Below are 72089 nucleotides of genomic sequence, written 5' to 3' on the forward strand. Positions count from 1 at the left end.
ACAGATCTAGAAAACATGTTTACTTGTTTCACAACTACTGTACCCATAAACTGGAACCACTTCTTCCCAGGCTTATATCACACATGGGAAAGAGCCACTTGCCTAACATTCTTGCCAAACAACGCACAGTATCACCAGAATGCTTCGTTTTTTTGCACAGCAGGAGTCTTGGGGAGATGGGTAGAGAGAAGGGCACTAAAAATAGTTGTGCCCTCCTCTAAGTTGGATACTTATTTTATATGCTGAGTTATAATTTCTTCTGTTTTATTTGTTTTATTGCTCAAATTGTTCCAGGTTTGGCCACTGAGCAACCCTTCTATTGGCTCCTATATACCTCTGACACACTTCTATCAATGTCAGTTTATTTATTTATTTTCCACTCCCTTACTTTCTAGCGTTACAAGATGCTCCAGGCTCATCTTGTACATTTCTTGCCCCAGTCCTAGAATCAGCCATTTCTTCAGGGATACCTGGTCCCTTTTTATTAGAAATAGTATTAGAAACCAAGATCTGAACACTAGTTGCTCAATAACTTTAAGAGTTTAAAAGAGTCCAGAGACTAAAAGTTTTTTAACTGCTGGGCTCTTCTAGTACAAGAACCACTTAAAAATTATGAATAATTAACCTATATGGATGTATGGGAGGAAGTAGTGCATTGAAAAGAGTACAGAGTTGGGCTTGAGTCTAAGCTCTATGCCTTAGGGACAGTGTAAACTTGTATAACTTAACCTACTCTTCTAACTAATTCCTCAAGCTCACTCAAACTTGACGAATGAGCTTTCACTTCTTTGTATTTTCCCAAAGCATAATAAGAAAATCTTATGACAAATATCAAGCAGTGAGTTATATACATGTATATTTTTTAAAATAAAATATTTCTACTTAATGATATTTCATGATCTATAGTAATTATTTACTCAGGCACTATGAGTAATTTTAATCCATTATATCATTTAATTGTTGCAGCAGCTCTATGAAGTTTGTACTATTCTTATTCTCATTTTAGAGGTAAGTAAACTGAGGCTCAGTTAGGTTAAGTTAAAGTAGAAAGATCCTAACAGTGTGGCAGGTGCATATCTGGTTCTAATTAATGTTATTTCTCTTGTCTTCTTTCAAATATGTAATAAAAAATTGTTGAAGAGTAAACTTTTGGCCTGTCTCACAGGCCAGGGAGTTGCTTACCATATCTTACTCTTGCCAGGGTGCCTCACAGAGTCAAGCATGCTGTGGCCTTACTAGTGAGTCCCCTGGCCAGAGGCCATTCTCTTCTTGCCAAAGTTAAAGTGGCCTATATAAAGTGGCCTCTTCCCGAGCTGGTACAACAAGGACATAAGTAACAATAACCACCAAAATAACAATATAATAGTAGTTGAGATTCTATTCTGTGTCAACCACTGTGCCAAATATTTAATATTCATCATCTTCTTACATTGTCACCACCAATATTTCATGTCTTAACTATTTTTTTAGGTGAGAAAACTGAAGCTCAGAGTGATTAATTTTATTTCCCAAAGAGATACAAATTGTAAATGGCAGAGCCAGTGTTTGAAGCCAGGACTGTGTGATTCTCAAACCCATTTACTTAGAATTATACAGGGAAGAACAGCAGTTGCTGGCAACAGAAGGCTGCTCAGGGCATTTTTCAGAACCCAGTAACAGCAAGGAGCTTCCCTGAAGTTCTAGGGCTGCAAAGATTTTGTGCAATGCAGATGAGGAGTAGGGCTTCTGAGAGCTGTAGAAAGATAGCTGACGAAGGCTTTATGCTCCAAGTCTGACCCTGAACAACTGCAGATAGATCTGCTGAGAAGTTTCAGCAGTAGGCACAGAAGTTCAAACAGGGAAGCAGAGATCAATGGGCACAGGAATGGGGACCAGTGTATGACACAGAAGTAGGATAAATGAGAATTGAGGTAGGTCTAGGGCAGACATTCCTGGCAAAATGCATCATCATTTTCATACTGAGGAGAGATTGGATCTTAACTCTTGACTTATACTCTCTTTTATTTATAGTTTGGATATATGCATCATGGCAGACAGTATTTTTTAAAAAGACTTTTTGGTGGTTAATTTTATGTGTCAACTTGACTGGACCTCGGATACCCAGACCTTTGGTCAAACCTTATTCTGGGTGTCTATGGTGGGGGAGAAGTGCTTCTATATTCTTTTCAAGTCATGTAAGAGGGCCTCCAACAGAGTCACACAGAGAACTTGGTTTCTTACTGCAGTGAGAAATCTAGAGGACAAGAGATGGCTGGCTAGCTGCTTTGATGGCTGAGGGAAAAGAGTTTGATGCTAGGATAAGTTTGGACTACCCTCTTGCCTTTTGTTGGGGTAAAGGATGCTAATTTCTTGTGGACTTAGAGGTGGGTTAAGTGGGGACAGACAGACCTGCCCTATAGATCTTTTTAATTCTTTTCAAGAATACTACATGAAAGAATGATGGAGCATCTGTTTAGAGTAAGTCATCAATGCAAGAAGGGGTGAGGGATGAACACTTGCACAGAGGAAAATGAATCACCTGTTCGTGGGAATGTTGCCAGCGATCTCAGAAGAATTCACAAGGTATACATCAGCTTTATGCACCTGTCTGGCTCTGACTGCTGGGATCCATCTTAATGTGGAACAGTCAACTCAGAAATGCTCTGCTCCTTCAACACTAGCCCAGCCTCTTCCTCAATCTCTGCTCCAACCCAAAAGGGGTGAGGAAACTTGCTCAGCTAAATGGGACTGAAGACTAGAAGGTGGGAGAAGAGAAGAAAGACTGCCTCTCCTCTGGCCTTCTACCTACAGAAGACCCTAACTGAGGGAGAAAAGACAATTTAAATATTGATAATTTGAAGTTTTGATTATTAAATGGGATTAGATATTTTACAATTTCTGAATTGAAACTGTACTTCAATAGATATTCAGTCAGTAATTATTAAGAAACTATTATGTGATAGGCACTGTTATAGATTTGGGGGATAAAGCTGTGAATAAGTTAAATTTGTGCTGTATCAGATGGTGATATGTGCCGTGGAGGAAACAAAGCAGGGAAAGGAGTAGGGAGTTCCAGGTGTGGGTGAGTAGGTGATCATGAGAGGCCTCTTGCTAAGATGACACTTCCTGTTAATATTTTCTGTTGAATTTATTTTATAAAAGTGAAGTTGTGTCTTCTGTTATTTTTAAAAATTGTATTAGGGTAAGTAATGCTAGCTGTTATTCAGGCAAACCATGCAATCTTATTCTCTTAACATTATAGAAGTTTACTTTTAGCTTGTGTCACAGGCCATTGTGAGTCATAGTCATTCAGGGACTCAGGCTTCTGGCTTACAGTGGCCTGTCCAGCCCCCTAAGCCCTCAGAGCCAATGCATGTGGAGAAAGCACGGCTAGGCTTTACTGTGTTGGCCTAGAAGAGACAAACTTTGCTCTCACCCACATCCACTGGCAAGAATAAGTCACCAGGCTATGCCTGATGCAAGAGGGTTTTGTTTATGGGGAAGAAAACATGGATTTTGGAGAACATTATGAGTCTTGGGCCCACAGAGAGCTTGTTGGTTTGAGCGGATGCAAATAGATAGTTAAACTCAAATATTGGGACACTTTGGGCTGCAAGGCTGGCAAATTACTTTAAGCAAAAATGCCTGATGGGTCTATTTCTGATTATGTGTGCAACATGTTATATGTAATTATTTCAAGTACTAGAATGCAAGACAAAAAAATTAACAAAAGTTTTATTGTTGGGGTAGAACAGTTACGAATACCTTTTTCTCCTGTACTCTCTTTTTTATTCTTCCTTTCTTATACAATGAAAATAGGGAAAATGTAGTTCAAAATCAAGTAAAAAATTTGCTTGAGTTAATGTTTGTTATATTTTTATAGAATGTCATCAAAGTAGCAGAAAGTTTTTATTCTAAATTAAAAATATAATTTATCTAAAAATACGTGTCCTGAGGCACGGGTCCCCGCAACCCCCAGGGCGGAGAACCGGTGCTGGTCTGCAGCCTGTTAGGAAGCGGGCCGCACAGCAGGAGGTGAGCGGTGAGCCAGCGAAGCTTCATCTGCCGCTCCCCCATCGCTCCCCATCGCTCACACTGCCGCTTGAACCATCCCCCCCCACCCCCATCTGTAGAAAAATTGTCTTCCATGAAACCGGTCCCTGGTGCCAAATAGTTTGGGGACTGCTGTAACGATTCTTATTTATTGAACAATGTATCAAGAAGTGAAAGGGCATTTGTAATATTGCATGTACCTAAGGAGTTAAAGATTGTAAACGTACCCAACATCATATCTTGCTCTGTTTTAATACCAGATTATTGGTAGGTATCATTTACTTCAAGAAAAGCAGGGAAAGTGTTTCAGTTGAAATGTAGACTAAATCCACATAAACAACGTGTAAAGAAGTGTAAAATTATATTTTGAGTGCTATGCATGCAGCTAGTATGTCATTTCCCAACATTTGAGTATCCATTTTTTTCCCAATATTGGTTGATTAGTTGACCTAATAAGTTCCACTAACCAAGATCAGTAGAGCTGAAAGATTATTATCTCTCTTAAAAAACTCTGGGGATTAACTTAATAGACATTTATCTGTTAACTTAGGCTTTTAAAATCTTTTTTTGTTTTTTGCCATAGAAGCTTCAGATTAAATAGTATATACCATCATTACACTTAGCATAGAAGAAATGGCATTAGCTTTAGATTTTAAAAACACTAATAATAAACCATTTCGATAGAGTTGAAGACATTCTATAATTTTCTCTGATCCCACTCACTCTCCTCTCTGCCCAAAAGTAACCTCCACTCTGAGTTTTGTCTTTATTACTTACTTATGTCTTTATAACACTTTTACTTATATATACACCCATAAAAATATGTATTATTGCTTGGATTATTTTAAAACTTTAAGTAAATAGTATTATATTGTACAGATATTTATGCACCTTTTTCTCTCCACATTATTTTCAAGATCTTTTTCTTGATGATATCAATGATCTTATTTCATGAATATTCATTACCATATAATATTCCTTTGTGAACATGCAAAATATAGTTATCCATTTCCTATTGATTGCCACTTAGATTGTTTCCAATTCTTCTTTCTGAATAATGCTAAATAAATAGTCTAGTATGAGCCTCTGTGAAAATGTGGGAGAGTGTTACTAGAGTATGTACTTTGATAGAGAATTATTGGTAAATTGCTTTGTAGAGGTTAATAATGACGATCCTATGAGCAGTGTATGTGAAATCCAATTGGTTTAACATTAGACGCTGTCAGACGTCTTATCAAACTAGTAGGAGAGAAGTGTTGTCTTTTTGGGGTTTTTTTGCGATACGCGGGCCTCTCACTGTTGTGGCTTCTCCCGTTGCGGAGCACAGGCTCCGGACGCGCAGGCTCAGTGGCTGTGGCTCACGGGCCCAGCCGCTCCGCAGCATGTGGGATCTTCCCGGACCAAGGCACGAATCCGCGTCCCCTGCATCGGCAGGTGGACTCCCAACCACTGCGCCACCAGGGAAGCCCTGTTGCCTTTTTTTTTTTGCTCCTTCCTGATTGCTAATGAATTTGAACATCTTTCTACACTGTCATTGGCAATTTAAATTTCTGCCCCTGTGAATTGACTATTCATAAGCTTTACTCATTTGTTTATTTGATTGCCTTTTCTTAGTGATTCATAAAAGATATTTATAAATTTCAGCTTTCTCAATTATATGTGCATCAAATTTATTCCCTCAGCTTGTGGTTTCTCTTTCAATTTTATTTAGTGTCTTTTGTCATATGGAAGTTTCATCCAAGGTCTTAAAAGTATTCTCCTGTAGAGTCTTCTAAAATGTTAAGGTTTTTCTTTTTGAATTTAGATCGTGAATCAGTAGATTGTTGTGTATGATGTGAGTTATAATTTTTTTCCATGTACTCATTTGTCTTAGCACCTTATAATGGATGGAATATATCTCCACTGGTTTATAGTGTGACTGCGGTCATTTATCAGGATTCCTATGCCTGTGGATTGTTTCTGGCTCCTTATGTCACAGGCTGGAGGTTCAGAAGCAGTGCTGAGATGTAGTTTGGTGTGCAGGGTATTTATTAGGGATTGGCATCTATGGAGGGAAGAGGAGGAAGTAGGATTGCGCAGATGAGAAGTCAACTTGTGATGCGTGGTATGAAATAAAATTCATATTTTATGGCAAGAAAAGAAAAATTTAAACATGAAAAATTTTTTCTGCCCTTTGGCCCCCTCTCTCCCCTTTACTGTGCATTGTGTATCTGCATAATGCATCGACCAAACCTCCCATCCACAGAAAAACCTGATTGACCACAAACAGCAACATTCTCCTAGACCAACAAGACAACTCCTTAAAAGATAACATTCCTTCTTAATCTTGTAAGGGGCCATGATGACCCATGGCCCACTATTCGCTAGATTGTGTGAACTGTCAATAATATGTCATTCAATGTACAGCCCTCTGTCTGAAACCTACATAACTGTGCTTTGACCTCTAATGGGCGGAAAAGTTCTCAGAGCTTTCTGAGAGGCTGTTCCCAGGTTATAATTCTCAATTTGGCTTGAATAAAATTTTCCATTTCTTTCTTAGGTCGACTGATTAATGGCTAAGAAATACTCAGCTAACCCTACAGAATGCTCTGAATATAACAACCCCTAAAAATTGTACCCCAGTGGGCAAAAAGCTCCAGCCTTTATACCCTCTCCACAATCAGTCCTTGGATTTGGGTCGCTCTGGGAAAGGTGTGCCATGGGGAAGGCAGCCCTCTGCTGAGGCAAACCCTGAAGGATCTGACACCAGAAGCCAGCCACACACAGCGTTAGTAGCAGCTCATACAAGGTCTTTCCGAAAGAAGGCAGACCTCTATTTCTGCTTTGCAAATAGGTTCATCTGTACCATTTTTCTACATTCCACATATATGTGTTAATATATGATATTTGTTTTTCTCTTTCTGACTTACTTCACTCTGTATGACAGTCTCTATATGTATGGACACCAAGGGGGGAAATGGGGGGAAGGATGAACTGGGAGATTGGGATTGACATATATACACTACTATGCATAAAATAGATAACTAATGAGAACCTGCTGTATAGCACAGGGAACTCTACTCAGTGCTCTGTGGTGACCTAAATGGGAAGGAAATCCAAAAAAGAGGGATACATGTATACAAATAGCTGAGTCACTTCGCTGTACTGCAGAAACTAACACAACATTGTAAAGCAACTATACCCCAATTAAAAAAAAAAAGAAAGAAAGAAAAGAAGGCAGACCTCATGGAGCATCTTCCAGTCCACCACATTATTCTGTTCTATTTGCATATTATTCTTTCTTTATGTTAAGAATTAATATTTTGTAGTATATTTTAAATCTCTATACCTGGCTAGTCTTCAGAACACATTACCTATGTTTAGCCCTTTCTTTTCTATTTTGAGGTTTGTATACCAAGTTCCAAGAAAAACTCTAGATTTTTATTGAAATTGCATTGAACAAATAATTCAGAAGGAAATGATGTCTTTATGATATTATCTTGCTATAAAATATATAACACAGGTTATATAATTAAACTTAATTTATAGTTTATTTTATGACCTTTATAAAGTTTTACACTTTTCCCATGAATTTTCACATTTTATGTTAAATCAGCTCCTACTTATCTTAAGGTTTTTGTAGCTATTTTAAATGAGATTTTTCTCTTTTGCTGTTTCTAAAGTTTTATTACTGATATATTGGAACTCTTGGTTTTTTATGTTCATTCTGGAAAAAGTGTTGAACTTTGTTAGTTCTAATGATTTGTCTATAGATTCTTTCATATTTTCTATGTAAACAATCATCATCTTCAAGGTAATAAACTTTTTTTGCCTAATATCATCTTTCAGTTCTTATGCTTTTAATTTCTTTATATTGTCTCCTTGCAATAGCTAAAATTTGAAGTATAATTTTGAATGGAAGCTTTCTCATTTTAAAAGGAATGATTTTAAAATTTCATCATTAAATTTTACTTTAGATTTAGGCTTTTCATAGGTAATTTTCATATGTTCAAGATAGTCTCTAGTCTCAGCTTGCTAAGTTTTTTCAATGAATGAGTGTTGACTAGCATTGTAGGCTTATAGACATCTTCTGAGATGGATTTTTTCTTTTACCATCTTAATGCTGTGTTCTGCATCATTAGATTTTCTGATGTTGCATACTCCTTTGTTCCTGGGTTAAAACCAAGTTGCTTATGATTCATCTTTCTTTATTTGCATTTTATATTAGAATTTTACGTAGCATGTTTACATGTGTTCAAAAGTGAGATTGGCCTATAAATTTCTTATCTTGTGCTATCTCTGTCTGATTTTAGTTTCCAGTTATTCTAGTACTATAAAATGAGGCACTTCACCCATTTAGAACATTCTTTGAAATAATTTGTTGCAATAAAAAATTATTTTTTTTCTTTGTCAGCTTGGCAAAATAAATCCTATATAGAAGCAGTGGGAGCCTGGAGATTCTGTGGGTAAGTGAGGTCATTGAGGGTAAGATTTTTTTGTTTTAATTTATTTTCTTTCTTTTTTTTTTTTTTTTTTTTTGGCTGCGTTGGGTCTTAGCTGCTACAGGTGGGATCTTTCTTTGCAGCACGTGGGCTTCTCTCTAGTTGTGGCATGTAGGTGTTTTCTCTCTCTAGTGCAGCGTGTGGGCTCTGTTGTTTGCAGCATGTGGCTCTCTAGTTGAGGTGCACGAGCTCAGTAGTTGTGGCATGTGGGCTTAGTTGCCCTGCAGCATGTGGGATCTTAGTTCCCCCACCAGGGATCGAACCTGCGTCCCCTGCATTGGAAGGCGGATTCTTTACCACTGGACCACTAGGAAAGTCCTTGAGGGTAAGATTTTTAATTATCAATTCAATTGATTTACTGGTCATTAATTCATTCACGTTTCCAATTTTTCTTGAGCAGCTATTTAAACTTTTAAAATTTAAAAAATCTTTAATGAAGCTGTGGTCATGTCCTCCTTTCATTCATATGTTTTATTCGAGTCAACTTTTTCCTTGGTCAATATCTATAAATATTTATGTTAGGTAGTTTGCTTTTTTGATATAATACCACCTTTGTTGAATCAATTATTATCTTATTTATTTTCACTTTTATCCTAATTATATCTTTTGTTTTGTTCTTTATGTTATTTCTATTGTTGTTTTGCTAGCTGCTTGACTTAAATGCTGAAATCATTTAAAAAACCTTTCTTAATTAAAAAAGTGTATTCAAAGCTATACTAGTTCTGTTAAGACTGCTTTCAGTTATAACTAACAGGTTTATAGGTTGGTCTTTTAATTTCAATTTTAAATACTTTTTCATGACCAATATGATTTGATCTTTATCAAACAAGCTGTTTAGACTTGCATATTTAAGTTACCAATCATATGTGCTTTTAAAAAGAACTGTCATAAATTACTGATATTTTGTGCTAGGTTCAATGGTTATTGAGAGGAAACATCAGTAGAATCATGCACTTAATGATGCAGAATTATGAATTAGTTAAAGGCTAATGTGTTAATCAAAATTATTCTTTTTATTATTATCTTTATTATGTGGTAATATGACAGCCAGTCATAAACAACATTGTGCTTGGTAATGATGATAGTTTTCCAGGGGAAATATTCTGTTAAGAATATGAGAACTAGGGCATAAACTCTTAGTGTTTCCAAAAGATTAGAAACCTATTTGGTCTCAATTTTTTAAACATGTGACTTGGATAGTCAGTCCTGTTTAATTGTCTCATAGCTCAGTGCTTTTAATGATCTAAATACTGCCATGCAAAGGAAGGAATATACGTATTTTTCAATTGTAGATAAGATGGAAAGGAAAAATACATTTCTGCAGATTATTATGACAAGTTCAGTAAGTTAATATCATTTACCAAAGAAATAAGTTATTGTCTGTCTATTGCACATCTGCAAAAATTTATACCTGAACATCTATGGATTAGATATACTTTCTATACTTTCTAAACTTAAATTCCAGACTTATTCAGATTTTGCCAGTTTTTCTACCAACATACTTTTTCTCTTCCAGGATCCAGTCCATGCTGCATTTAGATGTCATGTCTCCTTAGTGCACTCCAATTGGTGACAATTTCTCAGTTTCGCCTTGTTTTATTTATGTATATATGCATGTATGTATGTATTACAATTTTAATAATTTTGAGAAATATTGCTAGGGTTGGTATTTTGTAGAATGTCCCTCAATTTGAGTTCATCTAATGTTTCTCATGTTAGACTGGGGTTTGTGGCAGACTATTTTGATTTTTTTTTTTATCAAAAGAAATCCATGGACAGAAAAAAAAATCATGGCTTCAGAGTCCTTTTTTTTTTTTTTTTTTACCAGAAGGTAATTTAAATGAAATTATAATTTTATGGTGTAAATTGTTGGATCTGAATAGTGATGAAGAATTGAAGATGACATTTTGAAAATTCAGTGTCATTTGCTTCATTTTGGATAAAAGCTTAAAAAAATCCTGAGATCTCTTTTGAATTTGATTTCTTTACTACTAATGTTATTAAAACAAAACAGATGAAACATTTTATAAGTATATTATCCCCTTTGAGGAGTATTTTTGCCAATCTATTTTAAACTAGATAAGTTAATAGGCAAAAAGAAAGCCTATTTGTCACATTAAAAACTTCAAATATTTATTGATATACATTGATATCATTCAAAGTGTTTAAGAAGGAGAAATCATTATTTCACTAATAACTATTTGCAGAATTTCAAAAAGTTGCTAATGTAATAGTGATTCTGTATCTTTCTAAAAATTTTTATTGAAGTATAGTTGATTTACAATGTTGTATTAGTTTCAGGTGTACAGCAAAGTGAATCAGTTGTACTTAATATACATCCACTCTTTTTTTTGTGTGTGTGTGTGGTACGTGGGCCTCTCACTGTTGTGGCCTCTCCTGTTGCGGAGCACAGGATCCGGACACGCAGGCTCAGCGGCCATGGCTCATGGGCCCAGCCGCTCCGCGGCATGTGGGATCTTTCCGGACCGGGGCACAAACCCGTGTCCCCTGCATCGGCAGGCGGACTCTCAACCACTGCTTCACCAGGGAAGCCCCATCCACTCTTTTTTAGATTCTTTTCCCATATAGGCCATTACAGAGTACTGAGTTCCCTGTGCTATACAGTAGGTCCTTATTAGTTATCTATTTTATGTATAGTAATGTGTATATGTCAATTTCAGTCTCCCAATTTATCCCTCCCCTCCCTTATCCCCTGGTAACCATAAGTTTGTTTTCTACATCTGTGACTCTATTTCTGTTTTGTAAATAAGTTCGTTTGTATCCTTTTTTTAGATTCCACATATAAGCGATATCATATGATATTAGTCTTTGTCTGACTTGCTTCACTCATTATGACAATCTCTAGGCCCATCCATGTTGCTGCAAATGGCATTATTTTGTTCTTTTTTATAGCTGGGTAATATTCCATTGTGTATATGTACCACATCTTCTTTACCCATTCATCTGTTGATGGACATTTAGGTTGCTTCCATGTCCTGGCTATTGTAAATAGTGCTGATTCTGTATTTTAATTGTCTATATGCAAACTTTCAAAGTAGATGTATAATTTTTGAAATTATTTTATTTTTTCCTATATTGTGTTCATTCTGATTATATTTATTAAAATGTAGTTTTATGTCTATTGAATATCATAAAAATTTGCTTGTATTTTCATGTCTGGATTTTTTCCATTTAACTTACTATAATAATTCATTTTTATTTTACTTTAGAAAAGTATCAGATTGGAAAAAATATGATTCTTTACCAAAATTAGTTTGATTTGCATTGGTCTAGACTGTATCTTATCTGCTGCATTTAACAATTTTTAACAACTTTTTTTTTCCTTCCAAGATTTTTCATGTCTACTGATCCTTGTTACATTGCTTTTGCTTAAAAAATTCAGTTCTAGGGGCTTCCCTGGTGGCGCAGTGGTTGAGAATCTGCCTGCTAATGCAGGGAACACGGGTTCAAGCCCTGGTCTGGGACGATCCCACATGCCGCTGAGCAACTAGGCCCGTGAGCCACAACTACTGAACCTGTGCATCTGGAGCCTGTGCTCCGCAACAAGAGAGGCCGCGATAGTGAGAGGCCCGCACACCGCGATGAGGAGTGGCCCCCGCTTGCCACAACTAGAGAGAGCCCTCACACAGAAACAAAGACCCAACGCAGCAAAAATAAATAAATAAATTACTAAACTCCTACCCCCAACATCTTCAAAAAAAAAAAAAATTCACTTCTACTTTAAAGGAAGTTTTATTTTTATTTTCTCTTTTTTAATTTTATTTTTTATCAATATATATTTTTATTGAAGTATAATTGAGTTACACTGTTGTGTTAATTTCTATTGTACAGCAAAATGATTCAGTTATACATATATACACAATTCTTTTTTTAATATTCTTTTCCATTATGGTTTATCATAGGATATTGAATATAGTTTTCTGTGCTATACATAGGACCTTGTTGTTTATCCTATTTTCTCTTTAAATATCTAATTTACATTAATTTTAAGGTATTTTTCCAGACTGTTTCATAAAAGTAATTTCACTTGAAGTAAATTCATTAGCTGCTTGTTGATTTTTTAAAATTTCTTAGCATTAGATATTTTGGAATTTTGGTTTTCAAGTCTTATTTTGAGTAGAAAATTTTCTATGTGTTTGCTTTTTATTTTATATTTTTTGTCACTCTCTCTGCAAACACTTTTCTGGCTTTGAGTTTTGTATAACAGTTGCATCCCTCCAGACTCCCTGGCTGCTGGTCCAGAATCAGGTCTTATAAGTGCATCTGGGATCCTCCGCCATCATGGTTAATGGGATTATGAAGATCCTGTTATCAGACAAATGGGCAACTTGGTTCAGCTCCTAAATTTATGCTTTTTGTGTTTCCTTGGGTCAGCATCCTTCTAAAACCACATCAAATCATTTCTAGTGACACCTGTGGTCCTGGCTTCAAGCAGATTTAGGCTCGGGTTTTCTAGCTCTTCAATCTCCCACCCACAAAGAACACCTTTGAGATTTTCTATCCCAGGGGAACGGAATGCCTGGCCCCAACTGCCTGCTCCTGGATGAGGGGCCAAGTTGGCCTCTCTGCCTTCTGTTCTGCTCATGATTTTAGGTTTTGTTCTATTTTGGACATTGGTGATGTTGAGTCTGGAATTCCTATTTCATATCCATCATCACTATAACAGCAACAAATAAATTTAACCAAAGTCTGAATCTATAGATCCATTTTGACAAGAAGTCTTCAATGTTTCTCAACTCAAATGTTTTATTAGGAAAGCAAAATGTCAACTTTCATAAGCTGCATTTAATATATTTTCATTATTTCTTTAGTCATACAGACACCATCACTAGTGCTACCTGATTCAGAATTTCCATTGTTCAGCCTGTGATGATTAACTTAAACACAAAAAATTCTTGCTCCAGACATTGAAATTCAAATGAACTAAAGCCTGATCCCAAATTCTATTTCATTGCATCCTCTCACACTTTCAATAACTGAAATAATGTAATATGAAAAAAACATGGCATCATAGAAATTTGGTGTGTTAATTCCTCTTAGTCACATCAGAAAAGTAGCAAAATACATCACTCTTTTTTACAATGAAGTTTGCTTTCAATTATTAGTAATCTTTCCTTGCTGGCCTGTATCATCATTTTTTCAACATTTTTATGCCAATTTTTATGCCATGATATGAAGTTTGTGCTGCATGTCAAAACTTAAAGATGCTTAAAGTAGGGTTGGACAGGTAGAATTTTTCTGTGAATGAGTTATAGTGCTACTAAAGTGATATTTTCCTCTTTAAATATTAACCAGTCTAAAGGTGATATATTCATTATCTGTGTTTTATGATATAGATGATAGCTTTGCATGGCAAAACCTCCCAAATATATCTCTTGTCTACCTTTCTACTACTTCAGTGATTCTCCTTTTCACATAGTAGAGACCTCATAACCTTTTCTCTTGCCGACCTCCTGTTATCCTGTTTTCTCCTGTCTCCATTCTGCCGACTCTGTCACTGTTTTCATCCTGATTTCTCTCCACAAGCCTCTATTTCAGCCTTGTCTCACTCCTGCAGGGGGCTCTTTCAGGTCCTTACCCTTTTCTTTGCTCATCCCTCATCTCTCTGAGTTTGTTCTTGTCATTATGTAATTTAACCCTCACTCTGATTCTACAGGGTGATTCACCTCCTTGCACTTCCATTGTCCTTTTTTCAATCATGCCGTTTCCCCCTTCCATTAGCTTTTTAGTTATATTTCCTTTTATATTCTTCTATGAATTGCACTAGGGTTTACTGCATGCATGCTTGACTTATTAGACTCAAATATTTTTAAAAATGCTTTTATCATTTTCTGTACAAAGCAAAGAATGAACACTAACTCCTTTTATTCCTTCCACCTTTTGTGTTATTGTTTTCATGTATTTTATTTCTACGTATTTTAAAATCTCCACAATAAAACATTATCATTGTTTTACACTATAAATATTCATTTAGATTTACACATGCATTTAACCTCTTTATTGATCTTTTTCTTTGTAGATTTTTTTACCCTTCCTTTGGGGATTATTTTCTTTACCTGGAGCATTCTCTTTATTGTTTATTTCTTATGCTGTTGATTGTCTGGTGATGATTTAGTTTTTTTTTTTTTTTGTATGACAATGTCACTATTTTATCTTTACTTTTGAAGGGTATTTTTGCTAACTCTAGAATTCTAGACCATGAATTAACTTTCTTTCCTCACGTTAGAGATCTTGTTCATTGTGTTCTGGCTTCCACTGTTTCTGTTGAGAAAATGGCCATCAGCATTATTGTTGCTCCTTTAAAGGTAATGGGTCTTTTTACTATGGCTGCTTTTAAGATGTTCACTTTGGCTATAGTTGATCAGTTTTTATGTGATGAGCCAGCAATAGAGATTCTTGAATCTGTGACATGTCTTTTTTGGAAAATTCTTAGTCAATATCTCTCCCAAAATTGCTTCTTCCCCATCATCTCTATCCTCAACTTCTGGAATCCCAATTACATGTATGTTAAAATTTTCACTTTGTCCTCTATCAGGGTCAGGAAAGTACAGTTCCAGGGCACAGTTCTGCTCACCACCTCTGTTTGTAAATGAAGGCTGTTGGAAGACGGCCACACCCATTTGTTTATTATCTATGCTGCTTTTGTGTTACAACTGAAGAGTTGAGTAGTTGTGACAGAGGCCATATGACCCACAAAACCTAAAAAGAAAAAGCTTGACAAGCCCTGTCTTATAATACTATTTAATTTATTTGTGTGTTTTCCACCTTTTTTTTTTCCTTTTGTACCCTTCCGTCTGGATATATTGGCCTATCTTTCAGTACACTAATCCTCTAATCTTCTTTTCTGCTCTGTCTAATCTGCTACTGAATCCATCTATTGAGTTCTTAAATTCAGTTATTATATTTTTCAGCTCGGGAATTTCCATGTAATTCTTTTTTATATATTTTTGATTTCTGGTGAAATTTTCCATTTTGTAATTTATTTGTTGAACATGTTAATCACACTTATTTTAAAGTTCATATTTTGTAAACCAATATCTGGTATTATGATATGTATGGAACTATTTCTGTTTTCTGTTTTTTCTCTTGGCTTTTATTTATTTTGCTTTGAGTCATGGCAACTTTTCTTCAAAGGCCAGACATAGTAGTTGAAAAAGTGTAGAGATATTCTGGGACTCTGGTTAAAATGAACTTCATCGACAGAGAAGTTTCTTTCTGGTTGGCAGCTACAGTAGAAAAGATTACTTCAATCCAGAATAGCATTAAGCTGGTTGGAAGCTGGTTTTTAGACTTCTGTTAGGGTTGGTCATTTTCACATAATTCTTACTCTTACAGTGTAGTTCTTCCAAATGTCCTGGTTGGGTGCCTGGGGTATTTACCAGTGCCCTTCCTCCTTTGTGTATCCTGAAATGTATGTTTTGTCTTCCCAGCTTCATGAAATTTCCACTAGTACTGCTCAGCTTCATAGTCTCTTAACAGCTCCTTTCTGATCACCTTCTCATTCTGTCTAGCTTGTTACAAATTACCACAGAAGACAAGGGTGCATATCGTTCTCTAATGAGCTTCCCTTTTCTCCGTGACCCCTGTCCCCTTAAGTCCTATCCGACTTAGTAGCTTTATGGTGTCTTCCAATAGATTTTTTTTTCATGTGTATGTAAGTATTGTGAACAGCTTTTCTAGACATTCTTGGAAGGGTGGGTAAGCGTGGTCTGCAACAAAGAACTCAACCATTACCCTCAATAAGCAAATTCCTAATATTTTTAATGTTATTTTCCTCTGTTGCTTATTTCAGTGGACTTAGAACCTTAGATTTCTGTCTTTGGCTGCCTGTTCCGGAAGAAAATCACACTAGGGTAGGCTTTTTCCCTCTATGACTCTATTTTGTATTGTTTGCCTGTGGGGGACATCTGCTCTGGAAGGAAGCCACACCACACAGTTTCTTGATTTGTTTTAGCCTTAAAGGAATCCCTGTTGTACTGAAATGGTTGGTTTTGGCTACCTACCTCACTGCCTGCCTTTACCTTGCCAAATTAGGGATTTGATATACAGTTCTTCTGAGATGCCTTTATTTATTTCTCCAGCATCCTGTTTTCCATATTTGGGGGGAGTTGTGAGTCAATTAGGGTTGCCTCCTTCTACATTGAACCATACACCCTGTATCATGAAGAAGTTCCTCAAAGTTCGTGGCATGCACATACCATTTTTCCTTACTTCCACTGATCATTCAGCTTTATCTCAGATACCTGCATAGCTTTCTTCTTGACAAACTATAGATCTTTGCCCAAATGTTGCTTTCTAAGCAAAGCTCTATCTGATAACTTCATTTAAAACAGCAAGTGTTCTTCCCACAGACAACAAATCCCCTACTCTATTTATTAGAACACTTAGCATCATCTGGCTTACTATACATTTATTTGCTCATTTATTATCTGTCTACCTCTCCTCTACCTAATTGCTACATCACTATAACCCGGAAGATTGTCAGGTACATAGTAGATGCTCATTAAGTATTTGCTGAATGAATGAAGGGTAAAACAGAAAAATTAAATGCATTTATTTCAAACCACTAGAGGGAAAAATAATCAGTGAGAAAAATCAGTTAATTTCAGGGATCACTGTCCTTCATTGTATGATGGTCAGTGTCTTGAAAGCTATTGTTTCATATATTTTTCCATTTTATGATTGTTCCAAATGAGAGATTAAATTGATTTCCTGTTACTTCATATTGGCCAGAAGGAGAATTTCATGCTCTTTTATTTATTTATTTATTTATTATTTGTGTCTCTTCATAAGAATATGAGCTCCATGAAGGTGGAGGATTTTTCTGCTTCGTTTCATGTTGATCCCCTAGGACCTGGAACAGCACCCACATATAGCAAAGACACCATAAATATTTATTGGATGAATTAATTAAACAAATCTTTATTTCTTCCATGTCTCTGAAAATTAATTACAGTTTAATATTCAACATACTTCCAACTATATCACAAATACGACATTTTTTATGACTTTTCTATAGTCTTATTCTTCCATCAAGATCTGTCACAATGACTTGTTTTCATACATATTCTCTGTAACCTTTTTTATATAATGTCCAGTTATCTGGCCACTGGTAAGATTTTTCTTAGGTACAGCCCTGAGCATACGATAGATTTATGTTCTGAATCTAATTTACATATGGATATATTAATCTTATGTGACAGCAATGGCTTTAATCCTATAACCCTCTTTCTCCTGGGCTAGGTGGTTAGAAAGGGAATTAAGAAGACTATATTCCCATCATATTGCTGGGGCTTAAATTGAACAAGACTTGCCAATATCTTAGAGTCATCACTGTAAAAATCTTTGCATGAAGGGATTCATGTTGAAAGTATAAATCTGAAATGGATAAAAAAGCAATCTGTTATTTTGTCATTAAAAAATAGTGTTAAATCCCTTATTGCTACTAGCTACTTATTTTGTATAGCTGAACCTGAAATATGATATAAGAAATAATCACCTCATTTATGAAGTCTGTAAGAGTCGGTTGTAATCTCTTCATTTGGAAACTCATTAGCATGATTTCAACATGTCAGCGCAAGTCCATTTAGACGTTATTGTGTCACTTACCTGCAGCTATGCTAGATGAGTAAGTGGCACTCCAATTGTCAAGGGTTGAGTGTTACTGCTAGAAACAATATAAGCATAAAACTAAGAATCAGAAAACCTTCAACACATACTAAATTTGCAGACATTTTCCACCTGAATGTGGATTTTGAAAAAACAACAACAAGAATTTAAGTAATTCATTAAATCAACACTTACCTACATACATGAATTATGTTTGCTGAAGGCCTCTTCTTGTTCCTGTGGAACACAAAATAGAAAATGGATCAGATGACTTGGAAGGGGAACACCCTGCTTTGGAGCATTAGACATACGCTTTGGGGTTTGGGAGACACGAAGCTTGTCAAGTTACGTCATAATTCAGGCCTGGAGCTGCCTCTTTAAATCCGTGGCTAGTCTTTATTTTTAGACAACATATTTGCTCCTTAGCCCTTCTTCAGAAAAAAATCTTAGTTTTCATTCTTTTTTGGATGCTGAGCTCTGATTTCATGATGCTAATTATGGAATGGGTGACCTTAATCTTCTCCTGCCTGTTGCCTAGACCAGAATGCCAGCTGGATTACAGGAGAGTTGTGGCTGCCCACTGGTGAGGATGGTGGAAAACTGGAAGCTAGGACCCTCACTGATGGAGAAGATGTAGACTGCAAAAATGGTGTCATCCTGAAATGTACACGTGCAAAGGACAGTTTACAAACACTCTGGAGCCTGCTGGTGGCGAGCCCACCCTCCTGATGCATTGTTGGCTATTTTGGCCTGCTTTACTGATTCATTTCTTTAGGATGCTTAACTAGATGATGAAGGGCTCAGGCATTTGATGATAGTATATTAAGCAATTTATACTTCTTAAATTACTTCTGGATAACAAAAATGGTAAACTTTATTTAGAGATAATAAGACCTTAAGAAGTTGTCTGGGGTGTGTCCATCTTATATGAGAATGAGAGGAAAAATAAGTTGTTCAAGGCTATAGAGTTTATAAAGAACATAGAGTTTATTTATGCACATTATCTCATTTAATCTTCTTAGCATCTCTCTGAGGTAGTCAGGGAAGTTGGCCTAATTCCCATTTTATTGAAGAGAATATTTTGTTTCAGGTATTTCAATGCCCAGCATGAGGAGAAAAGCGAAGGGCAAAATCAGTTCTCAATTCAGAAATTTTAACTCTTCCTGTAATATTCTGTGGCCTCTGGGTTGTACCCAGAATGCGGGATGTTAGTAAACACTGGCCTATCTAAGCTTTTTACTGTTGTTACTAAACCATTACTTTCCTTTCCTTGAATGAAACTTGGTACATTAACTCACAAGATGTTTGTACTGTTACTCTATCTCCCTTGTTACTATAATCAGCAAACTTTTATCAACAAAACAAACCAAAAAATAATTCATGGAGAATTACTTTTTTTTCTACCCTAACTCCTGCCATCATCCTCTGTAAATTTCGTGTCCATACAGATGACACTATCATCATCTCTTATGTCCTTGACCTTTAACTCTTTGTCTTTTCGTTCTGAACACTTATTGGATATTAGTTAACAGTGGGAAATACTCCATCTCTGAAATCTTAAGTGCTGACATCTTAGGGGGAGAGCAATGCCAGACAAGAATGGAAATATTGGCAGGTGCAAGATAATCAAAGTCAGCATAGGTCATGTTACCAATTTTGGACTTTATCCTTCATGCAATAGAAAACGATTGAACTATTTTAAGTAGCAAAGTGATAAAGTCAGATTTGCATTAGAAAATCACACTGCTGTCTGGAAAACAAATTGGAGAAATACAAGAGAGAATTCAGAAAGGCAATTGGGTAGTTATTAAAAGAGATGCTAGTAGTTTGGATTCGGGTGATGGCAATGAGAGATCTTTAGGTGGTAGAATCAACAGGACATGGTCATTGGTTGAATACAGGACTTAAGGGAGAGAAAACAGTTAATAAAAAACGTGAGTGTTAGGGCTTAAAATACTAACATTGATTGCGGAACCATTTGCTGAGATGGGGGCACTGAGAAAGGTAGTGTTGGGATGGAGTGAGGGCAGGTGGGAAAGATGGTGAATTTAGGATTTGGTATATTGAGTTGTGGTAACTTGGAAAAACCTGAGTCCTGCGGGGAGTAAGACACACAGGAATGTTGTTCAGAAGAGATGATGCAGAGGAGGAGGAGAACCGGCGGGGGGGCGGGTACAGCATCATGGACGCTGAGGGTGGAAGATGATCTAAGTAAGTGGATATGGTATAATAAGCCCAACTGTAAAGTGTGGATCCATTGGATTTAGCAACATTGAAGCCAGAGGTGTTTTAGTGTGAGTTATTTCAGTAGAGTGGTGGAGGTAGAGTCCAGAATTAAGTGGGTTGAGGAACGAGGATAATATTTGAAAATGCAGGCAGTGATTGCACGTGTTCCTTTTAAGAAGTCAATAATGTAAGTACAGAATCTGATGCCACTTAAAACTTCTCCTCTCACTTCCTGGATAAAATCAATCACCAAAAACTGGCAATTTTACCTCTTTATCAGAGGTATCCCTGCCATCTCCACCAGATTCCCTTCGTCCAGCCTCTCTTAATTTTTACATGGGTCTCTTTACCTTGAGCCCCCCTTTAAGACATAGTTCAACAGCCACCATAATGACCTTTCTAAACTTCAGACACTTCTAAAAACCCTGACTGATGGCTGTCCATCTATCTCTCCAGGCTGACCACCTGCCACCCCTAGTGCACTCCATGTTCTAGCCACAGCACACAATCGGAGCTTTCTTACTTAGAGTGTCTTCCTTGCTTGGCACATGCTGTTTATTTCTGAGGATGCCTTAATCCTTCCCTTGTCCTACTTTGCTGGGCAGATTCTTCCTCATTCATCAAAATTCAGCTCAGATTTCACCTCCTCCAGGAAGCCTTCTTGGCTTACCCCCACTGTCTATATTAGATGCTGCCACTGCACATGGTGTGTTCATCAATTTTAACATGAACTATTTGCGTATTTGTATTTCATTGGTTTACCCCCAGGACCTTATACAGAACCTGAGACTCATTGATATCAGCACATTGATTGATTGATCACCACATTGATATGTGCTGAAAGAAATAAACATATGCTCTGGAGACAAAGGGAAAGTGATGCAGATAACTTATCACTCTCCCTGCCCTGCCCATCTTATCAATTTATGTATTTACTTACCTAGTTTTAAATTCAGGTGAATTGAAAGGCGGGATAATTGGTCTTTATGTCTCAGATAAATAATTTAATATTTCTAGGAATACTGACGCATGCATTCCAAAGTAATTTTTATGAGGAATGAAAATACAGGTTTCATTTTAGGCAGAGTTTGTAAATCAATTAAGGTGAGATCCAAAAACAAGTGTGAGGATTTTTATTCTCTGCTGTCTTTTTTATAAATGTTGAAGATTTTTCTAGACATATGTATTTTAAAATCCTATTAAAGTAATGAGGCTTGGCAATTAATTCTGTGCAGGATTAATTCCATGCAGGAATATACATATATAGCTTTAATTTTATATACATACATAGTTTAATGGTTCCCTTGTAATTAAATAGGTTAGGTAGGCAATATGAGGACTTGTGAATACGTCTCTGGTTGTTACCATGGAAACATAATTTTTAGAGTTGCTCTGTAGAGTGGTGTGATGCTGATTAAAGAGTTTAAGCACTTCATTTTAAAATTAGTCGAAAGAGTCAGCCAGGAAGAAGCTTCATCTTGCTGGGCGGGGCAGGGCCGCCCATGCCAGGCTGCCACAGCCCACGACTCTTCTTTTCAAGCTGTTTGATATAAGGAGGCCAGGCGGTTATTTCTGACATGGTGGCTCTGGTGATCCTTGCCAAAAGGTTAATAGTTATGAACTTAGCAGTGAAGAAATGCAATTATGTAGTGCTCTGCAGCTGTGAGCGCTCTGCCCAAAAGCCTCGAGAAGGATAATATCCTGGCATTTTATATTCCGACACAAACTTCATAACCATTAAAAACAAACGCTTGGGAAACTAATGGCTGTTGGATCTTTATTAACTTGCAGTGAAAGATAATATTGCTTTCATTAAAGTGTATTGCTGAAAAATGATGGTGAGAAAAATGTAATCTGAATGACAGCGAGGCTGTGAGAAAGCCTAGGGCTGCTTATTTGATTCCCATGGCAACTGCGATAAAACACAGACACACACCGTCGGTGTTTTTTGGTTAGAAAATTCCAAAGTATAAATATATTTGCTAACTAATTTCAAATTCATACTTTAAAGGAAGGTGTCATTTTTAAACTTCCCTCTAAAACTGAAATTTTAGACTCTTATTAGAAAGACAGATGCAAAATGACTGCAGGACAATTGGAATTCAAAATAGTATGAAAAACTTTTCTATAGTTGATTCCCACCCCCAATACCTCTGTAAACCTTCCCTTTGCTCTCTTCAGATTCTAAAGAATAGAGAAGTGTGTAATTTATGAAAATTGCAGTATTTGTTGCTATGAATCAAAGTAGTGATACTTGACAAACCATTTAAAGAGAAGTTAATTCTTCATAGTTTTCATTCTTCATAGTTCTTCATAGTTTTTTTCATGGTTTTAAAGGGCCTTAAAACCATGTTTCACAGAACCTCTGGGGGTACAACTGTATAACGCCCGTTTCGTTGAACATGGGTGGAAAGGCCAAATCAAGCAGGAATATTTTCTATTTAATGTTTCACAGCTAAACCAAGCTGTGTGTCAAAAAACAAACAAACAAGCAAAGTGATATAGATGTGAGTATTTATAAGTGAATATAGACAAAGAATATGTTCATGCTGAGGCGTTTGCCACCAGTAAAGTAGGGTAGGTTGAATTGCATTCAGCTGAAAACATACTGAGCTATTTTCATGCATTTAATCATAGACACTACTATTTCTGTGGAGCATGCCAGGGATGCCAAGTGGTAGCTGCCTTGCACACAGACACACTTCATACTCACACACACTCCTTGACTTCTCAACCCCATGAATGATGAAAACTATGATTCTTATGTTGAAATGAAAGATATTTTGATTCTAAGGTCTTATAATTACATGCACTCTATGGTTGATTGATCAATTTTAATGGTGATAAAAATGCAAAAAAACCTGTAGTTTCCTTTTTTTTGCTTAACTCTGCTCAAGAACTTGATGTTTTCCAATTAGAGATCAATAAAAACATTGATTTTAATCTTCTTTGGATAAATGAAAAGGAGCTACTCCTTATTATCGTCCCACCTTTGGTCTGCATTTTTTGTCACTAAAAATATTTTTTATTAGCATTATATTTTATTATTTATATAATACCCTATTATATTCAAATATATACATGTAGGTATATTCATTAGAGATATATACAATGAAGGCATCTATATATGCATATTGATAAAAGACTAAAACAAATTATATTAGTAAGTCTTATTAAAAGAAAAACACATATATGGTCATTAGAATTAAAATGCTAGTCTTTTAAATAAAGTATTTTATTCAAATAAGGTAAATTGAGGTGGAAAATTGGAAACCAAGACTTTATATATATGCCCATTACTGTCCTTTGACTTGACCCATATATTGAAAAATGTTAAGCTACCTGAGGGTTTTATGGACATGTCAATCACCACAATAAGTAACTGATTAGATAGTTCTAATACTGACATATAAATGTATTAGTTTTTGGAAAGGGGCTAGGACGATCAAGATTCCAAGCGGAGAAATATTTCATACGATATATATCAGTATTTACAAATGTAATCTCTATTATTCTGTATCTGCAGGCTAGCTTTCCTCTCTATTAAGAACTGATGCCACACTGAATTTGAAAGACTGATTTCTACGGATCAGCTAGCTACCCCTTTTGTGAACTTCTGTTGTGACTTGCCCTATTAAAATACAGCTGCTAAAAAAAAAAAATACAGCTGCTTTTTCCAATTGTGGTATTATATCTGTGGATAACTACTGTTGAGAATATCTTGGTACATAATGAAAAACTGGCTATGCTGTGCTACGTGCAATTGACTTTTTCTTAGGCCTGATCAGTGAGAAAAACAGTGAAATAGTAACCCACTCTAAGGATTTTGCAAATCCTTTTCCAGTGTGCAGCACCTGCTTGTTTCAAATGCATCTGTTAATTTGTTTCATTTTCTCCCTTTGTCCCTCCTCCAGGTCCCCCTCACCCCCATTTCATCAACCTTAACAGCACATCATTTCAAATATCAAGGTGGGATCATGCTTCCGGCATGTGTCTCTGGCCACACCTTAGGTAGTATCTCCACTTAGAGCTGAGGAGATTCCCATTACCTTCATGGGAAGGTGATGTTTAAAAATATGTACTATATGCCTGTCAACTAGCCCTTCCCACCAAAAAGCAGAACCAGGCTGCATTCCCAGGTTATTGTGTGTGGCTTTTACCAAAAAACTTACTTGAGCTCCAATTTCATGATTTAAGATCTAGTAGTGATAATAGTATTCACTGAACTGGGTTGTTGAGACGGTTGGATGAAATATATATGTGCCTGGCTAAACAATTACTTGTTTCTATCTTTATATTTCTCTTGGTTTATTTCTAGAATCAAACAATATAGCCCATATTTTATCAATATGCATATATAGATGCCTTCATTGTATATATCTCTAATGAATATACCTACATGTATATATTTGAATATAATAGGGTGTTATATAAATATATGGAAACTTATAGAAGGAAGAATGTTTTGAACCTGTTGGTAACAAGACAAGAGAGCTTTAGATCAGACTTGGGACAAGGAGGAATAAACTTTGGCCAGAGGCAGCCTGTTTCAGAGAGGTCAGCCACGTATCTGAGGGTGATACCAGCCTCTGGGAACAGTTATACCTAGTCGGCCTGTCTTGACAGTATTAAAGGAAACCAAAAACAACAAAAAAGAAATTTTGTCTGAACTTGAACTGGACTTTTAAACGTGATCAGCTAACTCAGGTGCTGTTTGTGTTGTGGCAGTAGGGCTCAAAATGAAAAATTCCCGAGGGCCCTACCTAGGGGAAGAATTGAGGCCACTTGTCCAAAAGTGGCTTTAGTGAAGATGATCCCTCAGAAACTCCTTTTTATACTTTGTCACAAAGTTTAAAATTTTGTTTTATAAATGTGGCCATTTTTGTATTATTTCCGTGGTCATCCACAGATATTTAAATGCAGGAGACAAGTATATTCACACATTAAAAATGTGAGAACTGAGGGAAAGGAAGACATTCTCTCTCTAGAAACGTGCTAAGCTGGGGCCTACATTAGGGTGTTTGCATGAGCTGCTCCTCAGCTGGAAAGCTGCTCCCCAGAGCTTCTTTCTCGGCTGACTCCTTGCCACTCATGCCTCAAATTAAATGTCACCTCTTCAGTGAAACCTCTTTGATTGCCTAAACTGAATTCCCTTGCTGTCTCTCTAACATAGCACCTTTATGTATTTCCACCTTAGCACTTATCATTTTTTATATACTCTTGCATATTCATTTATTTTCTGTCTACTTCCCTCCACTCGAATATAAGTACCAAGAGAGCAGCGATCTTGACTGTCACGTTCACTGTTGTGTTACCAGTATCTTGACTATCTGGCGTGCCATATGTAATCAATAACTACATTTTCAAAGGATGAATAACAGCAAAGCAAGTGATTAAATAGGATGCACCCTATTCAGTTGAATCACATCAGATGTAAGAGAAAATAGCTGGGATGTAAAATGAGCTAAAGTAGCTGTTTAAATAAGTCTTAACAAACTGGTTCAAGAGTATAATTTACTTCACATTGACCAGTCAGAGGTAATAACAAGCTGCTCTCTAATGGAACGGGGTTCAATCAGTAAGGCTCTGTATGATCAGGCCACCCAAGATGGCTGTTCTCTTGCTCTCTGTACATCCCCTGCTCAGCCAGCACCTACTTCACCTACCCCCTGCTACTCACATGACCACCCTTCCTACATACTTGCCCCCAACCCAGCTGGTGGTTGTTCTGACCTTTAGATTAGAACATCTCCACCTGACAGCTTTTCAAAGGGGCAGTGAGGGGCCTGCCCCCTGCTAGTTTCCCTGGTAACCCATGAGCCAACCTGAAGTCAGTTCTCCCTATAAATGGTAACCTCCCCCCTCCCTCCCGGAGTGGAGACTGCCGTCACATCCTGCCCATCTGCCATTAGCTGCACAGGATGGAGTGTCACTCCAGGACCTTGCTTCAGACGTCTAAGCTCGCCCTTTCCGGGAGACCACTGATGTGTCTGTTGCTGACTCTGGGCTCTTTCTTGAGTCTCCAAGCTGGGCCGGTACAGGCCTTGTAGGCCTGCGGGGTGCAGCCCAACAACTGGTGGAGCAGCCAGGGGACCGAGGAAACTCCGGTGAGTGCCGAGATGTTGGGAAATAAAAATGGGGAATGGAAAGCAGAGGGGGCGTCCACTAACGGGGGGGGGCGCCTGAAGGTTCCAGGGGTGATGCTGCAAGTTGTGGAGGCATCCAGGGTGGCCCTCCACTAGCATGTGGGCTCCGTGGTGGCTGCCCTTGATGAGTGGGGGGTGCCAAGAGGGTACGGAGCACTCACAGACACCCCTAAGGCTGTTGCAGAGATGTTGGCCGCCGTTACAGGGGGAAAAAACTGGCTGCAGCTGTGGGTTGGCTGCTGCTTTTTTTTTAAATTTATTTGTTTTTGGCTGCGTTGGGTCTTCGTTGCTGCGCACGGGCTTCTCTCTAGTTGTGGCGAGCGGGGGCTACTTTTCGTTGCGGTGTGCAGGCTTCTCATTGCGGTGGCTTCTCTTGTTGTGGAGCACGGGCTTTAGGCACGCGGGCTTCAGTAGTTGTGGCCCATGGGCTTAGTTGCTCGGTGGCATGTGGGATCTTCTCGGACCAGGGCTCGAACCCGTGTACCCTGTACTGGCAGGCGGATTCTTAACCACTGTGCCACCAGGGAAGCCCAGCTGCTGCTTTTTGTATTAAGAAAGACCGCAGGGGCTGAGCTAACAGCTGAGGCAAATGTTAACTTGAATGCTGATTCTTGTTCCTCTGTAAATGAGGCATGTGAATGTGAATGAATGATGTGTGTTATTGCCTATTACTGTTATTTGTTTAAACTGAATTGGCTCTTTAGAAACTGAAAAAAAAATCCCTGAAAATGTCTAAGATGGGACTTTTTTGCTATTCTAAAACTGGTTTTTGCATATGCCGTTTTAGGAAGTTAGCTTTCTAGAAGGAATTGGTATTTCTCTTCCTGTGCCTTTGAGATAGAAATGACCTACCTGGGCTCTCAGGAACTTTAATGCCTGAGAATGTAGGGGAATAAAAAGAGGCCTTTTTAAACTCTAGTAGGAAAACTGAGAGATCTGTGTCTCTATAGATATATGTAAGTCCATGTGTACCTTATAGATATGATGTGTCTCTGCCTCCAAATGGCACTGTCAAGGCTGGTTTGTGGATGAGCTCTGTTTAATTGGTGTAAAAAGAAATTAAGCACTTACATAAATTCTCAGAAATACAAAAGACATTGGCCAGAGATTAAGGTTTTTAAGGGTTAAGACTATAACTAGTCATAATTCTAGTAATTGTAACCAAGTTTCTTGATTACATTGTTATCAGGTGTTTAATCCTTTTTAAGTCTTTTGTCATTTATAGACAGCTACTGTTGTACTCTGATGCTTTTGTAAAAAGTGCTTCATCATTAAGAAGATTCATAGGAAGGACTTTTTCAAGTACGGGTCTCTGATAAATTTCAGATCATACTGCTGAACTGGGTAAGAAATTAAAGAATCCTAATGGAAAACCTGGCTTCATAAAAAGTTAACAGAAGGATTGGTTACAGAGTGAACTGTGAACATGGTTATAAATTTTATGGTTTTTGTCTGGAATATTACTTGTTTTGATCTGTGTTTTCCAGATATAGGGAAGCCCATCCCCTCACGTTGGTTATGACTTAAAGCAATTTGGCAAACTATACCTGCGGGTAGAGCTGAAACATATTTATTTTCTCTCTGCCTGGTCCATCCAGAAATTGGAGACTCTTGGGTTCCAAGTAGCCTTATCAGGTGAATGGGAAAGACTGTCTCCTGGCATGTGCAGGAATCTCGGTATTTTGGGACCTCTAGAAGAGAGAAATCCACTGAGGTGGAGTCTGATGGCAGGCCTTTAGCATGGCTTTCCTGGCTTTGAGAGGCCTTTGGGGAATTCAGTCTGAGACTCCTTCTGAGGAGTTCCACCACAGCCAGTTTGGAGGAGCCTATGTGGTCAACTGACCAGACTTCTCTTGCAAACAAATTAGTTTTGATTTGGCTGTGTTTGGTGGAGGGTAATTTTAGAAAGAAAAATATGATATTTCAGTGGATACTAAACTTTAGTTCTGCTAATTGAGGTCTGTATTTATGAAAGTTACTGTGTTAGCCATACTTTTGTCCTGATGTTCAGGATGGAAGGAGAATTCTCTAGTGAAGTTTTCACAGAGTACAACTACTCATGATGTGTAACACCACTTGCTTTAAGTCTATTGCTAAAAACACATGGACAATGCTTGTGTAGCAATTCTGTACAACTGATAAAATGTATAACCTCTAAATGTACCCCATCAACATACCTCTGAGCTTGTTCATGATATCTGATCACTTTCCCCCAACTTGTATAACTAGGCAAATACAAAGGATGCCTAACATAAAGGGACATGAACTGCACCCAGGGCAGGAAGGCAGCATTCACCCTGGCTTCAAGGCATGTACATTTTGGTCTATTAAAAGATTTGCCATCAAAAGGGGAAATGATGGAAAAATCTTCACATGTGGAGGTATGGGGAAGTCGTCCTGGCTTACCCACAGTTTAACTTAAATTTTACTGATCAGAGCAGCCTGTTTTGTGGCCTGTTGTATATGCACTGTACATCTGCTTTGGCCATTGAGGAGGGGAATTTTTTGAAAGTCAAAATGGAGTAGCTGTGGTTCAGACATCCAAGGTGGCTATTGTGAACATGATTTTAGACAAGTTCCTCGAGTTTTCTGAACTGTACTTCAGACCAAGACAAAATCCACAGGTAGGTGTGGTATTATCTCAGAATGTGGTTACTGCTTATATTTTGCTTGTCATGATCTCCAATGTGTTGTGCCTATTAGATGTCTTACATTTCATCCTGAGCAGAGGAAATCTATTTCTGGACCAAATGGCAACAATGGCCTCACTGTGAAATGAGTCTAATTTCTGGGTCTATAGCGAGATACCATTGTTGTCGTCCTCTGGACTTCCATGAAAAACTGACTTGGCTAACGTGACTATGTTACATCCCCCCACATTGTCAGTGGGGGGAAAAGACTCTCACCATCTTCCTGTCCCACACTCCAATACATCAGAAAGACCCCCATTGGTAAATGTTACTGTACAGCTGACTGCCCATGAGCCTCCCTGGGTTGTGCTGTGTGGAATGGAATAGGTTGGCTTCTGGACACACAGGTCCAAATAGTGGTATTAACTACTTTCCAAACTTTCTTTGTTTGCAAAGACCTAATGGGTCCACCCCTAATGGCACTCAGCATAACATGGTGTGGCAGACCTGAACTGTGACTGCTGACTCCCGGCTAGGCCACTGGAATGTTTTAGAGCTGGGCCTTCCCCTTCCCATGTGGGGGGCTCTGGGTTTGTGAAAATCAGGGGTGGCCTTACCTTCCTTATAAATGGACAGGGCACTGCTGCCATTGACTCCCTCTCCATTGACCTGGTAAGTGCTTGGCTCCAAAATTTTCCCACATCCTGGTGAATGACTGTTCTTAGCATACTAAGTATCTTACTCTTGATGCTTTTTGGCTGCCGTGGTCTGTATTGTATCTGTGGTATCTGGTTGTAGTGGCCCCCCTACACATCTGACCCCAGGGATACCACGGAAGAGGGCTGGACCAAGGTTGTAAGGGTTGTGCAGGGTATGTAGGGGTGGAGTGTATGAACAGGCCACCCAAGGTGGCTGTTCTCTTGCTCTGTACATCCCCTTCTTGACCAGCACCTGTTTCACCTACACCCTACTCACATGACTGACCTTCCTACATCCTTGCCCCCTTCCCCAGCTGGTGATTGTTCTAGTCTTTAGATCAGAACAGCTTCACCTGATAGCTTTTCAAAGGGGCAATGAGGGGCCTGCCCCCTGCTGGTTTCCCTGGTAACCCATGAGCCAACCTGACGTCAGTTATGCCTATAAATGGTAACCTCTCCCTCCCCCGCAGAGGGAAGACTGCAGCCACGTCCTGCCTGCTGTCTACTGCCCACAGTGGGGTGTTGTTCTGGCACCTCGCTTCAGATGTGTAAGCTCCCCAATCCATTAAACCATTGATGTCTCTGTCACTGACTCTGGGCTCTTTGGTCTTGAAGCTGGGCAAATACAGGCCTTGCAGGCTCCTTGGGTCTAGTTAATTTTCGACTTTGTTAAGTGTCTTGTAGACATTTAGTATATCTAAGATGCTCTCTACATGATGCATTGTAGGTTTTTCTCTCAACACTCATGGAACAGTAAATATCCGCTAGACACCGCTGAGACACAGGATACAGTGGTGAATTAGGGAGCATTTACTGCGCTCCAAGAACACAGTCTAGTGTCTAGAGTCAAGAGGAGGATACATGCCACGAAACCAGCAGGTGCATCAGGTGCTGAGTGCTAAGATATTGCCAAGTAGAGAGTGCTGTGGGGTTGCATTGGAAGGGTTTAAAAGGTCACGAAGTCTTCTGTGAGAATGGAAAATCTAAGCAAATAAACTTGCAGGAACGCTACCAGTTAGCTAATCAAACAGGATGATTGATGAAAGGGGCCAGTGATCCCAATATGTACAAAAGGAGGTGAAAGATTCCAAGGCCGCTCAGAGGCACTTGAGAAATGTGTAAATTTGTGCAAAAGACCATGAGAGAATGAAATGAGCAAAGCCAGTCATCACAGTGATCATGCTGGTGCTCTATTATACAGGCTTTTGTGCACCACTGCATTTTCCAAGGGTTAGTGAATTAACCTTTCTTACTCCAATGGAAAATAAATTCTCAGTGTGTCACATAACTGGTAGAGAAAGACCAAGTAAGTTCACTGCGGAATTCTGTAGTACCTCAAAAACCTAGGTGATTTAGGAAAAGTGCCTAATTTTGAGACTCTTCCTATTTTATTCATTGGGTGTTGTCGTCTTTCTGACAAGCACTGTGGTTGATGCTGAATGTAGGATGGAGAACAAAACAGATAGAACCACATTGCTGTGGATCCGGAAGACGATGCCATTGGAAGCATCTTTGGCAAGGGTTCTGGCATTGTTCTGAGGGACACTGTCACTGATAGCAATGACGAAGCTTCTCCCTAGGGCTTTATGGACAGTAAACAATCAACAAGGAATCAGGCAAAACAGACATTGTACATGCCATGCGGTGGCTGTGGCATAAAGCCTGGGACCGCATGTGATGCCCCCTAAGTGCTTCTCAGAAATACTTGATGCTTTTGTCATAGGGTGACTTTGTAATGGAAATGGCTGAGGTTCTTTGTAGGTAGAAACTAGAACAGATGCATTATTGACTACTGATAAGGTGACTTCATTCACATCCATAGGTTGGTAAGCCCAGGCGGTCTGTGGATTATTCTTGTGACCGGGTTGTGATGATTAAAATCGCACATGGATGAGGATAGCGTTAGTGTCAGGCTTTCCATCATAGGCATGTTTGCTGGGCCCTGATGCATGTTACCAGCACAGTAATTTTCCTTGGTGGAGTTGAGTGTTCATACTCTGGGTTGCAGTAGGTAGACACCTCCCCTCTAGGGTAGGAAAGAAAGTAAAGTACAGACTCAGCTGATCCATTCAGGTTTGTGGTTTTTCAAGATATTAAAAGTTCATGTGCACAATTTTAAAACATTAGAATGAAATAAGACTGAACAAGAGAGTTTGTAAAAACAAGCAAATGTTCATGGTAGTATCTTCCTTTCTTGTGAAAGCCAGGAGGGAAAGAATGTTTCTAATCTAGAATTTGAATCTTGAAAGCAAGTTGAAGAGTGCTGGAGCAGCCCCAGTGGGTGTTTTCCAAGTTTTACAAACTTTTAAGAAAAATTAGATGGCAATATAGAAAAGTTCTGAAGAAGCCTGTTAGCTTTATTTTACTTGATTGTTTAAATTAAAATCAGTTTACTTAGGGCTCTATTATTTAAAGCTTGTCAGTTTGAGCTTACTTGTTATATACCTTTCTTTTGCTGAAAAGTTCACTGAAAATAAGTTAATTCATTTTAACAAATGCTTTATGCTTTCAGGAATTGAAAAAAACCCACTTTCATTAAATGCAAATACTATTATTATCGCACCTATAATTTCTGTCATGGGAAAATGGTGTTTCTTCAAACCCCTACTGAGATCTGTGCAGGTGTTTGTATTTGCTATAAATCTGTGCCCACACAAAGTTCATTCTGTTGTAGAAAAATACATCATCTCATTCAGGTGGCAGTGAGCTTTGCCTCTGGAATACTTCTTCTCACTTCTCCTTCCAAAATCAAAGCTACACTTACGTATCCACTGCCATATGCTATCTTTGTCAGCTGTTGAACTGCTTATTATATATATTGGGTCCTCTTCCTTCTGTTATCTCATAGACCTGATATGAACTGGAGCATGGAAATGTTCTCCAGCTTATGTAAAACCACTGAGCAGGTTGCTTTAGACAAGGGGTGGGGGAAGGCTTATCCCAAAGTCAAGATGAGCCCACACACAGGCCTCTGGCAGACCTTGCTGTCATACTGTATTTGCATTGAAATAAACTAAGATTTTCCTTCCACAGGCTTATAATCACTTTGTTTTTTAATTAGAGTCTTCTCTGGTGGAAAAAAGTTGTTTCTATTCTATACATATGTATGTAGATACACTATTTAGCTAGTTAACTAGCTGTCTGTCTATCGTTTCTCCTAGTTCTCTGTCTATCGTTTCTCCCCCACAAATTGAGCATTCGAAGGATATGAACACTTGCTGTTGCAACATGGTGGAGGGGGAGGGGCCATATGTGAATGTCTATGATCATTTGCTCCAAATACTTGGGTTTCAGGGTGTGAGAACTAAATTCTGGTTTCTGCTTGGCCAGTTACTTGCTTGTAACTTTGGGAAAGTCCTTTGATTCTTTGAGAATTCCAAGTTCCCATTTATAAATTGATAGAGTTGGAAAGATACTAAATGAGATTCAAATCATTTATTGAGCTGTTTTCATATATCTGAAAACTTGGAGCTATAAAGACTGAGAATCCAGGTAATAAGTAGATAAAATCATCTGGGGGTTTGATTACGAAGAAACAAAAGGAAACCTTAACCAAGCAACATCACCTATTTTCAGCCTCCCCAGGGGCAACCCCAGTGGGGCCATTCTCTGTCTACTCTCAAAGCAACATACGATACTCTTCTGTTATTAGAAAGTTCAAGAGAAACTCTACATAGCTGGATCTAGAAACATGGTGAGGTAAAAATGTTAAAATTTAAATTTAGATTTTAAATATGTTCAAATTTAAACATATTACTTTTAAATTTTATTGTGGAATAAACAGGTGATTTTTTTATTGAGGTATAATTGGCAAACTATATCACTAGTTTCAGGTGTATATCATAGTGACTTAATATTATGCCAATTTAAAAATTGTTACCACAATAAGTCTAGTTACCACTTGTTACCATGCTACGTTATTACAGTATCATTGAATATATTACCTATGTTGTACATTATATCCCCATGATTTGTTTATTTAATAACTAGAAGTTTTTACCTCTTAAACTCCTTCACATACTTTGCCTGCCCCTTAACCTTGCTCGCCTCTGGCAAGCACCAATTTGTTTTCTGTATCTGAGTCTTTTACTGTTTTGTTTGTTCATTTGTTTTGCTTTTAGATTCTACATATATGTGAACTCATACAGTAATTGTCTTTCTCTTCTGACTTATTTCACTTAGGATAATACCTTCTAGGTCCAACCATGTTTTCTCAAATGGCAAGATTTCATTTTTTTAATGGCTGAGTAATATTCCATTGTAAATATATATATATATATATATATATATATACACCACATCCTCTTTATCCATTCATCTATCAATGGACACAGGTTGTTTCCAAATCTTGGCTACTGTAAATAATGGTGCTCTGAACATTGGGGTGTGCATATGTTTTCAAGTTAGTGTTTTCATTTTCTTTTGATGAAGACCCAGAAATGGAATTGCTGGATTTTATGGTAGTCCTATTTTTAATTTTTTGAGGAACCTCCATACTGTTTTCCATAATGGCTGCACCAATTTACTTTCCCACAAACAGCACATGAGGGTTCCCTTTTCTCCACATCCTCGTCAGCACTTGTTATTTCTTGTCTTTTTGATAATAGCCATTCTGACCAGTGTGAGGTGATACCTCATTGTAGTTTTGATTTGCATTTCCCCCGATGATTAGTGATGTTGAGCATTTTTTCATGTGACTGTTGGCCATCTGTATGTTTTCTTTGGAAAAGTCTATTCAAGTCTTCTGCCCAGTTTTTAATAGGTTTGCTTTTTCGTCCTTAAGCTATATAATTTATTTATATAATTTTTATATTAACCCTTTATCAGATCTGTGATTTGCAAACGTCTTCTCCCATTCAGTTGGTTGCCTTTTCCTTTTCTTGATGGCTTCCTTTGCTGTGCAAAAGCTCTTCAGTTTGATGTAGTCCCACTTGTTTATTTTTGCTTTTGCTTTTGTCCCCTTGCCTGAGGATACAGGTCCAAAAAATATTGCTAAGATTGATGTCAAAGAGCTTACTGCCTATGTTTCCTTCTGGGCGTTTTATGGTTTCAGGTCTTACATTCAAGTCTTCAATCCATTTTGAATTTATTTTTGTATATAATGTAAGATAGTTTTATTCTTTTGCATGTAGCTGTCCAGTTTTCCTAGTACCATTTATTGAAAAGACTATCTTTTCATCACTGTATATTCTTGCCTCCTTTGTTGTAAGTTAATTGATTATATATGCATGGGTGTATTTCTAGGCTGTCTCTTCTGTTCCAGTGATCTATGTGTCTGTTTTCATGCCAGTGTAGCACTGGCATGAAACAAATCATACTGCTTTGATTACTATAGCTTTGTAATATAGTTTGAAATCAGGGCACACGATACTTCCAGGTGTTCTTCTCAAGATTTTGGCTATTTGGGATCTGTTTTGGTTGCATACAAATTTTAGGATTCTTTGTTGTAGTTCTGTGAAAAATGCCATTGGTATTTTGATAGGGATTGCTTGGAATCTCTAGATTGCTTTGGGTAGTATCATCTTTTTACCAGTATTCTTCCAATCCATGAGGATGGTATATCTCTCTATTTATTTGTGTCATCTTCAATTTCTTTCACCAACATCTTATAGATTTCAGGGTACAGTTCTTTTGCCTCCTTGGTTAAATTTATTCCTAGGTATTTTATTCTTTATGATGCAATTGTAAATGGGGTTGCTTTCTTAATATCTCTTTCTGATAGTTTGATGTTCATATATGGAAATGCAACAGATTTCTGTATATTGGTTTTGTGTCCTGTAACTTTACTCAATTCATTTATTATTATTATTACTAACAATTATCATTCTAAAAGTTTTTTGTGATGTCTTCAGGGTTTTCTATATATAGTATCATATTATCTGCAATAGTGACAGTTTTACTTTCCAATTTTTTTTTTTCTTTGTGGTACACGGGCCTCTCGCTGCTGTGGCCTCTCCTGTTGTGGAGCACAGGATCTGGATGTGCAGGCTCAGCGGCCATGGCTCACAGGCCCAGCCGCTCCGTGGCATGTGGGATCTTCCCGGACTGGGGCACGAACCTGCGTCCCCTGCATCGGCAGCATCGGCAGGTGGACTCTCAACCACTGCGCCACCAGGGAAGCCTAATTTTTTTTTTTAATTTGCAGATTTTACCATTATGGGTGGCCAGAGATTGATTTTGATTTTGTTTGTTTGTTTTTATTTATTTTTTTTGATGTGGACCATTTTTAAAGTCTTTATTGAATTTGTTGCAATATTGTTTCTGTTTTATGTTTTGATTTTCTTGGCCACGAGGCATGTGGGATCTTAGCTCCCTGACCAGGGATCAAACCCACACACCCTGCATTGGAAGGTGAAGTCTCAACCACTGGACCACCTGGGAAGTCCCTTCTTCCTTTCCAATTTGGATGACTTATTTCTTTTTCTTGCCTCATTGCTGTGGCTAGAACTTTCAATACCATGTTGTATTAAAAATGGTGAGAGTGAGCATCCTTTGTTTGTTCCTGATCTTAAGGGCAAAAGCTTTCAACCTTTCATTGAATATGATATAGCTGTAGGTTTGTCATAGATGGCTTTTATTATGTTGAGGAATGCTCCCTCTATACACACTTTAGAAGTTTCTTATCATAAACAAATGTTGAATTTTGTCAATTTTTCATTGAAATGATCATCTGATTTTTATCTTTTGTTAATGTCATGTATCATGTTGATTTGCACATGTTGAACCATCCCTGCATCCTTAGAATAAATTGTACTTGCTCATGTTACTTGTGAGTATTCTAAGTATTCTTTAAAAAGAAATTGTCATCTCTGTTTTCAAGATACTAAGTTTGATGTATGTACATTAGATCTACCTTAGAAGTCATCATCCTATTTATGTCTTCTATTTTTTACTAATTTTGTGTCTACTCGATCCATCATTGACTGTGAGAAGTACATTAAAGTTTCCTATTAATATATTTGTTTCTTCTCACGTGTTCCTTTTTTTCCCTTCATATATACTAAAGCAGTGCTGTTTGATACAGATATATTCATACAGTTAGATAGTCATGTGGTTTGAAACGTGAGTCTTATTGTCTCCATCTTGTTTAATGCTTTCCCCAATGAATTCAATCTCATCTAATATTAAAATCACAACCCCTGATTTTTATTTACATTTGTCTAGTATATCTTTTCAATTCCTTATTTTTCAATCTTTCTAAGTGACTTCCTTCATTTGCTCTATAATAACATAAGAAATTTCTAAGTAACATGGCTTTGGCTAACTACTTATATATAACATATAGTTGAGATTTTTTTCTTTTACTATCTGTCTTTAATCTGTTTTTATTTTTACATAAACAAGTGGCTTGGTTTTAATTCTGTTATCATGGTTTATGTTATGTGATTTTCCTAGCTTGTGTGTGTGGGATGGGGGAGAAATTTTTAAAAATAACTTTGGAGTTTATATTTTTGTCTAATAATTATAATGTTTTAATTTTTAGTTATGAACCCATTAATTTCCTACTGAAATGCTGCTGAACAATGATAAAGTTGATATATTTTTAACTTCTTTCTCCTCCCTTTTTCCCAGAATATTTTCATTAATTCGTATATTTAATATTTCCTATTTTAAATATACTTCTATTGCTTTTTAAATAATTTAAATAATCTCTATTGATTTTTTTTAATATAAAAGATTAGGGAATTGGCATACTTATTACCTCCTACCTTCTTGTTCCTTTCCTTCCTGACTTTTGTTTCTGTTCTATCCTCGTAATCACCATATTTGTTTTGCCTTAATCCTAAAGTTAAATAGTTTCAGTATTCAATAGCACTCTTATAATTGTTTATCAAGCAGTTTTTGGTTGACTGAAGTGTGTTTTCCAGTACTTTCTTCAAGAGGTCTCATGGAATCTATAATCCATGAGTTCTTGCTTATTTATGTTTTCTTTTGTCTTTATTCTTAGACAGTTTTTCTGGGCATAGAATTCTTGGGTTTTCTTTTCTTTTCTTGGTGGCTTTGCAAGGCCTTACTCCACTTTCTTCAAAGTTTACTCTTTGTGGAGAAATCGGACACCAGCCATTCTGACAGTGTTTTCCCCATACCATAATCTTTTGCCTATTCAACCAAAAGATTCTTTTATTATCTGTGATGTCCAGTAAATATATTAAGATAAGTCTTGATAGTGATCATTCTACACTCCTGGGATATAGTGCACACTTTCAATCTTTAGATTCAACTTCTTTTTTATTTTTGGAACATTTCTTAAATTATATATTTAAATAATTTTCTTTTATTCCATTATTTTCCTTTCTTTATTTTAGGACTCCAAGTATTGAATTTTTTTTTTTTTTTTTTTGCATTTCTTTGACCTGTACTTCATATTTAACATTTTCACTGTATTCCATTTAAAAACTTGGCTTCATTTCTTTTTGCTCACTTTACTCAAATCCTGGCCTGTGTATCTTTTTCTGTGTTACCAGCAATACCTCTTTTTAAGTGTAGATTCCAGTAGGGGCTTCTCTTCTGTGATGGATTTGTTTTTCTTCTCAGGTTTTTAATGAGTTCAACCAGGTTATGTATTATAGTTTCACATAGTCTCATCATATTTTCTTGATCTCTGGTAGCTCTGTTTTCAATTATTTTACTATAGAAGTGACTGTTTCAATAAGTTTTTTAAAATTTAATTTTATAGTTACATGTTTAGGCACAGTTTTCTTTCATTCTATACTAACATTAGTAACTTCTAAAAGTTAATATTTATTGTTTGCCATTTGTATTTTCCTGTTTTCTTTTTCTTTTTAGTATTCTGTTTTGGTTCTTTTTGATTAACCAGCTTTGAAATAAGGTTCATCCTTCTGAACTAGCTATTTGCAAGAAGGACCAGGGCCATCTCATGGGCAAACAAATTTTATTTACAACAGTAGTTCTTAGTGCACTATTTCAGTTTATTCCTTACTAGTCAAGTAAGAGTAGCAGCTCTATGGCTACAAATATTGCTGTATTTTCCTCCTCCATCATTTTTGCAATATGAACTATTTGTGTTTTCCTGTTAGGCTATAACTCATCTTCTTATAACCAAACCAGATGTGTGGAGGCTCTCAGCAGTAGCTTGCACACTTGTTTTCCATGTGGCCAAAGAAATATTACTGGTTTTGCACATGACAGTTTTAAAACATGGCCGCATGTTCTTTGACACACCTCTCATCAAGTCTTTAGAGTTTGGGATTCCCCTTAAATTTGGGTGTTTATGACTGCTTCAACTAATAGAATACAGTGAAAATGATGCTATGTAACTTTTGAGGGTAGGTCATAAAAGGTCATGTGGCTTCTGCCTTGTTTACTAGGACACTTGCTGTAAGAACTCTGGACTAAGATGTAAGAAGTCCAACTACTCTGCATTCACCATAGTGGTAGGGGCCACAAGAGGCAGAAGTGTAGACAGGTCCAGTTGACCTCAACATTTCAGTCCTCCCCGTAGTTGCACTGTCATGTCTGGTGCCTCTATTTCAGACCCTCCAGACCAGCCCATCCACCAGGTGGCTACAATCAAATGACCTCTGTCAAGACCAAATGGAACATTAGAATGACTCAGCTGAAGACTGTTCAAATTGTTGCCGCAAATTCATGAAATAGAATAAAATGGTTATGGCTTTAAGCTGCTAAGTTTAGCTGGAGCGAATATCTTTGTGCTATTTACTTGGAGAAGTGCACTGGGTCTGCTTTTTATGAGATTTGTAGCTCCAGGTCTCCTTGAACTGTGTCGTCTTATACTACTTTCGACATTCAGAGCTTCTGGAAGCCACTTTCCTATTTATATTGAGGTTTTAGCAATCCCATGGTTTTTAACAAAAGTGGAATTTCTCTTTTTCATTCTTATTTTTGCTTTTGGGTAATTGTCAAAGAAGGGAAAATCTACATTTATGTTATGTGGTTGAAACTGAAAAGTCTCAACCAGCGTATTATATAGATAACAGAACTGCGACTAAGAGTTCTAACTAATGTGAGGCTTCTAATAGAATGTTTCTATAGCAGAGCTAATAATGAGAAATCTCAAGTCCAGAATGTAAAGTGACTTTTCTAAAGACATAAAATTAGTTAGTGTTAAATTTGGTAAAATTCCCAAATTCCTGATCCTTCTTTCTTTGCTTTGTTCATTATGCTATAAACACTATAAAGTGTCAGTAGTAACAAGAACTCCAGGTACAGTATTTGGAATTCATAAAAATACTTTGCTTTCTCAAGTAACATAGGAGAATTGAAATTTAAAGGATAAAATACAGTGTGGTAATTTACTACATAATATTCTATAAATTAACTTTCTTTTAGAAAAAATAGATACCTAAGTTTAACAATTCCTGGAATTCCTGGACTGCCATATATTTAAAAGAGGTCAGATGTGTGAATAATCAGGGACTTTACCAGACATTCAGGTGGTAATCAATGAACAAAGCACTCACTTTTATTCATGCAGTAATGTAATCTCTTTTGTGTTAATTAATTTTAGATGTTAATTTTAACCAAATGTCTTCATTTTATATGAGGGATTTTTCTATTTATAGTCTATGAAAGAAAATGAAAGACAAATATTTTTTAATTTCAGAGGAGTCTATATTTTATTAAAATATGCATTTATATTCTAATTTGCATTTCTCAAATGAACATAAAATCAAGTATTGATTTAAATATAAAGTTGTGTTAGTGTATAATAGTCCTAGAAAGCCTAAGAGGGCCCAGTAATTTGTTGGCTAATGATAACTGATTTATAGACCACAACTGACTTGATTTGCAGAGTCATTTATTTATGATGTTGTAAATGTTGTCCTAGTTGCTAGGGTTACAAAACTGAGTATACCAAAAACCTTGCCTTAAAGTTACAGGTTACTGGAATATAATAAATTTTCAAGCTTAATTATATTTTAAAAAATGGACTTTATAAGACTATGGTGCCAAATCACAGTTGGCAGAGGGAAGTAATGAGCCAGGAAACTGAAAGTGAATCCATGGTTCCTGCTTGGGGAATGGTGACTTGGCAACAGTAAGGAAAAAATTCAAGAATTCAGAAGAACTAGGTTTTATGGGGAATTCCCCACTGGACAGTTTTGAATTAGTGTTTGATACTTAATAGGCAATCTGTGATGTGAATTTCCAGTTTGATAGAGAAGAGATTTGAGATGGAGATTTAGTTATTGAAACGATTAGAGTTACAGAGATGTCTCAGATCCTCTAAATAAAATTATAAGAGGACAGAGGATAGAACCGAGGGGGAAGTGCAAAAGCTGAAGGAGAGTTAAATAGAATATTGAAGAGCTCTTGAGATTTAAATATCAGATTGTTCTTGATGACCTTAGAGCAATTTCTGCTGAGTGGTGAAGTCAAAAGTCAAAGTGTAGTGAATTAAAATAAGGAATGAATGGAAGTTAAAGAAAGCAAATGATGATAGTGATTAACTTTTTCAAGATTTTGTCAGTGAAGATCTAGGGACCTGGCTATCCAAAAGCCAGTACTAATCTCCGTTTCCTATATCTACCTCCTACTTAAAAAGGCTAGAAAAACAAAAGTGACATGTTTTCCACTAAGCTTTGCAAAAGATGCTCTTCAATGGTGTATATAATTTCCATTTTGAAGATCAGGAAATTGAGTCTCAGAAAGTTAAGTGACAAAGTGGAAAATGATGGTGTATTGGAGGGAAACAAAGAACACTATTTGGTCTGCTTCCAAAACCTGTTCACTTCTGCTATGCCACGGTGCCTCAGATGTGACAGAAAGGATAACAGTGAGATGAGGAGGCTAGGAGATGCTGTAAGATTTTTTGGTTTGTTTGGTGGGTTTTGTCTTTGATTTGTTTTGTTTTGATAGGCTGAAGACAAGCAATTGGGAGTTTGTGGGATACTGAAGGGGAAAAAGTGGATAATGGAGTGCAGTTAACCCAAAATACAATAGGAAAGGAAATCCATAGCTCCCAGGAGAGAATAACTTTGCACAGTATAGTTATTTTCTCATTTAAGGCAGAAAGGAAGAGGTAAGAACAGGTACTACAGTGATTAAATCTAAAAGTAATACAGAAAGAAGCAGAGAAAAACAAGTCTTGATGACTTCCTTTTCTTTGAATTAAGATCAGGGCTATCCATTGATAGTGTGAGTAAGGAGTGAGACATGAAATAGGGATTTGAAGAGAAAAGTGAATACTTGGAGGAGCAGCAGTCCTGGGGTATGGGAGGGTGATCTGACTAGGGATCTGTGAAGAACCACTGGACACAGCCAAGGGTTTGGGTGAAACTGGGGATGGTTAACTACATTCTACATCAGATTTCATATAGCTTGAAATCCTGAATTTGCCTTTGAATCATTATATCAATATATATTTAGATATAACCAATTTGTCACTGAGTGCTGTCTGTTTTACAAATTATTTCTCAAACACTCTTTTGTCATCCTTTTTCAAAGACCTCAAAATAGGAAGCCATGTTTGTAGGAATCATTCCAATTATTCCAATATACTTATTGAAAAATGCTTAAGTGTATTTCCAGATTATACCAGTCAATTTATAATTCATACATAAAAGAACAGAAGGACACTCAAATAAGCTAAGGCTCAAAGCAGTATACTCAATTTTAGTTTAGTATCCATATTTAAGAAGAAAAATTTGAAGTTAGAATTTGAGCAGATCTGTTTGAGGTCCTCTTTTTTCAGTGCTTCTTGCTCTATAGACTATAGTTTAGGGCAAGTTACTTAACTTCTCCAGTTACCTAGTCTGTAAAATTAACACACTCATCTCTTTGTTGTGAAGATGAAATGAGTAAATGCATGTAAAGTACCTAGCAAAGTGCCTAGAATGTTGTAAGATACATATATATGTATATATCATATATATAAATCTATATATTTCTCTATATATGTATTTATATATATAATTATTTTAAACATGATTAGGATATATACTACAGTCAACTGAGATATGAAACAAAATTACCAATTAAAAGAAAGGAAAATTATGGTGTAAGAGGGCTTGCAGTAAGTATTGAAATCATAAACGTAGAATGAAGGGTAAAAAAAAGCTTAAAGGCAATTACAAGGTAGAAAGCAAATCTTTCTCTGAAATCACTGATGCAGGCATTACAGTCCTTCACTGTAACCTTTCATCCTTTCTGCTAGAAGGCACAACTATTCCTGCTATACCAACCCTTTTGTGTTCCTGAAACGATTTCATTTTCTCCCTGTGTATTATCCATTAGCTATCCACTGTCATGTTTTCTCTCTTATTTGCTATGATTTTCATTATACATTTTTTAAAAATTCACCACTTTCTTGGGATTATCTAGAAGTCTTTTACTCCACTGTCTTTCTATCTTGGCCCCTTGGCAAAAGTACCAACCTGGGTTAATGAATATAATTACTAGTTTCCATTGATATGTCTGGGAATTGTAGCTGCATGCTACTGGGGAAAATGTATAAACAAACCAATTGATTTTTCTATTAATCTGACTTTATTTAGTCTTAATGCCTACAAGACAATCTTGTGATACTACTCCAGTCAGCTTCTCCCATTCAGCACAAAGGCAAATTTGAATGTTTTCTCCTCAAGCCTTTGGTTTCATTCTTTTCTTATTCACTCTCAAAAATTTTATTTCCCTCTCATTTTACTTAGAAAATAGATAGGAGCATCCTCATTATTACACCATAAATATAAGTCTTTCTACTTCCACAATCATCCTTATTTTCCTTGGCTAAATTATGATAGAGGTGTTTCTGGAAAATTTACTAGATGATTAGGGTTCTAATCATCTACTTCAGGGTCTTTCCCTTTTCTAGTCTCTTGTGCTGAATTCCTTTCATTTCATTTCAGCTTAAATAGGCTCAAGTCTCTCCCCTCTTAAAAGAAAGAAACAAATAAAATCTCCACTTAAGTACGTTTCCTTGATAGTCACATTCAAGAATTGAAGAAAATTCATTGATTCCATTTCTGGAGTTCACCTTCTTCCCACTCCCCAAACAGTCTGGCTTCTGAATCCACCATTTCACAGAGACAACTTTAAGCACTGTAACCCCTAAATCCATGTCACCACATCCCCAGGAGTACATTTGAGTATTTTTCATACTAAATTTCTCAGCAAGGTTTAACACAGATAAACAAATACTACTTACTTCAGTTATCTCTCCCCTTGGAATTCATGTCAGCAAATTCTGCTGATTTTCCTCTTGCTGACTAATTTTCGGCTTATATACATTCCTTCAATATTGCAGTTTCTCTGGACTTGGTCCTAAGCCTTCTGTACCTCTCCATAGGTGATATCATCCTTTCTCATGGGTTCAATTATTGACTCTACCAACCACGCACATTTCACGTTCTCTAGTCCAGGCCTTTCCAGTGGCACACTTACATCTCCATTTGAATATTCACTTTTCCAAAGTGGAGCTCAGCTTTTTCTCTCTTCCTATTCCAGTACCCATCTTATTTGTGTCACCACTTGTGGCAGGCAAAACTTGAAGATGTTTTGGTGTACTGCCCTGTATGATCCCTGGGACTGTGAACATGATGGGTTGTACTCCCGTGATTGAGTTATGTTATATGGTACAGTTGACTTCAAGTAAGGGAGATTATCCAGATGGACATAACCTAACGACATGAGCCCTTTAAAAGCAGAGAAGGAAGTCAAAGTTTGGAAGCATGGGAGGGATTCAGCACATCATCACTCACTTGAAGGTAGAGAAGGCCACATGACAAGGAATGTGGTTGTCCTGTAGGAGCTGAGAGCGGCACCCAGATTGACAACCAGCAAGGAACAAAGACCTCAGTCCTACAACCTCCAAGAACTAATTCACCAGTAGGAATGAGCTTGGGAGAGGAGTTTTCCTTATAGCCTTCAAACAAGAATTCAACTTAGCCATCACCTTGATTTCAGCTTTGTGATACCCTGAGAAGAGATTGCAGCCGCGCCATGCCTGACTTCTGACCTACAGAATTGTGAACCAATAAGTGGCTATTGTTTTAAGCCACTAAATTTTTGATGATTTGTTGTGTAGCAGTAGGAAAGTAATAAAGTAACTATCTGAGTCTTGAGGGTTGGAGAATCCCAGAAATCATCATTATTTTATTTCCTCTAACATATCCTCAAGTTCAGTCAATGAATCTTGCAGATTCTCTGTCATATATTTGAATCCACTCACTTTTATTTATCCTCTGCTACCATCCTAGTCTAAGTCATTACTGTCTCTTGAATGGATGCCTGAAACACCCTCCTAATTTGTTGCTCCCAGTTCGTGTCTGCCACAATTTAATCCATTCTCCACAAACCACTAGTCACGTTAACGCTCTGCTCAGTGCCTTCATCTCTAGTAAGACACTGCTAGTTAACATTCTAAATATTTCACTGATCTGAGAGGTGCTGCATACTACGTCCCCTGTTGTTCCATCCATCTAGTATCACCTTTTACCACCATGTTCTCTCACTCCCAGCACTACTGCCTCCAGTGCTTTATTCCAACTCCTAATTTATAGTGCTACTCTCACTGCTAAGTTCAGAATACTTTTTTCTAGGTACCTTCTTCTCCCTTCTCTACCTTACTTGTCTAGCTAATTCATGGTCATTCCCAAGCCTTAGGCTATGTACCACTTTATCAGGACAGTTTCCTAATGCCCCAGAATTAATGAACCTCCTGAATTTATTGTGTAGTGTTTGTGCTATTAAGCACACTAACTACCGTTGTATCCTCAGTACACAGGCACTCAGTGAAAGGCATACTTAATGAGTATCTCTGTGTTACTTTAAAATAAGAAAAATACTTAAAATAAGTTCATAACTGTAACCTATTTCTCAAGGAACCATATACTTCTAGTATCTATTATTTTAGGATGAGAATTGAACCACATAGATTTTCTCATCACAGCTCCTTGAGTCACATGAATACACTCCAACCATGTTATATTCATCTGCATATTTCATAACAGTTTAATATTTTTTAAATGATGATTTATTACTTTTGTTTGAGGTAAACATCCTTTATATTTTCTTCAGAGCCAATATTCTTTGTATTTATTACTTCACAGGCTCTGCAATATTATAAAAATCGGCTGGAAGTCTTCTTTAGTTCCAGTTGTGTACTTCATAATCCACATGGGAAACATTCAAAATATGAACTCAGTTGTTCACCAAAAACAATAGTAAGCAGTGCCAAACTGAAATAGAAACAAACAATACATCCTAAGTCAGTAACACATGTGGAAAGAGAAAAGTGAAATAAACGTATCAAAGTTAATAACAAACTATATTTTTGGAGGTAGGACTGATAATAATCATACCATTGCACAGAGTGCAACTGAGAAACAAATGTTTTTAAGCGAACATGCCTTATAGCTAAATCCGCTAATAATATGTATATTAAAACATACCCTTGCTCCCCAACCGTATTTTGCTTTTCCAGATTCTGCGTAGATCCTGTTTTTATAGCTGTCATGATGACTCAGAGAATAAACATGCAAATGCTCTAATGCCTATTATGATAGTTTGCTGACTTTTTGAGTTACTTGAAATGCACCTTGGTATGAAGTTAACGCACTGTGCATGGAGATAAAAATTTCTATAATTGGTGTCAAATTTATATTTTTAGCACATCTTTGACCGTGTTTTAATATTATCTAGATCTCATAGTTTTTGTAAAAATTTAGGACTGTAACTTTTCCATTTTACTTAAACAACTAATTTTTTTGCATTCATTTTTTTTTATGCACACTGTCTCACAGATAATTGAGGGCTCTTTGGATCTGTATACTATATAAAAATTTTAGCATGCATATGGGAAACTTAATTAAGATATTAATTCAATTTAGGAAACAAAGAACTTTCTAATGTATTTCTAAGTCATTGTCCTTTGGTCGTTCCAGAGAAAATATTTAAAGATTGGTATGAATTAGGAAGTAGTGCAATTAGCCTGCCCCCTGGAAACATCTGCTCCACTTGTTCCAATAAGTTAGGGACACCACATCTGTACTCCTTTAAACATTTGAATTGTGTTAGAATTTCTGTGTGGGGTAAGGGTCGCTGGACTTATCATTGAAAGTTTTATTAAAGACCATTGCTTTATTTGGATGAGCTCCTACTCAGAGTGATTTCATTTGAAAATGTTGAATAAAGTTAAATAGAGGAGACATTGCTATTGGAAGAAACATACAAGTCGATGTAATCTTTGACAAATATTCTTAGTAAAATTATATATTTTAATAAAGGTAAGTCTGATGGTCAGAGTATTTGCTTTTACATAGGCAGTTGGAAATATTAAACTTTCCACATTTCTTGAAAGAAGTTTTGAAAGTCGAGGGACAGATTGTTAAATCTAACCAAAAGATTATAATGAGATTAATCATCTGCCTAGGGCTGTGAGGTTCATTGAGTGTGTCTCACCAGGGGATGACTGGAATGTAAGCCCACATTTACAGATGGTCTTGTGGTTACATGAATCTCATTTAGGCAGCTAGATCAGGAAGGCAGTGATAAATCAGATTCAAAATCTGCAAATATGCTTGTCCTGGTTCTGCATGGATTATCAAAGCCCTGGAAAGAGCAGAACAAGCCTTTTTCATTATCATTGTGTGCAGTTTTGCTGTGCGGATCAGTCATGCTGACTTATTCTATTACTTATTTTTGCTATCTCATAACCAATTTGAGTGGGCTAACAAAGTTTTGAGAAAATCCTGTGATCTATTACTATCCTATATTTTGCTAGCAATAATTTTATGTTTTCTATATTTGAACTCAAAAGTAAAGTTGTACTTTAACCCAAATTTTAATTTTCACAATTAAAGTTAGGAGTGTTTTCTGCAGTAATGCATTGTTTAAATATCTACTTACAATTAAATTTCTACTTTAAAATATGTAGTGGTTTAGTTTGTTGAAGTTTCAGACTAGGCTCTTACATCTTCATAGTTTTATTTTCTAAGTTTTATGTACTTGATTCTGACTGTGTTACAAAACAAAGAAATGTAAAGGAATGAAATGGATAACTATCCTCAGCAATTAATGGAGGGCCAGCACTGACCTTGAGTATTTCCCATTGGATGTATTGATAGATTTCAGATCCTTAAGAATAAAGGGGAAAATGTCTAAATAGTCCTCAGATTAGCATCTATAATAGCTTTGATACTTTCTATTAATTCCTTATTTAATCAAATTTGGGGTTATATGGCTATGAACTATATATTTCATTACAAGTTTATTGGTCACTAGTACAAGTTATTACAAAACAGAGATCAACTCTATTCCTTTTGCTTCTATTCTATGCCCATGAGAGAAGCAGCTGCAGAACCCAGTTAGTCAAAGAAAGAAAAAGCCAATGTACATGTTGATGAATTATAAGAGCACCTTTACATTTAATTCCTTTAGACAAATAATGCATTCTCTTGGAAGACTTTAAATTTTGTCATATTGAAATAAGTAGTTGTATAGATCTTGGAGTATACCATTTGTTACAAGATGATCCTGGCTTAGCAACAGCATTTACTTCCACATGACATAAGCAGTTTCATAGTGCAGAACACTTAATAGATTTTTTATGTTAGGTTTGTGGAGGTAGAATTTACATAGAGTAAAATTCACTCCTTTTAGAGTCACAATCGTGTACTCATTTTGACAAATGCAGAGTCATGTACCATCATCAAAATCAAGATACAGATCATTCCCATAACTCCAAAGAGTTCCCCCGTGCTCTGTTGTAGAGTCACCTTCCCCTATGCCTGTTGGCAACCACCGGGCTTTTGTCTCTTCCCATAGTTTGCCCATTTGAGAATATCATATATAATGGAACCATATAATATGGAGCATTTTGAGTCTGGCTGCTTTCACTTAGCGTAATAATACATTAAAGATTCATCCATGTTATTGCATGTATCTGTGGCTTATTCATTTTTCTTGCTGAATAGTATTACATTGTAAAGATGTATCACAAAATGTTTCCTTACTAGTTGATGGATATACAGATTGTTTCCAGTTTTTGGCAATTCTGAATAAAATAATTTTATAAATATTCATATACAAGGTTTTTTGTGAATATGTTTTTACTTCCGTTGGCTAAATACCTAGGAGAGGGATCATTGGGTTGTATGGAGTGAGTGTTTAACTTTATAAAAATCTCTCAAACTGTTTTAAAAAGTAGCTGTGCCATCTTGCATTTCCACCAGCAGTGTAAGAGTGATCGTTTCTTTCCTTCTTCACCAAGATTTAACATCATCATTTAAAAAATGTTAGTCATTCTAATAGCTGTGTGTATCTAGTTGTGATTTTATTTTTCATTCCTTGAATGACTAGTGATGTCAGGCATCTATCTGTACAGTTGTCATGTGTCTATCTTGTTTGGTGAGGTGTCTAATCAAAAGTTTTATAGGGAAAGAGTTGCTTATCTTAATATTATTGAGGTCTAAGAGTTTTTCATTTAATCTGGATTCCAGTCCTCTATCAGACATGTTTTCTGCAAATACTTTCTCTTAGTCTGTGGCTTGTCTTATTTTCTAGAAAATGTCTGAAAGAATGGAAATTTAAAATTTTGATAAACAATTTTAAAATTTCTTTTGTGAATCATGCGTTGGTGGTGTATCTAAGAAATCTTTGCTTAATCCAAAGATTTCTTAGATACAACGAAGATTTTCTCCTATGTTTTCCCCGAGGTGAGTTTTAGTTTTAGGGTCTATATTTAGGTATATGACCCATTAAGAGTTAATTATGCAGCCTAAAATATTTGTCATATTTCTTTCTTTTTTTTTAAAAAAAGGACCATTTGTTGAAATGTGTCAATATGTGTCAGTATCTGTCAAAATGTGTCAATAACCTTGACACTTTTGTCAAAAATTAATTGTTCATATATGTGGGTCTGTTTCTGTACTATGTTCTCTTCAGTTGATCTATGTGTCTGTCCTTTCACCAATTCCATTTTGATTACTGTGGTTTCATAGCAAATCTTGAAATCAGGAACAGTGAATCCTCTAACCTTATGTTTTTTGTTTTTTGTTTTTCCAAAAATTGCTTTGGCTATTCAAATTCCTTTGTTCTCTAAACTAATCCCTTTGCTATCTAAACTTTGGAATTAGCTTGTCATTTTCTATAAAATCATGCAGAATTTTTATTGTAATTACATTAAATGTAAAGAGTAATTTTGTAAAAGTTGACAATATTGAATCTTCTACCCATGAACATGGTACAGCTCTGTTTATTTAGCTGTGTTTGACTTCTCTCATAAATGTATAGTATATACTTTTTAGAATTATATTTTTCAAGGATTTGATGTTTTTGGTGCTACCATGACTGTTTGTTAAAGTTATCAAATATTCATTGCTAGTACGTTAAAGTACAGTTGATCTTTCTATATTGACGTTAAAACCTGCAACCATGCTGAACTCACTTTATTTCTAATAACTTTTTTGAGGAAATCATATCACATGATAATAAAGATACTTTATTTCTCCTTTTCTATCTGTATACCTTTTATTTCTTTTTCTTCCCTTCTTGCATTGGCCGGGACCTCTATTATGATGCTGAATAAAAGAGGTAAGAAAAAAATCCTGGCCTTGTCATTCTTTCACCTTTAAGCATAAGGTTAGCTGTAGGTTTTGCATAGATGCAATTTAAGTAGGTTGAGGAAGTACCATTTAATGTCTAGTTTGCTTATCCTTTTTCCTTTTTATAATGAAGGAATATAGAATTTTGTCAAATACTTTGTCTTCATCTGTTGAGATGATTATATGGTCTTCTTTGAAAGTCTGTTGATATGGTGAGGCATATTGCTTGAATTTTGAACTAAATTTGTATTCTCAGGATAAATCTTATTTTTTATGAGGTATTATACTCTTTATTTCTGGATTCAGTTTGCTAATTTATTGAAAATTTTGCATCTGTGTTCAAGAGACACGTTTTTTGCTATTTTTTGTTTTCAATTTCATTATTTTCTGCTCTCATTTTTAATATTTATTATTTTCTTGTCTTTAATTTGCTCTTCTCTTTGTAGTTTCTGCCACACACCTTGATTCTGGGCTCAATATATCTTTGCTTTGGCCAATGTGGTATTAGAAAATATGCAAGCAAAACCTGGAAAAAAGGCCGTGTTTTTGCTTTTTTCTTTCTTCTGTAATCACCATGAAATCATGCTTGGGGCAGCTTTCTGGAAGATGAGACACGTGGAACAGAGCTCAGGTCTCCTAGTTAAAGCCATATTACCCAGTCTATATCTGACTAAACACTCATAGCAAGCCCATTTTGGTAGAACTACCCAGCTGACTGGTAAACTTATGAATAATGACAAACAGATGTTATTTTAGGCCACTGTTTTTAGGTGGTTTCCTCTTGCTTATCTAGCTTTTCCTTTGCTTGCATCTACAAAATCCCCATGAGAACATATCTGGAGTTCCATGCTGAGAATATCCCCAGGCTAGCCTGCTGGAGGACAAGATGTGCTGAGCAGATTCAAGTAAAAAGCACAGCTCAGTTGCCACAGTCAAGGTCATTCTATCCCAGCTGACCTACAATTGATCTCAGATGCAGGAGCAAGCCCAGCCTAGATTAGAAGAACTTCCTAGCTGACCCCAGCCTCAAGTTCTGATTGGAGAGCTATGAGCTAAGTAAATTGCTATTGTTTTAAGCCAATGAGATTTTTGGATGTTTTGTTACATAGCATTATTGTGGTAACAGATTACTGATACAGAAGCTAATAATCATTTGTCCTATGTTTAAGGTATGAGGAGAGCTATTGCAAAGAAAATGGTAAAGGGTTGCCCTACTTTTTACGTGCTTTCTATAGAGCAGTAAAGAAAAAAGGAAACAGCAGGGATGGTTGACTTGATCTAATCATATCTTTCTCATCACTGTTCCTCCAAAACAGAGAGAAGCTACATTGCAGATTTTTTTTTTTTTTTTTTTTTTTTTTTTGCGGTACACAGGCCTCTCACTGTTGTGGCCTCTCCCGTTGCGGAGCACAGGCTCCGCAGCCATGGCTCACGGGCCCAGCCGCTCTGCGGCCTGTGGGATCTTCCTGGACCAGGGCATGAACCCGTGTCCCCTGCATCGGCAGGTGGACTCTCAACCACTGTGCCACCAGGGAAGCCCTACATTGCAGATTTTAATGATGTAAGGGTTAGAAAGTGTGTAGTCTTCACATTTTATTAAATCTTGTAGCATCTCTAATTCATCATTTCTGGTATTTGTAGTTTCAGTGTTTTTAGTATTTTATTAATGATAACTGTAACTCTTTTTCGATATGATTTTTATTCTCCTGGAAGAACGCATACTTCCCTTGGAAATACATTTGCAGTTTGATAATGAGAACCACTGGAAAAACAGGCCAGGCATGCAGTAATTTACCTGTAGGCAATTATTCTGGGACATAGTTTAACAGAAATTGAGAAATTCTGACAATGCAAAATGAATTCCATCTCTCTAAATTTGCATAGGCAACATAAGGTTGAGCTTTCCTTCTGATTAGATCCTTTGCACAAAAGCTCTTTCTCCAGAAAGTCTTAGCAAATGTCATAATACAAAAACGTGGTTTAGAGTGTAGGAACTCAGTTGCAGAGTATAACTATTGCATCTCATTTTTATATAATGATATTATTAATAGTGGTAAGAACTTTTAACTTACTTGTATGAGAGAAAATCCTTTGGGAAAATGTAGGTTTACTCAAGATTTTGTTTAAAAAAGCTCAAATTGCATATTTGTGTCTTTTTCTGTTTATTGCATGAGCCAGAAATAAAGACTGGAAAAAAGGTCAGTTTCTTGAAAGGTTGTAGTAGTGGGCATTCAGTGTCAAACAGCTATATTTTGACAGATTCAATTAATTCTATAAATTTGTATTAGACCCAACCTTTCTAAACCTTGTTCCTTATGCAAAATCATTTCTATTTTACATATGCAAATGTTTTGGTAAAACCCTAGTTTCCTTTTCCTCTGAAGGGCAATACTATTTTATGTGGATCATTATGCTCTGAAAAATCTTTGTAGGCTTACTGGATGAGCATAGCAAAAGCATCGGGGTGATATGTTCAGTGCTTGCTGACATAAAGGCACAGGATCATATTGGAAAGAAACTGGACTTCAAAGGAAAGTGCAATTAAGATTAAGTTGCAAGATCTGGATGTGAATAACAGCTCAGATGTTTACTAGCTGTGTAATCTTGGGAGATTGGCTTAATTTCTCCCATTCCTCAATGTTCTGATATGAATATGGATATACTGGAGATACCCATTTCAAAGGATTAGTTTCAAGGTTTAATGAGGCAGGATTTAAGCTCTTCTTCCAGATCCGGGGTGGGTGGCTGGGATAGTGGTAGGATGCTAGAAGTTTAGGAACCTGGGAGGGCAAGAGAGCTGCATTGACTGTGGGACAGGGAATAACCAGAGGAGTCAAGAGTGGCCACAGTTAGGAACAGGACACAGAAAGCTTTTGTGAAATATTCAATAACAATAATATTCAAGAAACAGTGCCATTGTACCAAAACCTCTTAAGTGCCTCAAATATATTTTCCCATTTAATCCTCACAAAAATCTCATGAGGTGGATAGAACTGTTCAAATTAGAACACTGAACAAGAAAGAGGAAGTTTATCTTACAGCTATCAAGTGGTGGATATGGAATTTAACCCAAGTACACTGACCCTAAAATCAGTGCTTTCAACCACAATGCTATCCTGACTTTATACGAATCCAGAGAGATTCAGACAGAGAAGAAAAACTGAGCCCTGTCAAAAGTGAACAAGTAGGATTAGGATTTTGTGTAGGTAGGATGAAGTGCCCATCCATTTATTCATTCAATTATTGATTCAACACATATTTACTGTTTTATAGGCTAAGAATAAAGCTGGGAGAGAAAAACAAAAAATAGAAAAGGTCCATGGCCTTATGGAACTACATTCAAGTGGAGTAGACAGACACTAACCAGGGAGGTAGTTTCGTTTCAGAGAGTAATAAGTATTAAAAATAAAATACAGGAGAGTAAGGGGATAGAGAGGGGCTACTTCAAAGAGTGGTCAAGGAAGGTTTCTCTGAGGAGATGCACATTTGTTCTGAACTCTGAATTGTGAGACAGACCCATTTATTTAGAGGGTGGAGAGAAGACCTTTAACAGAGAGAACACCAAACGTGAATCCCTGTTGTGAGAACAAGGCAATGAGTTTGAAGCGTTGCGGCTGAGGAAGCATAGGGCTGCGAATTGGCCAGCCCAGGGTATAGCATGCTTGTGGGAGCCCTACAGAGTCCTGCGGGTACCTGAAGAACCAAAGAACCAGGCCGTTTTCAATAATGGTCATGAGTGGGAGTTTCTAATGTGGGTGGGAAGGAGCTGTTAAAGGTGCTCAAGTATGTGTAAGGGTGTCAGAGTCATACTTCTTATACGTGTTTAACTTAAAGTATGTTATCAAAAATCACCTGTTTACTTCTCATGCCTTATTTATATAATTTTTTGACAAATCTTATTTGACAAACCTCCCTGAAACCTTTATTACCTAAAGTAAAATGAAGTGGACATTAACTGTAGATTCTGTTACCAATTAGGTGCCTGATGCTGGGCAAGTAATAGAACCTCTTTCAGTCTTAGTCTCTTCATCTGGAAGATGGAAGGGGCAGGGTTTGGATTAACTGATATCTAAAGTTCCTTCACTACCAAACTTTGGTTTTCCAAGTTTCTAAGATCTAGATAGACAACCAAATTTTTAAAAATTAATTATCTCTCTGCGTTGGGTCTTCATTGCTGCCTGTGGGCTTTCTCTAGTTGCGGCGAGCGGGGGCTACTCTTCGTTGTGGTGCACGGGCTGCTCATTGCAGTGGCTTCTCTTGTTGCGGAGCACGAGCTCTAGGTGCGTGGACTTCAGTAGTTGTGGCTCCTGGGCTCTAGAGCGCAGGTTCAGTAGTTGTGGTGCACGGGCTTAGTTGCTTCTCGGCATGTGGGATCTTCCTGGGCCAGAGATCGAACCCCTGTCCCCTACATTGGCAGGTGGATTCTTAACCACTGTGCCACCAGGGAAGTCCCATAAACAACCAAATTTACCTCTCAAAAATTCATGTATTTCTTTCTTTACCAAAAAAAAAAAAAAAAAGAAAATTCAATGCTTACGGCTCTCAAGACAGCAGAGGGAGTAGATATTGCCACAAAGTACAAATGGACACACACAAATAGTGTTCATATTCTATTAATTGTGAACTTCTCCCACATCTTATGTTTTGACTTACCAAATACTCCCTTTTATTCCGGAAAGTAAGGTGCGCACAAGTTCATCTGGGAGCCTGATACATCAGTCACTCTTGCTTCTTCTTGAACAGGATGTGATGCAGGTTTACTGGCCATCCCCTCTGCATTTTTCCACTTACCTGTCACTGAATTGTTGGCCTGTTATTAACAAGCCCTTGATGATGAGGAGCCCTACCTTTGCTCAGAGACATTAAATTGAACAATTTCTGCCACAGGGAATTAAACCTCTGAAAACCTGCCACCTTCACCAAATAGAGGATTAAACAGAGCTTTAAAAGTGAGTTCCCATTGATGAGTTAGAGGATTTATTTAGGGCATACTTAAAAGTCACCTTTGACAGAAGTGTCAGAATATTCGGTTAAACAGCAGGTACACCCATCAGTTACCAATTTGAAGCTTAGTTTTTTAAAGAGGGCTTTGGTTTGTTAGGGGTTGAAGAAAAACACAGTGGCATCTTCATTGTCACACCCTTCTCCCAGGAGGGTCTCCTTTGGAGTGAAATGCATTTCTGAAAAGCTAACTTGTTGGCATTGATTTAGCTCGGTAGGAGACCTGTTGGTATTCTGTGTAGTTGCTTAGCACTTTGGTGTTTTGTGAAGACTGGTCCTTCAGCGACTTTTCTAGTGAAAGTGGGCTCCAGTGTTTATATAGCTGGAGTGTATCATCCATTTACTTTCAACTTGAGCACTAGGCATTGGAAGACAACAGTGTTCCTGAATTTTATTTTGGTTGCGTTATCTGTATATATCACAGTCAACTGTATTTCTTCAATTAGCAAATCAGGTTGGCAGGTTCTTGGGGAATTAAATCCAATTTGAAATTTGAATGTCTTATTTTTGAACAATTCTTTTTTTGAATTAGCCATGTTGATTTACTGCACTCCCCTCTAATCTGTGCTTTGTTCCGCATGGACGCAGAATTTGGAAACTTGGCTAAAAGAATAGGAAATGTACCTTAAATATAGCACCATCTGAAGCTCCCTGGGTACCCACCCCTTCCCAACCAGAGCAGTCTCACTTTTATCTGTTTTGTCAACCAGGTGCTGTGAAAATAATTTTTAAAACCACCGTACTGGAAGTAACTTAGTAGACTGACAGCGCACACACCTAAATTCAGGAATCACACAAACCCTGCCGCTCTTTGATGTTGGCCATGTTTCCACCTAGTTCTTCCCTTGGAATAGGCTGAGTGATCCCACATACTGCTTACTTTTGTGATCCCTTTAAATTTATGTGAAATTAAAATATAGGGAGGACTTGGTTTCTAGGCAACTTTATTTCACGCTGCAGTTTTCCTTGATGAAAACTCTAAGACCAGTTAACTTTCTTCCTAATGTTTGAAAACATTCAGTACTTGTCACCTGATTCCCATAAATATGCAATCAGGTTCAGTTTCTGTGATATTTTATACATACTAGCTGGCACTAAACTGATCTGTTTTTGTACTATTTGTGCATTAGTTTGTTCAAATCTTTTGTTTCCCCAAATTAAATCTACTTATTTCTAAAATACCATTTGAATTTGAAAGCACCCATATACTGCTTTCTCAATTTTTTCCCTCATCACTTCGCTCTCCAGTGTATTCTCTGTGGTGTCATCCTCCTCTGTTCAGGGTCCTCTTTTCTTCATGTCTGTTTCTTTTGCAAGTTCACTGTTCTCATGTCTGTGCTGTCCATCCAGTCACCAGACTCCATAGCAGACCCATTTTCTGTGCCACCCCATATGTGCTTGTGGTATACCTGGACTCCTGGAACTAGGTCGCTGCTGCTGTAACTGCTAACGATTGAGGAGTTCTGCACAGAATGCCACCTGGAAAAAGCAGATCTCCAGGCCTGCTCACTGGTTGGAGTGACCCTCAGGGCCTTTGGCTTTCCTACTTTTCTCTTCCTTGAGAACGCAGATGTTGTACTCAAGTACAGAGGAGTGCCACGCCACCTTGATAACAGGACTTTGACCGATGGAAGCCAAGGGACGTAGAGAGCCAGCAGATAAATATTTTTCCCTGGTGGGTCTGTCCTGAGTGCAATAGTTCATATGGCCTCTCTAGAGATATCTGCAAGCAATCAACTATTCATTTACTTTTTCTAAATTTACTTTTTCTTTCCCTGTTTCATCTCCCTTTCCCCTTCACTCCTACTTCTCTAGGATTTTATTCCACAGTAAAATGTAAGGACCATATGCTTTTGCTTCAGGTTTATTTTCTAGGGAACCTAGCCTGAGATACTCCCAGATTTCTATTTCTGTCTTACTCCTCTGTGTTCCAAAGCCATATATCCAGTATTCAACTGTCTGTGTGGTTTCTCCATTTGGAACTCCATTTGGAACTCCAGTTGCAACTCAAAGCTACAGGTCCAAAACACTTCCATGGCCCACAGATCCATAACATTTCTTTTTTCAGTGTTCCTAGCTTAATAAATTATGTTCTCAAACATCCAATCTCTCAAGCCTGGGAGCTGGGAATCATTATTTTGTCCCTTTCTTAACTCTCTCATATAATTAGTCCTTAATCACTATTAAACGTATTTCTTAAATATCTCTAATCTGTCCATGTATTTTTAATCTCCACTGCTGCCACAGTAATTCAAGTACCATCAGCCTCTACCTAGACTACTGTAATAGTTTCTCAGTTAGTCTCACTTAATCCATGTTTGGGTCCTTCAATTTATTCTCCAAATGGTAGCCCAAATGCTTTTATAAATAGGAATGTCATCCAGTATCTCTTATCTACAAGCCTTCATTAGCTGCCCCTTGCCTTGGAATAAAATCTTAAATCCTTATTATGGTGTCCAGGGCCCGACATGGATATGGACTCAACACATAACTAACATCATTCTCATCTTTTCCTCCTCTCCTCCTTGCTCTCCATATTCCAGTCACACCAGACTTCTTTTAGTTTCTCGATCAAATATGCTCTTTCCCTCCTCAGTACCTTCACATGTGCTAATCCTTCACCCTGCAATATTTATCCCCATCACATTTACCTGGATAAATCTCATAGTTCTTTCAGGTCTCAGATGAAGTGCTAATTTATTTGGGAAGAGTTTGATAAGCTTCCAATTTGTATTAGAGATAGTTCACTCCCATATCATCCCAAACTTGTCCTTTGTAGCCCTCACCATACTTCTGATCATTTGCTTAGTTTCTACATTCCCAGCTAAACTGCAAACTCTGTATGATCAAAGACTATGTTCTGTTCACTGTTACATTCAGGCCAGCTAAAAGCTGTTCCCCATTCTGTTTCCTCTGGCCATGCTGCCACTGTTTGGTGGAGGCAAGTAACAAGGAGAGATGGAAGTGTCAGGCCAGGCAGCTAAAACTTCCAGAAATTTAAGTCTACTCATAAAAACGATCACAAGAATAAGATCTGACGTTATCTAGGACATCTTTTAGTTTGCTTTGTTTTACTTCGTTTCGTTTTTGATTTTGTTTTCGATGGGCAGAAGTGACACTTGGGATAGAGGAGTTCATCTGGAGGTCAGAAGAATCAGAGCAGAAGAAGAAACCAAGATAATCTCCAGCTTGCAAGCTCAACGCACTCTTTTAAAATTCTAACTCAAAGCATTCTCCCATCTGATTTTAGCATCTCAGCCATCACCCTTCTTGCAAACTCTTCCTTACTTCCACTCCAGTTCCTTCCTCTCTCTCGGCATTTCATAAGTGTTAAAGCTATACAGTCTTTTTCTGTATCATTCTTCCATCTCTATGTATCTTGCTCAGTGAGATAAGCTCTTCTGGTTTTGTTGTTTCAGTAAAACTGTTTCTCTAGGATTTTATTCCTCAGCAAAGTGCAAGGGCATATGCTTTCTCTTCAGGCTTATTTTCTGAGGAACCTAGCCTGAGATACTCCCAAAGTTATATTTCTGTTTACTCTTCTCTACTCCAAAGCTATGTATTCAGTATCAAACTGTCTACTTGGTTTTCTCCACATGGACCTCTAGCTGCAACTTAAGGTGGTCCAAAACACCTTCATTCTGTTTTTACCCACGGAACAAAAGATGTAGAATATTAAAAATATCTGACTCTAAACAGTACCTGTTAAAAGGTACATTTTCCATTAATATTACTTAAAGAAATTATTTTAATTTCTGTAGATCAGTGCTAATTACCATTTAGCATATTGTCTGGCAGTAAATAAGTATTTGAGAATAAATACATGTATATAATCAGTGATCATGTGGTCATAGCATCCCAACTATCAGAGTGAAGTAGCCCCTCCTCCCCTCCCTCCTTCCTTCCCTCCAATTCAGTCATCTATTACTAACTGGAGAACTTTTTGGATTTTATAAACTTAAATCAAGTTATGTAGTAATGTAGAAGAAAACTATTGCTGAGACATGTTTTCCGCATTCATGACCTGGTTTGATATAGTGAATTTTATTGGCTTAATATACCTCCTCTTCTTTCCTTGTAGTTTCACCTGTGCTCCTTTCAAACCAACCTATTGAAAGACGACAGCCTTCAAGGATATAACAGAAATATTCTTTAGTCACGAGTATATAGTTAATATAAATCCATACAAGAATCTTAGTGATATATAGTGGAGCAATCTGGTGAATGGTCAGGACATCAGTAGGATGGGGGAAATTGAAAGGGAGCCAATCTCAGCAGAGTATAGGGAATCAAGAATTCTGGTAGGTATGTTTTAAGACTGAGATGCCAATTCCATGGAGAGAGACTGCATAAGCAGCTAGATAATTGAGTTGAAATTTCTTGGGAAAGTTGAAAGCTAAAAGTATACATTAGGGAATTATTGGCCTATACAATTGGCTTTTGAAGTCATAGGATTTAATGTTTCCATTTTAAAGCATAAACATAGTTAGAGAAAAGGCTAAGATTTGAGCTCTAGAGCATGCCGACACCTAGACATCAGGGAGAGAAGGAATATCCAGAAAAGGATACTAGGAAGGAGTGGCCAGTGAGGTGGAAGGAATACCAAAAAAAAAAAAAAAAAAAAAAAAAACATGTCCTGGAAGTAAAGAAGTGGTCCACTGTGTTATGCACAGCTGATGGATCAAGTGAAGGGTGGAGTGAGAGCTGGCTCTTGGATTTTTCAGCTGGAGGTAATTGGTGACTTAGCAAAGTTTCAGTGGAGTGAAGGGGGAAACATGACTGGAGAGTGTTCACAGGATAATGGGAGAGGAAGAACGGAGGACAGAAAGAATAGAAAGTTCTTTCAGTTTTCATCTAATGGGGTTCAGAGAAATAGCTGGTAGCTGGAGGCGGAAATGTGACTGAGACGGTTTTGTTCATCGTTTCAAAAATGAGAATATAATTTATGCATCATGAAATGTACAGATCTTAAAAGTATAGTTCATTTAATTTTGATTAATGCATACACTCATGTGACACACATTCCTATCAAGATAGAGAACTTGTTCCCATGAGCCCAGAATGTCTCCTTGTGTCCATTCCTGTCAGGGATAATTACCATCCCACTCACCCTCACCAGCTCCACGTGAAGCAACCGTTATTCTGATTTCTGTCACCACAGAATATTTTTGCTAAGCCCAGGAGTTAATATAAATGGAATCACATGGTTTGTCCTATTTTACGTCTGACTTATTTCACTCAGAATAATGTTTTTGAGGTTCATGCATGTTATATATGTCAGTAGGTCATTTCTGTTTAATGAGCAGAATTAAATACATTGAATATGTTATAGTGATGAATATATCATACATTGTTCATTCTTCTAATCATAAATACTTACATTGAAGTGGGATTTTCTGTGATCATAGGAAACTTATTCCATTACTCTAATAGCTCTTATGGGTAAATAGTTTTGTCTTATATGGGGAAAAAAATGCATTTCCCTACAACTTCTAACTACTCATCCTAGTTACATGTCCTGAAACCAAATGGAAAAAAATTACTTTCCTCAGGTTTTCTCATCCAGTATAACCTTCCTCAGTTCTTTCAAATGTTTCTGATAGAGCACATGACCCCTCAAACTACCTAGGTTTTGCTCCTAAGAATGTGTTGATGTATGTCCCTTGACATAAGAGACATAAGAGAAACAAACAAATAATTAAATAATCCGAATGTAGTGTGTGGTCAATGCAAAGATGGGAACTATCACCGCTTCTATCTAGTATATTTTTAATGTATCCTAGGATCGCATTAGATTTCTGTCAGCCACATAATTTCTTTTAAAATTTTGAGCTTATTTTCAATTTATATTTGAATGCATATTCTCTTGTTATATCTCCTGTTATAATTTTTAAGTTAGTTTCTTCAAGCAAATAGTGACCCTTTACATTTATCCCTGCTAAGCTTTATTTACTTAGATCGATCACATGGTTCCAATGGGTTGAGTTCTTTTCAGAATCCTAATTATTTCACACAATGTATTTTTTGTATCATTCAATGTAATGTATGTAATTGGCACTCCATGAATATCCTTATCAAAATCATTGATAAAAACATTGCATACGTTGGGTGCTACTAAAGGTAAACCTTTTGATAGGCTTAAATAATTTTCTCAAGCTTCATTTCAAACCCTATTAAGCACACTTTGTTTTTAGTCTTCAAATAATTTCAAATTCACTTATTTATACCATTAGCTAGCTTACACACATCCCTTCAATGTATACAATGAAAGATAATGCCTTTTTGGTGTCCAGATTTGTGATTTCTAAGTGTTCCTCTACGCTACCTCTTGAGCATCCTTGAAAAGTAAGCAAGAAAGAATTGTTTGGAATCACTTTTCCTTAGAATCAACAAACTGACTTCTACTGATCAGTGGTTACTTATTCCAAATGCTAAGGAATGTTTTAAAAAAACTATTCTAGAAGCTAACCAGGAAAGCTGGTATATAAACAGCATCATGTTGTAATGAAGAAAAAGGAAAGGCTTCAGATAAAAAACAAACCTGATTTCAAATTCCAGCTGTATGACCTTGAGCAGATAATTTGGGTTGTCTTCATCTTTCACTCTGGAAGTGGGATCATTGTTTCTACTTCTCAGTGTTCCATTTAGAATTAAGTAATAATGGGATGCAGAGTGGATGTTTGATACATTTGTGTTGTTATCTGATGTCTGTCACCACATCCTCTTTTGTGCACATACCTGGGAGACCACCAAGGGGAAATACAGTCTGTGAGGCTTCTTAGTACTTTATAGTGGGATTTATTTAGGACACAAGACCTAAACCTTTTAAAAGCAATTTCCTGAACTCTGCACTTTACCACTTTCACTTATTTTGAACTTTAGTTTCCTCATACCCATACTTGTTCTATGTTTTTCAAACTTATTTGTTTTTAATGACACCATGCTGTTGACTAGTGACTGTTATTTTTTTATATGTGCCATGAACCAAATTTTAATAATTCATAATTTAGGATTTATTTCAGACAGCATAGCATATGCTTAATTGTTTTGGTTTTATGGTAGAAAGAAAAATGCAGAGTTTTTGTACCGTTAGACACATCTCATCACCTTAACAAAACAATACTTATTTACATAGTTTTAAACCATTAGGCCCATGGGAAATGATTAAAAACTTTTAGTAGAATTTCACATGAAAATTATTTAGAATTGCAAGCCTCTTCCCCTTATGGATTCTCTACTTAATTTGTACTAAAATCTTTAAAGTATTGGTCAGATTTGAGACCCTATTTAAATAATGATATTAATAATAGCTATTGATTGCTGTGAGACAAATCCTAAGGACTTCTCATAATTTACCTGATTTAATTCCATGAGAAAACCTATCAGGTGATTATTCATTTATTCCCATTGTACAAAACAAAAAATTGAAGCACAAACTGTTAAAATAGCTTACCCATGATCACACAGCTTGTAAGTGGTGAAGCTGGGATATGAGCTCAGACTCTGAAGGTTAGCTTTATTTGCTGTTGTTAAAAGTAGTGAAAGAAAACGTTTTCCAGAATTAGATATAATTAAGAAGAAAAATTATGGTTGGAAGTGGGTATAACAGCTATGGAGTAAACGTGCATGGATGTCTGTTTTCAAGAAGAATGAGTTCCCAAAGCTGACTCATGCATTCTGGAATTTTAGCAGGCATGCATCCATACACCATGGCTTATACACTGGGCTGTGGTTCTATCCTGGCAAAGGAGGAGTGGTCCCTGGCTTCCCCTTACATCCCATGGGTGGAGCCAAGCTCCTCACATGCTAATTGTGGAAGGAACTGTCCACCAACTCATCCTTGTGACAGTCAGGGTGGAAGACAAAGACAGTATCACACACCCGTTTGGGACACCCTTACAGAATATAAAATCCATGTACAGTTTTTATTTCACAAGGCTGCCCAGGAATTTTGTGAAATTAATCCAAAGTAGTTCAGGGGTCTGCTGCCTATTTGTGACAGTGGTTGAGGCCTTTGGGAGCCCAGATCCAGGACCGTAAACGTCACCCATCAACCCATGGGTGAAATGGAGACATGCCTTTTCCATGATTTACTTTCTGTCTTCAGACAAAGCCTCTATGAACTTGAATTGCAGCCATGTGACCTTATAATATGGATCTTATTCTGCCAGCATAGGTGGCCGCTTCACATAGGCTCATTACGGTAGTCCACTTGAATATTTTATTGTACATTCACAACTGCTTGTGGGTGTTGCTCTTGTTGGCTTTTTACCCCCATCCCCAACACACACACACACACACATACACACACACACACGGTGGAGTAAATGTAGTCATTTAGGCTCTAAGTTGAAGCCATTACATTTATGGTAGGGTCAACTTGCTCGTGAATCCCATTCCAAATAAAAGAAATCAACAGAGCAAGTGGTGCCTTGGTTTCCATTCAGTGGGGTAAGCTTTGCAGGGATTTTAAAGGCTCTTGCTAAGATTTCCTTTATGACACGTTTCTGAGTGAATTACATTACATAGAGGGAAGGATCTAGTTCTCATGCAGATCACTATTTGGGTGAAGTGTTCAGTGCAGCCCTGCTGAACATCAGATATGTGTATATTTGCACAAGATTATGTTTTTATAGAAATCTCTGGTTTGGTTTGATGTGATAAAGCTTCTACTTAAATCAGTTCATCCAGTGAAAAATTGTGAGATCTTATAAAAAAAAATCTTGCTAGTGTGCTATTGGATGGGGCAAAGTTGTGGTTTTGTTGAAACCGTGTGTTCCCTGTATACTGATTGATGGTCTGTTCTGTGCTCTGTGACTTGTGAGTGATGTTCAGCTGGGCTAAATACACTTGCATTAGAATAGGTTCTGTGTGTAAAATACCTCAGAAATAGGGAAATGTCAAATTCCATGGGGGAATACATGGGGGAGATAGGTAGATAGATTCTAGATTTTCAATCATAAAAAATTAAAGCCATGAAAATAGATTCTTTCATTAAAAAGGAAAAAAAGAAAATGCTACAATTTACCATAATCAGGTATATTAGATGTCTCTTGCACTTAACCAATAGTTAGCAAGATAAAGAGTCAATTCGAAAAATGATCTCACAGTAAGGAAAAACGTCTTCCTTGCTATGGCTTATGCAAGGATTCTGTTCTCCTTTTTTCTCTCTGCTGCTCTCAGTATGCCACCCTGAAGGCTCCATGAGACTCACATTCTCTGTTCTGTGCAGACTCAGTACAGAATGATTTGGAGTCTTTGAGTGGGTCTTCTCTATGGGATCCTCTTACAACATTCTAGAAAGGAGAAGCTATCAAAGTGGGTAAAAGATGAAATATAGAAAGAGTTGAATGCAAGGAGGCTCTGGGTCCCAGTGAAAGCTTTTATTTTAGCAGGCACTCACCCTGTTCAGGTTTAGCATGTGGGGCTTGGCCTATTTTTGTGGACTGTGGTTCAGTGGTTTAATTTTCAGAGACTTTACAGGGTTATTCAGTCTGCTGCACACACTGGTTCCCACTGGTGCTACCCGAGGATGAGGAAGAAGTTCCCCAGGCCCGTTTGCCTGAGCCTCTAACTGGGGGGAGGGAGTCCCCAGACTGTGGGGACAAACTGTATGTTCCAGGTTGGACCCCTTTTTGTGGTGGGATCCCTCTTGCCGTTGCCACCCAGTGTCTCCGGGTTCAGATGGGGGCCCTCAGGCTCATGGGGAAGGATAGCATTGCCCCTGGTTCTTCTTGTCAACAAGGCCCCCCGATGAACGCCCTCACTTGTTCTGCTGGGCTTGCCTGGTGTTTTCAGCAGGAGAGGAATGCGCCTACCTGGACTATCTCCTGTTGCTGGGTTGGGAGTCTGGGTACACCAGACCTGGATAGCCTTCTTTTGAGCATAAGGGGTCACAAGATGACCTGTTGTTACCTCGTTCCTCCAGTCTTGCAGTCTCTAACCAGGTCTCCTTCTTCTTTCCCTTTTCAGACTTTTCCTTTGATGGCCTCTTGCATTATTTGCAGGGTTAGCAGTTGAATTTAGCAGAGCAGAGGAGGTACGAATGACAGCATGCCACCTTGTGTGGACTGTTCTCCATAATTGAAAGTTCTCCATAATTACTTTCTGAACGAGCTAATTTTATGTCAATATAAAATTACGTGATTTTAGTTTAAATGAATGTTTTAAATCAACTTACAATAGTTAGGAAAAAATTCTCATATAGAATTCTGATCTAGAAAAAGAAACCCTTTTTAATTCTTTTTGTGTCCAATTAGGTTCTTAATGCTTTGTTTTCTACGGTTGAATCAATAAGAATTGACTGCCTGTATTTAGACTCCAGTGATGCTTGTCATTTGTGCATGGAACACATCCTCTTGTGAAACTGGATTAAATGGACAAAATGATTTTAAGTTTTATGGATTAATTATCTAGACAGTTGTCTTAATTTTTCACACATCTAGTGCTATCTCAAGTCCCTTTATTCAATCCTGACCCCATCCCCAAATGCATATACATAATTTACTTACATCAAATTTATCTCAGTAGCAAAAATTACCTGGGAAGACTTTGAAAAAGAAGCGATTCTATTATTTTTGTTTTTAAGCAGGAAGAAATAATACTATTTTTAGTCTTTCTCATTAAGTATTTAGCCTTCTAACTTTTCCCTTGAATCACAAGGATATGGCAGATAACTATCAAAGCTTGTGTTAATGAACTGAATGTCAGAAGTTTATGTAGGACTTTGTGAAAGGAAAATACTAATAAGTTTTCATTGAGCTATATTCTCCTATGCTTTCAGTCTTTCACTATTTGGGATTAGCTTATAAGAGCAGAATGTCATCTGACCTGTCATTTTCATGGTTTTGCTCTATTTGTATGATGGGATTATGGCTGTGATGGCAGGGAAGGTTCTGTATCCAAAATCTTTGGCTAGTCACGAGGCAGATCATCAGTACCTACAGGATGGAACGTCTCAAAGTCTATGGAGTTTCTTCTTTACAAAAATTAAAATTAAAAGAAATAAAAACATTATATAAAATACTTATGGCTATAACAATTTATGGCAATAATGATGTCCAATGAAGTATAGTGGGTAAAATTTGTATGAACCATATACCACTGTTAAACCATGACCACACAAATAATTACAGTGAATGCATCAAATTTTAAGTGATTTCTATATAGGATGTGCTTAATACTTTTGTCCCGTTGGATGAAATTTTAGGAATAATCCCAACAATGTTTATGGCTGTAAAAGACTTGCAAAAAGTTGTACCACACAGAGGTTTAACACATGTAATCATTTTAAAAATGTGTATGAATCTATTTTTAAAGATGTTTCAGATTATTAAAATTCAAGAGTGACAACTGAAATAACTCTTCACATTATTATTTGTGGTTCTGTGAAAACTAACTTTGGATTGCCTTCATCTTAGTTTGGCAAGAAAAAATTGGCCTATTTTGGTAGGGAGTAATACTCAAAGACAGTGATTTTAAGTGCTCTGATTGAATTTATATTAACGTAATTAAGTTAAATGTGTTACAGTGATCTGTATCTTGTGACAATATGTATTCTTTATAATCTCCAGCAGAAATAGTAAATCTCCTATTTTGGGAGTTGTGACTTACAATATGTATCAGATGTTTTAAGTCCTCATTTAATTATCCATTAGTTATATTTAATGTTACCTTTTAGACAGATATTTTCTGAGTCAATCAGACCTGTAAAGAATTCCCAGGATAAAATAATAGTAGTTACTATTTACTGACCACTGACTGTCCAGCACAGTTCAAGTGCTTGATATGAATTGGCTCTTGTTGCGGTTCTTTCTCTGGATACCACTGAGCGGCCATAAGCGACCCAAGGCTCTCTGAGAACAGACATTCAAATGCTGACTCTCTTGGGGGCACATAAGGGAGTTCTTCAGCAGGGAGTTAACTGGGGTGGGGGTGGTGATTGTGGATGCGGAGTGCTGCCAAGTGCATGGTGGGAGATCTGTTATAGTGCTGTGTCTCCATAACCCTTTGCCCGTACGTACTCCCGGTGCTCTCCCGCCCAGCCTTTCTCTGCTGGGCTCCTTGCCCAGCAACCTGCCATTGGATGAGATACCAACAGGTTGGCTCAAATCCAGACACTGGTATCAGGCACAGGGGACAGACAAGCCCAACCACTGCTTTGGTAGAAATCCCACAGAAGAATGAGATGGCAATGCCAGCTTCTTGAGGGTACTCTCAGTCTCTGTGAGTGGTTCTCTTGGATGTGCTCATTCCATTGGCTTGAAAAGTGGAAGGAAAATTCACTGTATGTCCTGCAAAGTTGGGGGCTCATAGAGCTGACAGTTCCTTCTTTTCCTTCCCCAATCTGCTGCTTAACTGGATTTGAAGTGTGTGTGTGTGTGTGTGTGTGTGAGAGAGTGTGTGTGTATGTGAGAGTGTGTGTGTGAGTGTGTGTGTGTGTGTGTGTGTAGGTTGTGAAAATTATGGCATGGTGGTTCATATCTGAGTTTCCTTTATAAAGTGAAGTGCTCGGTGACTCTTGTCCCCGACTCTGAGCCCTAAAGTTATGAATTCCATGGCAACAGGAAAAGGCCACTCACTGTGCTGATGCACTCATAAGGATCAATTAGCAAGCACATGAAGAGGACTAGTGGGAGAGAAAGTTTACAAGTTAGGTTGAATTAGATCACAATCCAGTCTTGAAACTAGTTCAGATTATATACTATAAACAAATGGAAGAATAATACTATATTTAAAATTAATTTGGGTGTATTCAATGTTAAACTCTGAAATACTTTGCTCTTTTTTTGTGATGGTGATGTCAAAAGAGTTATTTCTGTTTTGCTTCTGTAGTAGACCTGACTTTTCAGTATACTGCTGGTTCTGAAAAGATAATGTGTCCTCCCACACAAGTGTGATATCTGTAAATATTGTAGTTGTAGTTCACATATACAAAGAGCTTATTGAAGGACTATTACTGACTTTAGAATTTGTGTCTTCTGAAGTTACTTAGTACAAGTAATTAGAGAATGTGGTACTTAAGAGACCATCAAATTGGTGCCGGGCATGATGAATCACTGTGTATTCTGGGTACAGTGCGCATTGAGATAGATGAATTTGATCTCACCAGAAAGCGGAATCGGGTTTGAGGACCTCATACTTCTTTGTCTGTGTTTAATCACATGGTCGAGGTAGTTCAAAAGGTGATTTTGTAACGTTAATTAAAACTGTAACAGTCTGCCTGAACTTGATTGTTTCCAGATCATTTTTTCCAGGTAGCTGCTTGGAAAGGACCAGAGGATTTATACATGAGGGAATTTAGATTTCAAATATGAAGAGCCTGCTTCCTTATAGCAGATAGTATCTTTCAGGATGGTTACACAGTCAGAGCTTTGCACTTGCTGCCCAGACTACAATGTTTCCAGCTGGGACATGTAGCCATGGCAGAATCTCATTCCCAGTTCAAGAAAACCTTGATTTGGCTTTTGGACTCATGTCATTCCGAAATCATTTCTTAGTACCTCTGCCAGGTGTTTTTCTTTTTACTTCTGGCTTGTTTATAACTCCTGTTAGTGGGGAGTCATGAAATTTCTGGTTCGGTTCTTTTTAAATTTCTAACCTTGCAAATTAAACAAATCAAATGTAAAAGAACATGGAACATAAAAGGAAAACAAAAATGCCGAACTAAGCATAGTTTAATGCATTTCTTGTAGCCAAGACAAAACTAAAATGTACTTGTGCTCAGAAAAATAGTATGTCAAACATAACTCATTAGTAGTCAGTTTAAAATCTCATCCCTTCTAAAAAATGCCAACATTAAATATGTCACCCCAGTGGAAGCTCTCAGTCTTCTCACATCCTCTTTTAGTCTTCCCTAAAAACAGGAAGGGTTAATTCGATCGGCAAAATTTCAGGGCACCGCAGCCCTTTTCTTGAAAGGAAGTAGTCTGTGTCTCTGTCTCTCTCTCCATCCCCCTTCTCTCCCTTCTGTTCCCACTTTCTAACACTCTTCTTCTCTGCTTTCTTTCCATGCAGGAGAAGTGGTGTGTTCTACATGTGAAATTTTTGAATAGATGAATAGAGCTACTCTATTTCTCCTTAGCCTTTTCAAAGATAATTTCTTTTAATTTTTTCTTTTGTCACTGATTCTAAATCCTTTACAAACGTGATTGCCTTATTGATACACATTCATAACTATTAATGTTTCTTTTAGAGACAATTGATGAGAATCTAACGATACTTTATATTGGTCTTAACCATCAAAAAAGTCAAGGAACTCTTTTTAATCTAGTTATAAAATCTCTAATACTAAGATTATGTAAGCGTTTTTATCTGCTAGAAAAAAATGGATGATTTACATGAAATGTGTCAACTAAAAACCAGGTATCTGATCCGCCAATTTTCTTTCATTTTCTTGTTTTGCAATTGGGCATTAGCCTTAGAGTTACTTGTGTGCTATTTCTGTGAATCTTCTGCTTTCACATTACCTTGGCAATGTGTGCTCCTTTTTAGTTTTCCAGAAACTTTCTTCTCCTTTATAATTTTTCAATATTACTGACAGTTTCTTTTGAGATAAAACCTATCCTACCTGTAAATTACTGCCGTAACCTGAGAGAGTTTTCTCAGAGATGGAAACTTAAACTCATTTAGTATGATCCTGTATTCACTGACATTCCTTTCACTGTTTTGGATTTCAATTCCCTCTTTATACTTTTTATCCTACCCTTCAACTTCAAAACCACTTTTTCTGGAGAAGATACATACAAACTGTTGAGTGGTTCTGCATTTTCCAAATTACTTCACATTATGTCTTTTTTTTTTTTTTTAATGGTACAGACATAGCTAAGATATCTTTCTGTGGCCTTCAGAATTTCTGGATCTCTGGGAATTTTTCCTTTGTGGCCCTCTTCATGCACTTTTGTAATGAGGTTGTTTTCCTTTTTGAACTTCCATCAGTATTTCTCTTTTTGTTTTTATTGCAGTATAATTGCTTTACAATGTTGTGCTAGTTTCTGCTGTACAACAAAGTGAATCAGCTATATGTATACACATATCCCCTCCCTCCCACCCCTCCCAATCCCGCCCATCTAGGTCATCACAGAGCACCGAGCTGAACTCCCTGTGCTATACAGCAGGTTCCCACTAGCTAGCTATTTTACACATGGTAGTGTATTTACGTCAAACTTCATCTCCCAATTCATCCCACCCTCTCCTTCCTCCTCTGTGTCCACATGTCTGTTCTCTACATCTACGTCTCTATTCCTGCCCTGGAACTAGGTTCATCTGTACCATTTTTCTAGATTCCACGTACATGTGTTAATATACGATATTTGTTTTTCTCTTTCTGACTTCACTCTGTATGACAGACTCTAGGTCCATCCACATCTCTACAAATGACCCAATTTCGTTCCTTTTTATGGCTGAGTAATATTCCATTGTATATATGTACCACATCTTCTTTATCCATTCATCTGTCCATGGGCATTTAGGTTGATTCCATGGCCTGACTATTGTAAATAGAGCTGCAATGAATGTTGGGTTACCTATGTCTTTTGGAATTATGGTTTTCTCAGGGTATATGCCCAGTAGTGCAATTGCTGGGTCATACGGTAGTTCTATTTTTAGTTTTTTAAGGAACCTCCATACTGTTCTCCGTAGTGCCTATATCAATTTACATTCCCACCAACAGTGTAAGAGGGTTCCCTTTTTTCGACACCCCCTCCAACATTTACTGTTTGTAGTTATTTTGATGATGGCCATTCTGACCATCGTCAGAGGTGATACCTCATTGTAGTTTTGATTTGCGTTTCTCTAATAATTAGTGATGTTGAGCATCTTTTCATGTGCCTCTTGGCCATCTGTATGTCTTCTTTGGAGAAATATGTTTAGGTCTTCCACCCATTTTTTTATTGGGTTGTTTGTTTTTTTGATATTGAGCTGTATGAGCTATTTGTATATTTTGGATATTAATCCTTTGTTGCTTCTCTTTTTAATGTACCAGTATTTTAGGTTTACTCTAAAAGGGAAGAGGGCACCTTCCCACTGAACATTGAATACTGTTCAGCAGAGGGACGGGTGTGATCAAAGTGGTGCTCTAGGAAGATGACTCTTACATGCGGGGGCTGCAGGGTGTTCGTACATCCTGCTGGGAGATTAACCCATGGGGTATTCTATGGTCTGTGTCATACATTTTCCCACACTTTCAGAATTGCTATGGAAGTATAGACAAGTGTTTTTAATGCAGCTTGTAATTGGACACAGTGGCTAGTAAAGCACTTGACTAAATGCTACTAAAAAAATGTCTGAAGAAACCTAACCAATCACATTTCCAGGGAAATGTAGATCAGGTGCCAATAAAGCCCCCAGTTTTCAGCCTTGTATCACTAAGACTCTAAATCCAGCCTTTTTTAATTGTCAAGTGATTAAAGAAAATTGGGAAATCACAAGTTTTCAACCAGGCTTACTCAGAGGCACTTTTAATTGTGAGAGGTTTCCTAAGGCAGCATAAAATTTTCTTTTGAAGAGTTTACAGCTGTCTATGCATGTACATCATCAGCACTTCTCTACATTTGGGTCTGAAGAGAAAGTTGACAAATTCTGCGTTAGAATAAATATATTTTTTCTTTCTCCAAAGATATTAATTTTTATCTCTAGTTGATTGGGTAATTAAGAGTGATGAATGCCAGACACAGACAGTTCTGCTAAACCAGTACACTCTTGTTGAGTGACACATAAATGA

Source organism: Globicephala melas, chromosome 14, assembly GCF_963455315.2.
Source record: "Globicephala melas chromosome 14, mGloMel1.2, whole genome shotgun sequence".
Classification (NCBI taxonomy): Eukaryota; Metazoa; Chordata; class Mammalia; order Artiodactyla; family Delphinidae; genus Globicephala; species Globicephala melas.